The 61,743-nt window shown below is 45.1% G+C and overlaps 1 protein-coding gene and 1 long non-coding RNA gene across 5 annotated transcripts; one reads left to right on the top strand and one right to left on the bottom strand.

The window, feature by feature from the left end:
* Positions 1–6,407: 6,407 nt before the first annotated feature.
* Positions 6,408–20,611, bottom strand: GTF3C6 (general transcription factor IIIC subunit 6). Of its 3 annotated transcripts, XM_019499935.2 has the most exons (7): positions 20,431–20,522; positions 18,799–18,887; positions 17,287–17,367; positions 12,063–12,126; positions 11,851–11,895; positions 11,625–11,738; positions 6,408–7,027 (listed from the first exon to the last, which is right to left on the bottom strand). In XM_019499935.2, exons 2-7 carry the CDS (start codon positions 18,799–18,801, stop codon positions 6,729–6,731), a joined length of 606 nt encoding a protein of 201 aa, XP_019355480.1. In that variant the 5' UTR covers positions 18,802–18,887; positions 20,431–20,522; the 3' UTR covers positions 6,408–6,728. The 3 variants fall into 3 exon arrangements, with proteins under 3 accessions (XP_019355480.1, XP_006261672.3, XP_059588934.1); XM_006261610.4 differs by lacking the exon at positions 18,799–18,887 and having other exon boundaries at positions 20,431–20,595; XM_059732951.1 differs by lacking the exon at positions 18,799–18,887 and having other exon boundaries at positions 6,940–8,117; positions 20,431–20,611.
* Positions 20,536–35,304, top strand: LOC109286269 (uncharacterized). Of its 2 annotated transcripts, none has more exons than XR_002094258.2 (3): positions 20,536–20,596; positions 31,314–31,425; positions 33,972–35,304. It is a non-coding gene; the product is annotated as an uncharacterized LOC109286269 (long non-coding RNA). The 2 variants fall into 2 exon arrangements; XR_002094259.2 differs by lacking the exon at positions 20,536–20,596 and adding an exon at positions 26,868–30,459.
* The last annotated feature ends 26,439 nt before the right edge of the window (positions 35,305–61,743 follow it).

Raw genomic sequence — 61,743 nt, 5'->3', positions numbered from 1 at the left:
ATTGGAATAAGGAACCAACTTCAACCTCATCCAACAGAAGCCCTTTTGCACATACATATCTTCAAGGGCATGTTTATGCCCCATCAGGTTGTGCCTAGATCCTGGTATTTGTGGGGGCACGGTGTTATTTTGGTTTTTTGCTAAAGATTAGCCAGAATACTTAAAGCCCAGTATAATTCTCTTCTTTCTCCAGCTGCATAGTGCATACAGAAATGCCTGTATGGAATCTGTGAGCAATTCACACACCCCTCTTACTGCTGTTAGGACCATGTCAAGCTAATACATATTGCTGCAATATATGGCTATTTTAAAAAATAGCAAAAATGTATTAACATTACTTCATTGTACATTTTACTTATGCTTTGATGAGGCATTTCTCCTTTTTAACATTGTATTGCCATGTTTATTACTACTATTTCAATACATAAACTGTCTAACCCTTTAATTTTGGTTTAATGTATTTTTCTATCAAATTAAGGAGCATCTAACATTTATTTCCTACCTTTGTTATTTCCAAATGTTTAACTTTTGTTACATACCACATTTAAAAAAAAACTAGGTGAAGCTAATTATGTTTCATTTAACATTGTAGAATACTGCTACTTTCAAAATCATTACATGTACAAATAGCTGTTTAACAATACTTAATTTTAACAGTACCCGATCCAGATTGATTTCTGAACTCCATGTTGATATTGATCTGGGACAGAAGTTCCATAAACCGGTTTGGCCTAAATCGGTTAAGTCTGATGCTACATCCAACCAGGTTTATCTTAAACCAGTTTTGGTCATTTTGAAAGTGGTTTATGTGCACTGAACTTCTGTTCTGTTACAGGTTTAAACCAGTTTCTGATCACTTAAACCAGTTTACGTGTAACTTCTGTCCCTAGCGATTTTGTTTACTTGTCCTTCAATTCCCTTGAGCATAAGTAGTTCCCTACCCACACAGGTTGATTGTATTTCTTAAAGGATTGCTTCCTTAGGCTTTGATCCTACAAGTACTTGTACACAGATTTTCAAACTCAAAAGAATTATCATAATAGCCTGACCTTCTTTATATCACAGACCAGAGAATGTCCCCTAATTAGTTTTGTATCAAGCCCATAATTTCCATTTGCACTACAGCATTTCTTGTTGACATATAACCTGGATTGCAGAACTCTACATGGTGCAGTATCTGTTGCATCTTAAGTAAATTGTCCCAGTAATTAATTACCTTCACTATTAAAAATTGCACTTTAATTCCTAATTTAGATGTGGCTAACTTTGGCTCCTGATCACTAGTCAAGTAATAAAACATATATGGAGAGTCCCAAAGGTATCTGTTTCCAGAAATCTCTTTCCTGTGCATGTTTTTGTAAAGCACAATTCAAGCCAGCACTTAAAAGGCTGTAAGGCTCTGTCACTACACTAAAACTAACTTAAAGGCTGTGTCCAGATGAGCATGGCCATGCAGTATGGTCAGTTATTCTCCACACTGCAAGGGAGAATTTGAGCCTTTGAATCGGACCATAACCCTGCTGACTTACTGAGGGTCAAAGCTCAATTATACCAGCTATGGCACAGGTGTTCCTAAGGACTTTCATCTGAATATATCAGATGAAATTTAGATTTGGCATAGTGCTTTGCAAGTAAGTTTACATTTTCTTAGGGCTGCATTCACAGTTAGTGGAATAAAACTTCTCCCTTGTAATTCAACAGCGGACCTATGTCCAGAGACTGAAGTAAACTCAGAGAAGTCAAACAAAAATCACCGAAAGGCCTAATTATTACTCTGAAGAATGGACAGTGTGGCCGAGATGAGGGAAACAATGCCCGTTTTGTTTCTGTCATCTCTAACAGATTCTGGATAGTATTTAAAGTGCTGGGGATGAATACTTACAACAGTTTGTAATTAAATGGATTACATAATAATAGGAATATATTTATTCCTATATCTATAGCATATTGTCTATATTTTTACATACATCTTTGCCTACAAATGATAGGATCTGTAGCATGATCATCATAGTAAGAAATACTTAGAAAATTATATAGAGCCTGGGACTATATGAAAGCTTTGACTCTTCCTTTTTGCGTCATCAAAATACTTGCTAACAGACCATGAAAATGTGTTTCTACTCAATTTGTTAAAAGTTTTAGGGAAAACAAAAGATGAAGAGGTTGCTGTGCTAGTACATATTCTACTACTGAAATACTTTATATTAATACAAGCAGAAAGTTTAAGATATTTCAACCATGAGCTACGTCTCTCAGGAACAAGATGAACTCTAATTTGCTTTGTGCTTTCCCTTGTAGCCAAAACTTTACTGTTAACTGTTTTCTATCTGAATTTGTCCTTGATTATTTCATATACATCACTAGGTAAAATAACATGAAATGAACTAGATTGTGCTTTGTGGTCCTCACCCTGCAAGGACAGGATTGCGTGGCAAATACCAGACTTAACTGCTATAGCTACCACCGGTGGAAAATTATCACATGCTGTGGTAGTTGTAGACAATCCATTAGGCAGAGATGCAATCTTTGAAAAAATTATCAAGGCTCGCATTTGCGAGAGCCCGGCAGGAAAAATTATGCTGAGGGGAAACCAGCACGGGTTCACAGCAGGTAGATCATGCCTGACTAATCTAGTCTCTTTTTATGACCAGGTTACAAAACGCCTGGACGCAGGAGTAGGGGTTGACGTCATATACTTAGACTTCAGGAAGGCCTTCGATACGGTATCCCACCCCATACTGGTGAACAAGTTAAGAGGCTGTGACTTGGATGACTACACAGTCCGGTGAGTAGTGAATTGGCTAGAGGGTCGCACCCAGAGAGTCATAGTGGATGGGTCGGTATCGACCTGGAAGGGTGTGGGCAGTGGGGTCCCGCAGGGCTCAGTCCTAGGACCGATACTCTTCAATGTCTTCATCAGTGACTTGGACGAGGGAGTGAAGTGTACTCTGTCCAAGTTTGCGGATGACACAAAACTGTGGGGAGAAGTAGACATGCCGGAGGGCAGGGAACAACTACAAGCAGACCTGGACAGGCTGGACAAATGGGCAGAAAACAATAGAATGCAATTCATCAAGGAGAAATGCAAAGTGCTGCACCTAGGGAGGAAAAATGTCCAGCATACGTACTGCCTAGGAAATGACCCGCTTGGTGGAACGGAAGCAGAAAGGGATCTTGGAGTCCTAGTGGACTCCAAGATGAACATGAGTCGGCAGTGTGACGAAGCCATCAAAAAAGCTAATGGCACTTTATCGTGCATCAGCAGATGCATGACGAACAGATCCAAGGAGGTGATACTTCCCCTCTATCGGGCGCTGGTCAGACCGCAGTTGGAATACTGCGTGCAGCTTTGGGCGCCACACTTCAAGAGAGATGTGGATAACTTGGAGAGGGTCCAGAGAAGGGCCACTCGTATGGCTAAGGGCTTGCAGGCCAGGCCCTATGAGGAGAGACTGGGGCACCTGGACCTCTTCAGCCTCCGCAAGAGAAGGTTGAGAGGCAACCTTGTGGCTGCCTATAAGTTAATCACGGGGGCACAGAAGGGAACTGGTGAGGCTTTACTCACCAAGGCGCCCCTGGGGGTTACAAGAAATAATGGCCATAAGCTAGCAGAGAGCAGATTTAGACTAGACATTAGGAGAAACTTCTTCACAGTTCGAGTGGCCAAGGTCTGGAATGGGCTCCCAAGGGAGGTGGTGCTCTTCCCTTCCCTGGGGGTCTTCAAGAGGACGTTAGATAGGAATCTAGCTGGGGTCATCTAGACCCAGCACTCTTTCCTGCCTATGCAGGGGGATGGATTCGATGATCTATTGAGGTCCCTTCCGACCCTAACATCTATGAATCTATGAATCCACCTGAAAAACTGATTTAGGTCTGAAAATGTTCATTTTATGATAAAAGTTCCAAGACTACTTCAGCAAAAATAAATAAATAAATAAATATATTTTAAAATTTTTCTTACAGCATGTTGTGTGCGTCTGTTTCATAGTTTTCCCTCTAGCAAGAAAGCAAGGGGTGGGGAAAAGACTGTAATGGTTTGTCAAAGAGGGAAGTAACAAAAAACCCCCGCAAACCATTTTAAAATTCTTTAAAATATTCATAGTTTCATAGTTGGTAGGGTCAGAAGGGACCTGAGCAGATCATCAAGTCTGACCCCCTGCCATGGCAGGAAAGAATACTGGGGTCAAACGACCCCGACAAGGTGTTCGCCTAGCCTCCTCTTAAAGATCCCCAGGGTAGGAGCCAGCACCACTTCTCTTGGAAGTTGGTTCCAGATCCTAGCTGCCCTGACAGTGAAGTAGCGGCTCCTGATATCTACCCTCCTAAATCTACCCTCTACCAGCTTGTGACTGTTATTTCTTGTCACTCCTGGTAGTGCTTGGGGCAACTGGGACTCCTCCAATGCCTGCTGGTCCCCCCTGACTAATTTGTAAACAGCCACTAGATCCCCCATCAGCCTTCTCTTGTGGAGGCTGAACAGGTTCAGGTCCCTTAGCCTCTCTTCGTAGGGCCTGCCCTGCTAACCCCTGATCATGTGGGTGGCCCTCCTCTGGACCCTCTCCATGTTGTTCGCATCCCTCCTGAAGTGAGGCGCCCAGAACTGGATGCAGTACTTCAACTGAAGCTTGACCAGTGTCGCATAGAGGGGGAGGATCACCTCCTTGGACCTGCTTGAGATGCATCTGTAGATGCACGACAAGGTACAGTTGGCCTTCCTGACCGCATCCCCACACTGTCAGCCCATGTTCATTTTGGCATCAACGATGACTCCAAGATCCTTTTCTGCCTCTGCACTAACAAGAAGGGAGTTCCCCAGCCTGTAGGTCTGCTGCTGGTTCTTCCTCCCCAGGTGCAGTACCTTGCACTTGTCAGTGTTGAACCCCATCCTGTTCTCCTCCGCCCACCCCTGTAATCTGTCTAGGTCCAATTACAGCCTATTCCTCCCTTCTAGCGTGCCCACTTCTCCCCACATCTTAGTGTCGTCCGCAAATTGGAACAGGGTGCTTTTTACCCCCTTGTCCAAGTCACTGATGAAGATGTTGAACAGTTCTGGCCCAAGCCCTGCAGAACCCTGCTGCCCACATCCCTCCAGGTCAAATAAGACCTGTCCACCTCCACTCTCCGAGTGCAGCCCTCCAGCCAACTAGTGACCCATTTGACTGTGTAGGTGTCAACGCCACAGTCCCCTAGTTTTTTTTAATGAGAATGGGGTGAGAGACAGCGTCAAAGGCCTTCCTAAAGTCCAGAAAGACTACATCCACTGCTACACCTAAGGATTTTGTGACCTGATCATAGAAGGCCACCAGGTTGGTCTGACAGGACCTGCCTCTAATGAACCCATGTTGGTTGTCCCTAAACATAATCTCCCTTGCTGGCCCCTCATGGACATGCGCCAGGATAATTCTCTCAAAAAGCTTACCCAGGATTGAGGTAAAACTGACTGGCCTCTAGTTTCCTGGGTCCTCCTTCCTCCCTTTCTTGAAAATGGGAACCACATTGGCCCTTTTCCAGTCCTCTGGCACCATGCCAGAGCACCACAAGTGCTCGTAAAGTCATGCCAGGGGTCTCACCTTCAAATGAGTTTAAAGATTTTTTTAAAACATGATCAAGCTGGATATTTTGAAATTGACCAACACCCCCTCAGTATTATATACAAATTCAACTCACAATGAATGACAAGTATAAGATGAACAAAATGGAATTAAAGTGAATGAAACATGGTAGAAAAAAATCCAGACACTTACACTATTGTCTTCTGTTGTAAAAGCAGAAATACTTCCCTTTAAAACAGGGGTGGGCAAAGTCCGGTAGACTCCATTTTCCAGCATCCTCTGCCCATGTCGCTGCAACCAGTTTTCATGGAGACCCCAGTACTGGCACCACCGTGACAGCATGGGGCTAGGGTATCCATGGAGACAGGCCCCAACAGCACTGGCTGGGCACACAGCTGGGCAGGGAGCTGCTCATTGGCCAGGGCTAGGATCTTGCAGCAGTAACAATGTGGTTTGGAGCCAGGGCAGAGCCACAATCTGCTACCTGCACATCTAAGCCTGCTACTGGGGTGTCCATGGAAACAGGCCGCAGTGACACAAGCAGGGACTGCTGGGAAATGGAGTCCAACCACCGGCCAGATCCGCCATTTTGCCCACTCCTGCTCTAAGATCACTTGCAGCTTCATTCAGCAATAAAAGCCTATCTAGATAGTAGTGACCAATTACCTGCCTTCTGAGAAACAAAGGTAGTGAGGAAGGGAAGAAAGAAGCTAGGGGTAAAAAAATCCAAAATTAAAATCATGTGTTGGGTGACAACAAACCTTATCAAACATTGGATTCTTACACTTGTATTACATTTCTTGAAAGGAACATCCATACAAACAAGTACAATCATGAAATCTCATGCTGAAACCATTCAAGATATCAAGACTTTATTTTACAAAACATTTTACAAACACAAGTGATTTTTATGAATGTCTGCGTAGTGAAAGTTTTCTGTAGTACAACTTTATCAGTTAATCATTTGTTCCTTTTCTTCAACTCCGAGGTAGGGAAATGCCAGTTAGAAATGCATGCATGTAACACACAGACAGTACTGACATCACAGTATTTAAAACATACAGTTTCATCCAAATGTGTGTGCATCTTTGCTCTATTAATTTAGACTGGTTGGACTTAAGTACCTTTAAAATTTGGTCCATTAGTAATAAATTTCTGGATGCTGGAGACTTGGTATCAACTGGAGGCAACATCCAAGGTAATATCCTGAGTAATATCAGAGGTCAAGTTCTCTGCTTTAGAAGCAGTTCTATCAGGAAGAGGGACAGAGTTATCCATGCTTTGCTCTTTTTCTAGTTCGTAACTGAGGTCAGAGTTCCCTCTGTCACTGACCTCTTCCTCTGACTCTTCTGTCAGTTTTTCCTGGGTTGGAGCTGCCTCCTCAGAATCTTCCTTTTCACGCAGAAAGCTACAAATCATATTGGGTCTGCTGTATGAGAACTCTTTGTCCTTGATCTGTAACCACTCCACACCACCTGATCCAAAGAAAGAGATTAAACAGTGGTAGAGCAGGAGAGGAACCTTAGTTTCATTAGTTACTTGTTTTATTCCAAGACAACATACAAGAGGTAATAGTCTTTATCAAGGCTGAGACAAACCACCATTGTAGAAGAGATGGTGCATTCCATAAGCTTCAGCTACAAAAACCCTGAAGGGCAAAGGGTGGAAACTGACACTTACTTTAAAAACTGGAGAGCATAAAGTATTTCTACACAGAAATTACTCAATGCCTTCCAGTTGGCCTTACTTCTTTCTGTTGCGTAGGACAGACCTTTTCCCATTATTACCCTTTTGAAATGAGCAGATCAGGAAAATTCTTAACTAAAATTAACAGCTCTTTAAACTTCACTGTGCCTAAACATTACAGCACAGAATTCAGAACTGACAGTTTTGTTCCTCCACTATAATATTCTTTTCAAAGAACTAAGGGAAGAAAGGTCTTTAAAGTTCCTTTCAGGTGACTGATAATCACCCATTTTCATTGCTTTATGAATAAGAGCTTCATACCAGAAGGTCTTCCATGTTATACTTCTGGCTGAACAATGGCCAGACAGTAATTGCTATTAAATGATTCAAGATCAGGCTCTCTCTGACATACAAACTAGTTGTGCAGACTCCAGAGTTCTTTCAACTGAAGGAGGAACCAAAGGCCGGAGATATAATCTACCAGCTGCTGTGTAAAATACAGCTATTAAACCACCTGTCAAACTCATTGTTTAAAAAAATTAAATAACACGTTTAATAGGTTTTTATAGCATCCACTACTGTCAAAAAACTGCTCCAGAATGGTTTCTATATGATTCAAGACACTGAGAGGATGTTTTAGCCAAGCAGTAAGGAGACTACCATATTAAGGGTATCAGTTAACTTGACAGAAAAGTGGTACCAGAAATAGTAGAAAAGCAGGTGTGGAATCAGAAAAAATATATGCCTTAAACTTTGATTATTTTAGTTATAAGATGACATAACCGCTTTGTGTAGAATTGCTGGCTCGGTACAGTAGAACAGATAAGGGCAAGTGTTTGTTCTTTGTAACTCTTCTGCAAATGCTTCGCTCACCGCGGCCTTGAAGGTAAAAAAAAAAAAGTATGTACAAAGTAGATTTCCAGGTGCAAGAAGGAGGTTTGTGAACTAACCCTATCTCCCCCATAATTCCCATCCTGATAACAGCAAAGAAATAATGAAGTAATATTATAGCCGCTTTTCATGCTAATTTCACTATATGATCAGGTGAGTTGTAAGCGACTGTTAAAAAGTATATAAGCCTCCTGATTTTGCTCTTGGGGGGGGACCCCTTCCAAGTGCTTGGGAAATCCATGTCACTTTGGAACTCCCCCTACAGCTGTAGTTTCTTTTGAATAAAAGCTTCTGCTGACCTGACCCAAAAGTACTCTGTGTGTGTTTCCACGACACAGGGCTGTAATTCACAGTCTACATACAGGTTGCATGCAGTCCACAGGCTTTTACCCAGCTGCCAATGCCCCCACCCTCATCCCCATCCTATCCTGTTGTGATAGCTGGGTTCTTCAGGCTCCCCCACCCTCCTCTAGCTTCTACCTCCTACCCCTGCACCTGTGGGCAGGGTGGCATAGTGGGCAGGGGCTAGGATGACCAAGCTGTGCATGAGAAAAGCAGAAATTAGGCTGTAGGTGGTGGCATGCCTGACTAGGAGCTGGGGAGGAGGGGCAAGTTGCCTTTGGTGCCAGGAAAAAAGGAGGGAGCTAGGCTGACCATGCCTTGCATGTGGCAGTGGGTGGGGTGAGGAAGACACACATGCACTAGGCTGCTTGTGTGAAATGGGAGTGCCTGAATTGAAAGTTGTCTTCACAGCAACCAGCCTTTGGGACTATGGCCCATACTTTGTGGCCCTGGCTGCACAGACATTGGACAGCCCTAGTCTAAGAAATTAATACAAATGCAAAGTATAGCAGATCTGCAGATTACGCAAATAAAAACTAAGACTGGTATTTTCTCCCCCCCCCCCCATGTAAACAATGTGCTCTTCAGAAAACAGATATTTTAAATATTTTATTAATCAGAATATGGCTCAAATGATGACTGTACACATACAGCGTATACATCATGTTCGAGAATGTAATTAGTTTTTAGGAGGTAACTTTCTTTCCTAAGTGTTCAGTTGGGTTATTTCCTACTGCGGAGTCTTTTAATTAAATAACCCACTCTCCAACCTATTACCCTAACTTATAGAGTAATTTCTTAACAAATCATAATTATCATCATTATCTGCAAGAGGAAAAGTTGCATCTTATGATTAACAGAATCATTTCATTTGTACTCAGGCCCTTACACCTGTTTCGTGTGCAGCTCACATGACATTTTAATATAATACTCTTTTCAACTGAATATTATAACTTAAGAGTAAAATAGCTATTTTTTTACATCCCTATATTATTACTTGATGCTTAGGTAAAGTTGTATGATTAGGGCAAAAAGTGTGTCTTCAAAACAGATATAAAAATGAAAAGTAATTTGGTTCAACTTGCAAGCATGTTTCTTCAAAGTAACTATAAACTAACTTTTAGTTCAGTTAACATGTTAATACATTCTTGTCGTTTTAGGAAAGTGTCACGGCGGGGTCCTGCAGGAGCACCGTGATCTCCTCGAGGTCCCTCGCTCCATGTCAAGGCCGGCCCAAGGCACCCTCTTATTCTCGCCCGCCACGTCTTTGATGTTCAGTAGGTTCGGGAGGCTGCCTACGACTCCCTGGGCACGGCTACTCGGGATCTCTGTCCCCGTGTGTTCCTGGACCCCCTGGGGGTCTCCCAGTGTAATGGGTGCTCCCCAGGCACCCTACCCTTATGGGCTGCGCGTGGCTCCTACCACCCCTAATACCACGCCCCAAGCCTCGCTGATGTGAAAGACGTTGTTAGGTCAAACTACACGCCCGCTTCCCGGGCCCTTCTTCTATAATCTAGCCCACTCTTGGGCCTTCTCTACACTAGGCTAGTCCCCTCTGGGACGTCCTCTCTGGCCACTGGTCTTTTGGGCCCACCGCACTACCACCCTTTCTGATACGGGCTCACCGCGCTGCTATCCCCTTTTGCTGGGGACAACCGCAGCACCTTGCCCTTCTCCTGGGGTGCTATGCCACTAACCCCTTCCGTTGGGGTCCACTGCAGCACCCTGCCCCTGTTCTGGGTTTTCCGCGGTGCTAGCCTGTTACTGGGCTCGCTACTCCTGTCCTGGGTTCCTCAATCGGGCCCCTCTTGGGCCTCTCAAACATTGCCCCTCTTGGGCTCCTCAATAATCGCCCCGCTCTAGGGCTCCTCAGTATGGCCCCACTCGGGCTCCTCAGTAATCACTCCTCCCTGGGGCTGGGGTTTATGCACCCCACAAGTGACGCCCTTGCTGGCGTCTGCTGCGCCCGTCCTGAGCTTCCTAATATGGTGCTCCCCCTCTTCGGGGCTTGCCGTGCCCACGCTAGGACTTCTCAATAGTCCAATGTGGCGCTCCCCCTCCTTGGGGCTCGCCGTGCCCATCTTGGGCTTCTCAATAGTCCAATATGGTGCTCCCACTCTTTGGGGCTCGCCACGCCCACCTTGGGCTTCTTAATAGTGCCGCCCCCTCTTTGGGGCTCACTGTGTCCACACTGGGCTCCCTGATAAAATCGCCCCTCTCTCTGGGGCTGGGGTCTACGTACCCCGCACACAACCCGGGGTCTGTGTCCCCCATCCGCAACCCACTGGTTGCGCCCGCAACCCACTGGTTGCGCTCCTCACTGCCAGTCACGCCTGCACTGGCGCGTAAGCTGCACCTTCACTGGCACTGGGGTCCCCATACCACTGGGGTACCTATGAGGATAATGCGCCCTCTTGGCGCTAGACTGCGCCCTCCCTGGCGCTAGGGCACCCCACCCCTATGGGGGTCCCTATGAGGCTCAGCCGCTCCTCTCTGAGCTTAACTGACCTCACGACTCTGCCCTGTAACTCTCAGGGCCTAACGCGCCCTCACTGGCACCAGGGCCTCACACTCCCTTGTAAGTCCCCGATGAGGCCTCCACCAACCCCTACAGCCTCACCCAAGCCTCCGGTATAATACACACACTAACCAAACAAAACGCAAGCCTCCTGGCTGTAACTTAACTCAAGGCCGCCTGGCTGCAACAACATAGCTCCTGCACCACAGAGCCACCATCCTTCAGTCTGCTCGAGCAGTCCTCGCATCTTAGCCCCGAGCTCCTGCCTCTCTGGCTGCTGGCAGGGAACCCCTAGCCTGGCCTCAGCCCTGGGCTTTATAAAGGCCAGGCCCTGCCCCCTTCTGGCCAGCTGATTCTTATCAGTTGCCCTGGCAACCTGCAGCTGCGCTCCTTATCTCCCCTGGGGCTCCTCATGTACTGTCAGAGCTTCTCCTCTGGCAGCTTTCCCCTCTCTAGGAGCAGGAGCACCGAGGTGTCCTGCGACAGAAAGAAAGCTTGCAACTCTTTAGCTTCTGGAATCTTACTGGTACAAAACATATTAACCTACTTTTCATTCTGAGGCAGCTGTAAAAACTAGGGTTATTCTTACCCCAATCCCATAATGGCACCCCATTCATAAGATCAGTAATACTAACCTACGGTCTCTTCTTCTTCCTTCTTTTCTGTTAAGAGCGTTCGTGTCATGTTTAGCTTCTTCATTGTGTGGCACTTGTATTTCAACTGTACTTTTTGGTTGCCTTCTGCATCCACTAGAAAGAGAAATATATTTTAGTGAACACTCCCCTCAACTGATACGATACAAATATTTTCTGCCTCGCCTGTCCCTCAGACAAGCCAGGACATTCAAGACATATCACCTACCATGCTCTGCATTTTCTTCAAAGACCACACACGTTCCAAGGGCATCTAACAAGAAGAACAAAGGACATTTTGTTAAGAAATGAGAGAAATTATTTTCTAAGACCTGATTTTTCAGAGCTGAGGGCTCTCCACTTACACTGAAGTCCATGGAAGATAAGAGAACACTGCATATCACTTGAAAAAAAGATTTTGTACATATCATCTTCTCCTACCTTCATACTGTCCAGCAAAAACATATCTGTCCACTTGTAAAATGGGTCTATCTGTGTCTATTCCCTACAAAAGTAAAGACAAAAAAGAGAAAGAAAATTATGCTATGCCTATGATAGTTAAGGCAGATCTCTTTTCAGAGGACTAGAAATAGACAACTGCTAAAATACATTTGCTGTAGCTCACATACCACCTTAAGTATAGGTTCCCCCAAAATGGTTTATACAGTACAAGGCAAGAAAGCAAAGTGAAATACAAGCTAGCGAGTCTATTCTGTTATATCCAAATTAGAATAGGAACAAAGACCAAAGAAAAAATTTTATTTGCTGATTTACAACCTGCAAAGCTTTCTAAAGCCATCATTCTTACATCTCAGGCAAATAAATTAGGTAAGCAAATTAGAAAGCTAGCCAGGAAAAAGAGAGTTTGTACAAGTAGGTTAAGTGACTGAACAAGAAGCAGGCATATAACCAGATCATTGGTGGTGGTAGGACGCTGTTTTTTATAGCAGATTCCTAAAGAATTGCAGGACAGGGTCAACTGAAAATGTAGACAAATTCCAAAAATGAGTTACATCTGCCTCTGCATTCCCCTGCAAGTTGTTATGGTTTTCCAATTATTTTCTCCTGTGTTTAAAGTGTTCTCTCTCCTGTTTCTGAGAGATCCACACAAGCAACAAGGGAAGTAACTATACAAAAGAATCAGTGAAACACTTGCTATGAGCCAGAAACAAAGTATTATCAAACGGAAAAAAAACAAACAAACTTCTGAGTCATAACCCCAAGGTGGTATTTTAATACAGAATCATGCATTTCAGTTGACGGTGTCCCAGGAAGTTTACTACATCCCTTTAAAAAGACTTTGACCTAGCAAAAGCTACAATATATAAAGAGGGAAGGGGACAGTTACTGAAATCCAAAGAAGCATGGACTAAACTGTGTTCAGTCTGTTTGTTTACAAGAAGTAGTTGCTAAAAGCTGTTATTGCCTCCAGAAAGTACTATTTTAATCCACAGCTTTGCTTTAGTAAATTTATGTGCATGGAATATAATTCATTCCCTAGGGGTCAGCTTCTTTATCTAGGATCAGGGCTCCATGCTAGGGGATGTCTGTGACAGCAAGGAAGTGGAAGGAATCCTTATCAGGGTTGCAGATCAGCACAAAATTGGTTTCTGTAGAAGAGTAGGGGGCGTGGGAGGAGGAAAATCTATGTTCCCTCCCTTCCCCTTAGTATCTGGAAGTCAAGAGGCACCAACATTAAAGGGGAAGAACACAAGGGCGGTTGAAACGGGGCAACTGCAGAGCCTTCTCGGAGGCAGCAAACAGAAGAAGTCCCTAAACAGGTCTGGGAACGTGGAAAGAACTAAACGCTTACCTGCAGAGTGCTCTCAAGCAGAGGGGAGAAGTATCCCAGCAGGGAAAGCCTGTGTTGCAGAAAGCCCCAGGAGAATACAGAGACAGTTCAACCCCCTTAAGGTTCCCAATGGGAAACAGAACCCCAGGAAAGGGAAAGCCCTATTTTGAAAACACTAAGACACGACTGGAACAACCCAGGCTGTTTATAACCTCAAGGGAGAAGTCACTTGATGTTAACTCCCCTCAATACAGGACAGACCAGCTACAGCTAGGGACCAGAAACCAGCGCTGATACGCTGGGAGTGCAGGGCAGAGAACCCAAAAGGACACAATCAGTAATGAGAGGAAAACCCCCGCGCTGGAGACTAGGGGTGAGGAATACCCCTATTCATATTTTTGCATTTTTGTTTCTAATGGACTGCAGAGGCTTCCTGGGAGCAACAGCAGGAACCTGTACTTAAGCCCAGAGGACTGTGGCAGGGGTACTAGGGTTGGAGGAGCCCTCTGTAAGGCCATGAGGCTCTGTTACAGGCCATAACTGATTATTTTGGATTACTGGACAAAGCCCTGACAGCGAAGCTGGTTTCCCTTCTCAGGGAAAGAGTTCTACAGTTATTACCATAAAGTCGTGGCAGAAGAGTGCCCCGAGGAGGTAGTGTACCCCTTTAGGGGTGCGCAGTGGTGGTTGAGCTATGTATAAAGGGACTCATCCACAGTTTCACTGTCACTAACACAAGTTCAAGGTTAAACAAGCTTGTGGTGCTTGTCATTCATGTTGGAAAGGTTAATTTGATTTTGTATATTGGAGTGGAAAGGAGTCTGCTGTGTCAAAGACCTTCCAACCACACAGGGCATGCTCTCATCATTTTTCCTATTATCCTTCAGTAGGATTAAAACTAAACTATACTTCAGACAAATACCTGATTCAAGACATATTTAATGCAATACAGTTTTAATCACATTTGGCCACTTTAGCTCAGGGGTGGGCAAAATCTAGCTCATCAATGGATTTTGTCCAGCCCACAGCATGTCCCTCAGCCTCATCTGCCCGACTCAGGGGGCAGCTGAAGCCATGGCATATGTGCACTGGACAGAGCAGGCAGACAGGGTTTCCAGGGAAACTGGTCCAGGACCTGTGAGGACAGGGTGTGTGGCCAAGCAGATGGGATGAGGCCACAGGCAGGCAGAGAGTGGTGTTTGTAAGTGGGATGGACAGGCGGGGCTGGGGCCTGGTTTGAATCACTGGGTGGGGAGAGCGCAGGGACAGGGCCCAGGGCAGAGCCATGATCCACACTCCATATGCCCCTGCAATGGGCACCGGGTCTGTGGGCAGAGGTGTGCAGGGAGCGGATCACAGCTCTGCCCTGAGCCCTAGTCCTGCGTGTTCCCAGCCCCAGCCCAATGTGTCTGTACCCGGATGCCAGTCCTCACCTGCTGACAGTCCCACCCCATCTGCCCAGCTGTGTACATCCTAGGACAGTCTCCATGGAGACCCTGGGATCTCTGGGTGGTGACAGTGTTAGGCTGGGGCCCAAGGCAGAGCTGTGATCCACTCTATTGCAGGGTCATCCCATTCACCCAGCCACATGAAGGGCAGAGACACTTTAGGAGTTTTAGCGAGCTGTTGCCGGGGGGGGGGGGGGGGGGGGGGGGGGGGAGGGAGGAGAAGGGGTGCTGGCCTAGTCCACAACAGCTCACCAAAACTCCCTAAGCGGCCCTCCAGCCCAAATAATTGCCCATCCCTGCTTTAGCTTCACTGACAGGCCTTCTCGCATGCATGAAGTTAAGCATGTGCCAAATGTTACCAAGGCAAAAAGCCTTTTTTGTTAATTTTATAAAATCTACAATGTGTATCCTGACTATGTAATGAATGTTAATATTATTCTGACTCTCCCTTCAAGAAAGTAAACATTTAACTTGTATTGACACTTAAGCTTGCAGTTCCACTTTTGCAGAAAAAATAAATAGGCATCAGTAGTACCAAAGCTGCATACAGAAGTGCAGATCACTGCACTGTTTTGATAGAGAATGCAAAAACTTTAAAAGTGTAGTAGCATGTGGTAGCTATATGTGATTTTCAATACAGGTTTTCCTTGCTTCATGCAGGTTCTGTACGTGCAAATTCGCTTTTATGTGATGACCCTTTTTATACCAAAAATTAATTATATGCAAGATAAATTCACTCTTATGAAGTGTGGTGGAAGCTCGCAGTCAGCTGCTTTGTGCAGTGCATTGTGGGAGTGATGCACACCAAACCATAGTCCACTGTGGATCTGTGCTCCTCACACGTTGCCTGCAACACGTGTTTCTGTAGTCGCCATCCCAATTATGGCTTCTAAGTGTCCTGCTAGCTTATCTCCAACCAAGCTCCCTGATCCATCACCACCCTCTCTTCACACCAACTACACATTCACCACCACCCTGTGCTTGTGTGTACTGTCTGCTGTTGGCAAGTACAAAAACTGTCTCGTAAAAGTGGTACAAATGGGTGTGGGGGTCAGTACAGTCGAGGTCTTGGAACATGTCCCTATTTGTTACATTGTAAAGTGGGTTTCCTTTACGTGAATTTGAGTTATGCACCATTTTCCAGGAACAGATGCACAGCATAAAGCAAGGGAAACCTGTATTTGAAAACCTTATAGTTATTTGGTCGGTTGGTTAGGATTTTTACCCCTTTTCTCTCCAGAAACAGTTACTAGAATTTGAGACAGCTATTCAAAATAAGTGTGGTGTCACAGAATTGTTTATTCTATTTTTTTAAATTGATCCCCATGACCCAAAGAGAATTTCAAATGATTCTGATTTTGCGGAGAATCTAAGAGGGAACTGTGTGAGAGAAGCACATCCTGTAAATGCAGGGTTTTTTTCTAACAAGGAGTACAATAAAAAATGAAGGCATACAACTTAAAGCCATTGTACGATATCAGTGAAAATATGCACCACTGCAACTAGCAAAATGGGTTTTGCTTAACACTGTTTCACTTAGCGCTTGGTTTTTCCAGAATCAATTAAGAGCACTAAGCAGGGGTTGCCTGTAACTTGTTTCAAAGCATGGGATGCAAATTTATTCACCAGAACGAGAATTTATAAACATACTTATAACGCATTTTTTTTATTGACAGCCGCAACTAAAATTTTAGGAACCGATTTTATTGCATCAACAAGAAGTCAAAAAACATCCTCCCATATTTCTCTAGCTTCATATCTAACCAAGTAGTCACGTTTCACATAACATTTTGCATGTGGAAGATTGTCTTTTACAGAGCTATGGGGCATTCCCAATAGTTTTCAGGGACAAGAGAACCTGTCTCACATTTGGGAATCAATTAAATGACCCAGGTGAAGAACAGTGAAAAACTGAGGTCTAGGTAACTCTGCCTTTTATAGTAACTTCGTAATGAAGTGGCAGAACATGTGGGTTATAAGTATCCAGGGCTGAAAGAGAGCAGAAAATATGATATAATTAAAGTAGAAATGGGTAGTATTGTTTGCAAGCTGTGTTCAAGCTATTTCAGAAAGTACACTTGTTCAAACTGATTTTTTTAACTCATTAAGGGTAACATTTTCAAAAGCCCTTACATGACTTTGGAGCCTAAATGTAAGATTCCTAATCCAGAATTATTTAAAAAATTCTCTTCTAAATTTTGCACACCTGTAACTTTCAAGGTATAGGCACAACTCCGACAGACGCTACCTGCTGAATGCATAGACCATGTAGGGAGATTATCATCCCAGAAACCATGCCTATTTCTATACCATGGATCTGATCCAAAACCCATCAACTCCAACAAGCTTTGGAACATGTCCAAAATTCTTTCTTGTTCTTATGAATCTCACTTGCCCCTTTGCTATTTGTTGTAGTTGCACTTACCAAAATCTTACACTTGTTTTCACATTTTTCTAGGAAGTCTGAATCAATAATTCCAGATAATTCCACCATGACCAGCTGCTCCTATGAAATAAGTTTATAAAATACATTTGTAAAGTGCTTAGAACCACAAACTAAAAATAACCACTAACTAATAAAAAACTGCGTATTAAAGCAGATGCTCCTCAGAACTGGTAAATACAAAATTTGACCTATATATATTGTTTGCTAAGTGACACAGGAGCTACTGCCATACCAGAATTAAATCATGACACAAATAGTTAGGTCCCTACTGAAATCATGGGGGAAAGACTGCTGCATGACTCCTTTAATCTAGCTCATTTTGCTGCACTTCCCCCACCCAATTGGCTGGGGCGGGGGGAAGCGGTAGCCCCACCTGTTGCTGCTGATTGGCCAGGAGGCAAAACCTGTGATTTTAAATATGCCAGTTTAAAATATACTACATACATATATACTTTTTTGTCTCCTCCTGCTGATTGGCCGAGGGGCCCTAGCAGCCTGGCGTATTTAAAACCATGGTTTTTGCCTCGCAGCCAATCAGTAGCAAGCAGCAGGGCCACCAGGGTCCCTCTGCCAATCAGGGGTGGGATGCAGCAAAATGAGCTAGATTAAAGGAGTCGCTGTGTAGCACACTTCCTCTGCAGTTTCAGGAGGTGCCTACAAACAGCATGATACTTTGTCCCTATTGCCTGCATACACAACACACCTGAATGTGACACCTGTTTCTACTTCATCTCAAATTTCTTTTTACCCAAAGGATAAGCACCAAAAGTCCTTAATAATTTTATGCTACTTTATACAACTCCACATTTATGCTTATTTGTTCTTAAATAAATGTGATAGTTTAATACTGCCTTCAGCAATGTATTACAGTAATAATTTATATTGGTTAATTAGAAAGTAGATTAAAATAGTTCCTTTTATCTGTTGACTACGTCTTGCCTTAAAATTTGATTTGCTCATGTCATTCCTTATTGGGAAGGGGGTGAGAAAAAGAACACAATTCTAATGGATCCTTGTAAATCTTTCTTTCTGAAAGTAACAAGAAAGTCTCCACTATTTATCTAATAATTACCAATGAACACACACAATTTTTAAAAGCATGGTAAAAATTGTGACTTCAAAGCAGATAGTTTAAACATTTTTTTTTAATTTACTGAAAAATAATGAGAAAGTATTACTTTCTAACTCTTTTCTTGTTTCAATTGCCCAGTTTACAATTATTTGCCATCACAATCCTTTGCTGTTATGCAAATAAATATCTGAAATAAAAATGAACTTTATTATAACTATGATTATTTTCAAAATATGGCTGTACTTAAAAGGCCATGTATGTTAACGAACAAATCACAGATCAGGAACCCAGAAATCTAGGTACTATTTCTGACTCTGCCAGTCACCTGTTCTGGTGTTGGGGAAAACTTTGCCTTTTTCTGCACTTCTCATACAGACAAACAATTTATACCAAGTTTAAATGAATGTACAGGGCTTTACCATGCATCACTGCTCCTTGATAACTGTTTCTTTCATGCATCCTCTTCTGTCCTGTGCTAAGTAGAAACTAAACAGGAGCAAGCTTCCTCCTGAAGGAAACAGAGCCAAGTTTAGCTTCTTCCATTTACTCTGAGACAGGAGTAGGCATTCAAACCAATTACTGCAGAGCAGTGGATGTATGGTAAGTTCCCTTCACCCTTCAAACCTTGATCTGTGGTGTTCCTAGCATAATGAAGACCTCTATTTACTATCTTATGACAACCCCCCCCCAATAAATAAAATTTCTAGAAACCTGTGTGAAAATGTATCAGTAGCAATCCACTTTCTGGTAGACTGGTGTTCCCACCACAAGTCGCAATCATTATAGTATATTATATATCAAAGGCTTGACCTACAAGATCAAGTTTTACAATTTCAAAATGCATTACTTATACAGTGCCCGAAACTGGATAACAATCAGCTTGGAGCTGGACAGATCATGACCAGTACCTTTCTGACTCAAGAGTGACTGGAGACAGATTTGGTCACATTCAGTAAAGCCCCAATTCCTTTTTCCAGAGCCAGGGACCTGGTTAATGGGGTGAGGGAGGGCATATGCAATTGACAGCGTGTCATCAGAAAGCAAAACTAGATGGGAAAAGGCTTCCTAGCAGGGGGCGGCAACCTACAGCCTGCAGGGCAGATCTGACCTGCCCCAGCCAGGCGTGGCATGGGGCATCGGGAAGAATATAGTTATGCCTGATTTTACCACCCCCCCCCCCCCCCCCGCCCGCCCGCCAAATGTAGTGAGGCATCTGCAGCAAAGATAAGCAAAGGCAGGTTGGGGGAGGGGGCTGCCAACCCCTGTCCTAAGGACAGCCTGTAGAGATATAGTGACATCTCCACTGGGATGCCCACAGGCAGACGTTACCACAGACATACAGTCAAAAGCCAATTCTTTACTGAAGAGCCATGTCCAAAGGTGAATGAAGTTTGTGAGTAGGAGCAGGGAACAATTGTGTGGCTGCATCTACTTAAACAAAATAAAAAATAGCTTCGAGTTGTGCAGCAAGGCAGTGTCCTGCCCAGCACTTTCATGTGCGCCCAGTGAGGGCTGGGGTGACTGGAAGAGATTTTTCATTTAGCCAAATCCTAGTACCTTAGTCAGGAGCCACATGTGTGAGCATGTGCATGCCTGTGCACAGTGTTACTGCACACAATGCATATGTGAAGTTTTACTGCACATGTGCACCAATGTGTGAAGCATTACCATGTGCATGTGTTTGTGTGTAGGCATAGGAATACTTCACATCTGAACAGTTACTGTGCGTGTAGACGTGCATAAACTATTACTGCATGCGCAAAGTCTTACAGTGCTGGTGCAGTCACGATCAGACAAGTTACTGCGTGTGCACAGGCCTGCGTGAACTGTTACCGTGCACACGCACGCGTAAAACGTGACTGTACGCAAGCACGTCTAAACAGTTACTGCCCACGAACAGCGTTACTGCGCATGTGCCGACCCAAGTAGTACGCGCAAACAACCCGCCCCGCCCCTTTGTGACCGTTACTGGCCGCGACAGAACGGCGCGACGGGCCCCGCGGCCAGGGCGGGAGCCCCCAAGTGCTGTGGGAAGGACAGCGCCGACTCACCTCCACCTCCTCTCTCTCATTCTCTGCGTCTAGCGCAGCTCCCTCCGCGGCCGCCATGTCCCAGTCTGGGCGCGCCCCACGTGACTCCGGCGCCGCCATCTTACAACCGGGCGGGGCAGAACTGCAGGGGAGCAACGGCTCGTGGTTTCTTTCCAGCCCGGCACTGGTAGGGCCGCGCATGCGCAGAGCTCCAGCGCCCTCTGCCCCCGTCCTGCCCCGGGCGCGCGCTCTTCGTCTTACGAGGGTCTGTCGCGGGGCACCAGCCGCTCCCCGGGTTGCGTCAGCGGTGGTGGCATCCTCTCAAGGGTGCCGGGGTTTGCCACGCGATGCCAGAGACGCAAACACCATTCACATAAAGAAACCCAGAGGCATCTGTTTCCCATGGGAGCCCTGGCCTGGCTCCCGCGAAAACTGCCCCCAGTAGGTTTCCACGGCTTAGGAATGAGTGAGGGACGATGCCAGCTTTTAAAAGAGCTCCTGCTCTAAGGACGAGGCTGAAGTTGGTGCCTCATTCCCAGCTGCCTTAGCTTTAAAAAGGAACTGGGAATAAGGCACCGATTTCAGCCTCTTACTCTTAAGGGCTACATCACGCTTGGAGGCTGGTGACCAAATCTGCTGATGGCTTAAGATCAAAATGGCACCCAGGCTGACCTTCCTAGCCTGTAACCTAAAGCAGTGGTAAAAAATTAAATTAATAAATGAATACACATACTATCCTGTCAAACACCTGGCAAAAAAAGCTGACAGATGCTTTTGGGCCCTAATTGCACGGCCTTGCCCTTGGCAATTCAGTTGAACGGCATTCCTGTAAATCCAGGCCTCATGGTTCTCTCTGCTCCTTTCTCTTGGCCTTCCTTACTGATGGGACCCTCCTAACATTGTGCTAGTGAGCGTCTACAGCACACGTCTGCTTTTTGTGCCAGTGTCTTGTGAAGATATTGAACAGCTGCATCTGAGGACTGATCTTTGAGGAACTTAACTGCTAACCTCCCTCCTGCCTACCTGCTGCTCCCTCTTGTTTGCTGCCTTCTGCCTGTCAGTCCTTACCCTCTTGGCAATTCTATTAATTAACTAATAATTTCTCCTGTGGCCCTGTAACAAATGCTTTACTGAAAATTTACTGTTTTCCTTGTCTAGAAAATCAGTTATCTTCTTAAAGAAAGATACCAGGTTAATCTGACCCAATCCACATGGTAAACCCATGTTACAGTTTTACCCCATTTTATTTTACCTCCATATTTTTAGTCGTCCTTTTCTTGACATTTTTATTTCTGTAACTGTCTGGATTATTCCCCCTTCCCTTTCTCCGAGCATATCTTCATCATCGTTATCCTCCTGGAACACTGAGACAAACTATTCATTTAGATTTAATTAATAAAGCACATGTTCAGTCTTATATATTTAACATTATTCTTGTAAAAAATATATTGCTTATGTACACAGTGGGTCAATGTTCACCAAACTCTTCCTGGAATACTTACAGACTTTTTACTATAGTGCATGAGCTCTGCTGTCAGATTTAAAATGTATGCCATCCACTGTTTCAGCTGTCTAGCTGCCCAGAAGTAGTTCACAAGAAATCTAATAAAAAGAGGGAGGGGGAAAAGCATGGTGAGTCATTACTGCACAGAACAGTGCTTCTCAACCTCATTAGACTCAAAGCATTGCTTGGAAAATGCCAGCTCTTCGTTTCTTGGCTACAGAAAAATAATATAGCAATTCTGTTGCAAAGAACTCAGAAAGACCACAACAGATCAGAATGTTTTTGACACTATGGATTCTTATTTGAAAGCTCTGGATTTATCTTGTAAATCGTTTGCTGGTGTTTGCATGCCTAATATTGCATGACACCCCACAGCACCCTTAAAAGGGCTTCACATCACCCTAGTTGAAAATCATTGACATAGAAGATATTGCAGGATTAAATAACAAATATTTTTCCTAGCAACATTTTCATCTGTTCTTTTCAATATAGATGTAAAGCTTTTCATAAGGGTCTCTACAGAGAAAAATGAATACCTCAAATGCCCAGAACAAAACTATCAGTTCTTAGCATCTCCTGCCACTCATTTCTTTACTGCTTTCCTCTTCTTTCTTGCTGTTTAGGGAATTCATGTATATAAGGTCCCACACTATGGGAGACTAATAGTGCTGTGAAGAGACATATTCATATGTAAGCTACTGTGGGAATGGAGCTCACCTGATGTCTGCAGAAATAGAGTTTAATGTTCATAGGCTGAAAATGTAGGCTATGGCTGCTTGAGCCAGGAGATGTACAAGCTAGAGCCTGTTATCATAGTTTCATAGTTGTTAGGGGCAGGAAGGGACCTTACAGATCATAGGGTCCAGCCCCCTTGCACTTGGGCAGGAAACACTGCTGGGTTCAAATGATCCCTGCAAGACGGGCATCAGGATGTTTTTTGAAGATCGCCAGGGTGGATGACTGTACCGCCTCTGGGGGGAGCCTATTCCAAACCCTCAGCATCCAGCTTGTAAAGAAGTTTTTCCTTACGTCTAGCCTGAAGTGATCTTCAATTAGCTTGTGCCCATTATTTCTTGTCTTCCCCTGGGGGGCCTTGGTGAATAGATGCTCCCCCAAACCCTGATGTAGGCCCCTGATATACTTATAGGCTGCAACCAAATCCCCTCTCCAGGCTAAAAATCCCAAGTCCCTCAGCCTCTCCTCATATGTCTTGGTCTCCAGGCCTCTAATCATGTGTGTGGTCCTCCTCCGGAGTCTCTCGAGCTTCTCCACATCCTTCTTGAAGTGCAGCGCCCAAAACTGGACGCAACACTCCACTTATGATCTCATCAAGGCCGAATAAAGTGGGAGGATGACATCCTTTGCCTTGCTTGAGAAGCCTCAGTGGATGCATGCCAGTGTTTGGTTAGCTCTGACAGCTATGGCATCGCATTGGTGGCTCATGTTCATTTTATTGTCAATCATGACACCCAGGTCTTGTTCAGTCGTGGTGCTGGCAAGCAGAGCACTGCTGAGCCTGTGTGTTATGGGTTATTTCTCCCCAGATGGAGCACTTTACATGTCTCTGTATTAAATGACATCAAGTTGAGGTCTGCCCACTTCACAAGCCTGTCCAGGTTGGCCTGTATTGCTAGCCTGTCTTCGAGCATGACAGCGCTCCTCCATAGCTTGGTGTTTTCAGTGAACTTTGCCAGATTGCTTGTAATACCCTGGAGCCAGTTACCTAGCCACTGGACTGCGAAGTTGTTGAGGCCACATTTTCCCAATTTGACCATGAGGACATTGTGGGAGACCAGCTCAAAGGCCTTTTTGAAGTCCAGGTATATGACATCAACCTCATTCCCTCGATCCAGGTGATGAATAACCTGATCACAGAAGGAAATGAGGTTGGTCTGACACGATCTGCCCATGACGAAACCATGTTAGCTATCCTTCAGAATACTGCCTTCAGTTAGCCTGTGTGTGATGGTTTCTTTGATGATTTTTTCCAGGATTTTACCTGGGATTGAGGTCAAATTGATTGGCCTATAGTTTTCTGGGTCCTCCCTTCTCCCTTTCTTAAAGATAGGTACCACATTGGCTTTTTTCCAGTCTTCTGGGACCTCTCCCAAGCGTGACAAATCTTCAAATAACTTCACCACTGGTAGCGATGACATCAGCCAGTTCTTTTAGCACTCTTGGGTGTAGTTCGTCCAGTCCAGTCCAGTCCAGTCCAGTCCAGTCCAGCTGACTTATAGTTATTTATCCTTTCTAGGTGCTCCCCCACAAGATCTACATCAATTGTGGGGTCAATTGTGGAGGGTGGTCACCCCCACCATGGTCATCCTGTATCCTGTCAAGCAGGCTAATATCCTTGAACTGGTGGAATACCAATGTGAAGTATTCATTCAGGAGTTCGGTTTTGCCCTGGGTGTCGGTTAACAGCTATCTCGTTTAATTTATCAGGGGCCCTTTGCTTTCCTTGTTCCTTTTGTGACTCGCTACGTATTTAAAAAAGGACTTTTTGTTGTCATTGATTCCAGTTGCCAATTTATGTTCAGTTTGTGCTTTCACTGTCCTGATCTGCTCCCTACAGGTGTGGGTGGCTGCTAAGTACTCCTCTTTGGTACTTCCTGACTTTCATCTCTTGTAGGCTTCTTGCTTTGATGTCAGGAGGTCCATGACTTCCCTTTAGAGAATTCTTGGTTGAGCTGTTCCTCAAGTAGCTTAACCAGTGTTTACCTAGTTATCATCATTAATGAATGATGAAGAGAAGCAGTTCTAAATGCAACAGCAGAGACTCCCTAAGCCTGAAGAAGGGTGCTTGTGCCCGAAAACTTGCAAAGAACTTTTTTCCAACTACTCAGTTGGTCTAATAAAAAATATCTACCCAAAGAAGCTTTCCTGCCTATGTCCTTAGAACAACACAGCTACAACCAAAAACCCTGAAAGATTTCTGAGGTACTTTAACTTTTAGTCCAGGAGCAAGGTAAATTGCAAAGACACAAATTCTAATTGTATGGAAGGAAGACAGGGACAGAATGCAGTGATATATTCCAGATGGTGTTTTCCTTTTGGGTTGAGCAGATAGAGCATGCTTCATCCACCCAGTACAGGTGCTTGATAAAACTGCAGAATTAAAATCTACAAGATTTTTGGAATTAAATAAAATAGATTTTTATTTTTTTATCTCATGTTCTGCCACTAGAAGGAGGTAGATGAATAAAATATTCCTTAATTTAAAGCTCTTGATCAAACATTTTGAGTCAGATTCTAAATTAGTTTTTAATTTTCATGGGAGTACATAAATGTAGATAATATCAGTTTGGTGATCTCATGCCTTATGTTCTGAGTTCATGCTAGTAAAACCGCCCTTTTAATGATCCTTAACTACTGCACTTGTAATCACTGAGTAATTCTCCTTAGTAATTATGTTTTTGGACTGAATATTGCAGCTCTTAGGCAGAGTTCATGCCATCTCAAATAAAACTGTGCCAGAGTAAGGACTGCAGAATAAAACTGCTCATTGTCAAAGCATTTTATGAACATTAAATAACTGGCACAAATCACAGCATTCTTGTAACATAGGGCTATAATTACTATAATTTTTTAATGGATGGAGAAACAGAGGCAGAGGTGAAGTGACTGACTCGAGCATAAGGCCTCATGAAATCAAAGACTAGATAGAACTCAGTAGCTTCTGTCTCAGTAGCTCAGTAGATGGATGATCTCAAACTACACCTTTGCTTAGATTTAGGGCACACATTTTTAAAGATGTTTACATGTTACTCTGTTAAGGTGTTGCATCACCTAACCCCTAGTCACCCTCCTGCTCAGTGGACTCCTCCAACTGAAGTCAGACATCCAGGTTCTTCATAAAACACATAGTGAGAGATAGGTGCTTAAGAAAATGATCTTCAGAAACCAGTGGAACAGGGAACCATCTAAGCCAGAGGTCAGCAACATTTTGGAGTGGGGGAGGAGGGGCAGTTTAATGGACTTAACTCTGAGTGTGAATCACTTCAACTTGGCCTGCAAAGGAGCAGTCCTCACTTCATCCTCCCCTCTCTTTCCACACTCCCCTCTTCCTGGTGGTGCTGCTGCTGTGTCTTCTCCCTGCTTCCCAGCCACTGCATAGGCAAAGCCTCCTGCAGAAGCCTCTTGCTCCTCAAATGCTGCAGAAGCACCTCAGATGCATGACCTGGATAAAATAGCTCCGTAGGCCAGATCCAGTCCGCTGATTGCTGACCCTGATCTAAGAAACCAGGCATAAAACAATGGAAAAGGGTGGCATATAGGCAAGTAACTTACCAGAGAGAGTTATCTATTTCTGCTTGAGTTTCTGAGTTAGATACCTAGGCCTCCTCCTATGGGCTTGGGAAGTCCTACTCCAGTAGCCTTGGGGTTAGGAAACTCACCAGGAATGTCAGAGAAAAATGAGTTGAATCCATATTTCTCATAGCTCTCATATTACAAACTCACCAGGGGGGACCAGCAGGAATTGGGGGAGGCTCTGTTCCCCCAGGCATCGCCCAAGGTTACTAGGAATAATGGCCACAAATTGTTAGAGAGAAGGTTCAGGCTGGACATCAAGAGACATTGCTTTACAGTTAGGGCTGCCAGGCTCTGGAATGGGCTCCCAAGTAAGGTGGTACTCTCTCCTACCTTGGGGGTCTTCAAGAGGAGGCTGGACATATATTTGGCTGGGGTGATATGACCCCGGCACCTGGTCCTGCCTGGGGTAGTGGGTTGGACCTGATGATCTGTTTAGGTTCCTTCTGACCCTAAGGACTATGATACTATGATATCCTGAAATCATGGCTAAAAGATTGCATACATATTCTGGGACTCTTGCTTGACAGCCCTTAGGGGGCTCAGAGGAATGTATAGCTATGGACAGAGACAGCATTTACTCAGACTTATGCATGCTGAATGCCACCCAGATAAATGTTTGGTCTCAGGGCAAATTCTTAAGTTTGCCTATACTGCTTGATATCTATATACAGAAGAATCTATATATATACATATGATATCTATATACTCTTTGCAGCTACTGAATTTAGGATCCTAGCCATTTTTATAGTTATTTTTCTGTACATTTTAAGCAAAAGTAATATATACTTATCATGTACTTAATGTAAAAAAAAACCCAGCAAGTTTTATACAAAGCTATTTGTAGGCCAGTCTAGACTCCCTAGAATGTCCAGGTTCATGAAAAAACTTTCAGCTGTTCCCTGTTCTATGTGAGGCACTGTGCACGTGCCCCATCATAATTCTGTGATGCTCACCAACCCCAAATGTAGTGGGGTGCGCCTCTGAGGCAAACTCCTAGGGTGTTCTCACAGCCTTGGGCGATGCGTAGGGGGTGCACACGGGTGCATGTGCGCCCCTGAGCATGGTGGTGCACCCCCTGCAGAAAGGGGTGCCTGTGGGGGGTCGCCACTTGCCATCCTGCCACTGACACCGCCGGCAGTGTTTGTGGGCAGTCCACAATCGCCCCTGGCTGCCGCCGCCACTGCTCACCACCTCCCCCCACCTCCCTGCTGCTGACAGTGCCAGCAGTGTTTGTGGGAGCTCCCTGCTTACCACTGCAGCTCTCCCACCACTGCCACCGCAATCCTGCTGCAACCAGCGCAGCTGTGCCCCCCCCCCCCAGCTGCCGGGGGCACGCGCCATTCATGGTCACAGTCCCAGCCCCTTCCTGCCATCTGCTGCTTGATCACTGAGAAAGATTGAGATGCTCCAAAGGTCACCTCCCTGCCCTATGGTACCTCAGCTTTACCTCCCTCACCCAGGTTTTGCCAGCTCTTAGCGTGGGGGGTGTTGCCAGCTAGGAGAATCACACCCTTGTTCGCTCTTGCACTCAGAAAAAATAGATTCTCCCTTCCAGAATAGAGGCCTGTTCTGAGATCCCAGTTAATTCTGACAATAAGTGAATAAAAAACCCCACAAAAGGATCTATTATAAAATCAAGAACAAGCATAAGAAATCAGTAACCATATGTTGATATGCAGACAGCGATATAAGAACAAACAAACAAAATACCTGAAAAATAACCTGTTCTTATCCTGCATCTTAAATCCAAGAATGCAGTCCCTACCCAGTTTAACAGGTTAGAAGGCGACTCCTGTCGCTGACCCCTCTGCCAGGACCTTCTGCAGTTTCTCTCTCAGCCTGCTTTACTCAGCCTGCTAGCTGAGGGACTGCAGCCTTCCCTGTACCCAAGAGAAAAAATTTTGCTCTCAATGCAAGGCTAAAGTATAGTTTCTTTTCTGGCCAATCACATACCTCACCTATTGGATTCTCAGGAGGCCCATACTATGTGTGGGCCTGCGGAAAGCCCTGCAGCTTCTGTGCACAGGTCTGTGGCTCAAGGATTGGACTCTTAAGTCACCTCAAGACCCATCAATGAACTCTGGTAGACATCATCCTTGAATTGAGGAACTGCCAATAACTAAGAAGGCTAAGCATACTGGGTTGCATTAGTAGAAGCATTCCCAGCAGATCAAGGGAAGTAATTATTCCCCTTTATTCAGCACTCGTGAGGCCACATCTGGTGTCCTGTGTCCAGTTTTGAGCCCCCCACTACAGAAGGGATGTAGACAAGTTGGAAAGAGTCCAGCGGAGGACAATAAAAATGGGTAGGAGGCTAGGACTTATGAGGAGAGGCTGGGGGGACAGGGCTTATTTAGTCTGCCCAAGAGAAGACTGAGGCGGGATTTGATAGCAGCCTTTAACTACCTGAAGGGTGGGTCCAAAGAGAATGGAGCCAGACTGTTCTCAGTGGTGGCAGATGGCAGAACAAGAAGCAATGTTCTCAAGTTGCAACAAGGGAAGTTTAGGTTGGATATTAGGAAAAACCTTCTCACTAGGATGGTGGTGAAGTACTGGAGTGGATTACCTAGAGAGGTGGTGGAATCTCCATCCTTGGAGGTTTTTAAGGCCTGGCTCAACAAAGCCCTGGCTAGGATGATCTAGTTGGGGAGGGTCCTGCTTTGAGCAGGGGGTTGGACTAGATGACCTCCTGATGTCCCTTCCAACTCTAATTTTCTATGAGTCTATGATTTTGTGATTCTAAATGTATAACTTCCTGCCCTTTCCAAAGGTGCATGTGTTTAACAAAGCAGAAATCTTTCTTGATCTAATTATGACCAGGAGAATATTTACATCCTTGAAAATATAAAAACTGCTAATCCAATATCCTAAAGATCCTGTGTGTCTTAATTTCTTCCACAACACCCCAACCTCCCCACACTATATTTGGGGTCATGATATATGACATGATAGGGAACTTAAGCACTATGAGGTAGGTGACAGATGAGCAGCAGTTTTACAGATGTCAGTGGCACTCAAATGGTAGATTTAGGCACTTATCTGTATGTATGGTTTGGGCCTACATGTATAACTATGCAGTGTAGTGTGGATATTGCATAGTGACTTCAGTGGAGTTACTGACGATGTAGAGTTAAGCATGTGCATACATCTTTTCAGGGTTGTTCCCTGTATATTGGAACTGTTGTCTCTATCAGGCAGTTTGGGAATGTTTAGGTATATTTGAGTAGAAACTTGTTCTGTTCAAGTTCCAGAACTCTTAGATATGTTTAAAGGTTGCTGCTCTTGACCAATACTACAAAAACTAATATGGGACTCACTGAACTAATGAATTAATCTTATTTCACTTCTTATTCAGTCTCATTCTTTCACATATTAATGTTCTCTTTGATAGTATCCCCAGGCCTGTAACTCCCTTCCAATCTTAAAGTACAAGGCAGCCATCCTCCCTCTATTCTAATTCCTTCTCAATACTTCTTTTGTGAAGCCTCCAACACCAATTCATCTCAGTAAAAGGTTATTGTTATTCTTAAAACACTGGATAAAATAGAGTCTTTGTCTAGGTCTCTGATTTTATTTTGTGTTTAAACTGTCAGCTCCTCTCCTATAGGACTGTTTTTCTTGTAAAGTGCAAAGCAATGGAATTGGGGTTTTAATAAATAATTATGACAACACTGGAAAATAGGAAGTATGTTTTTACACAGTATACAAAAATTTGGAAGTGACTACCACAAAGAAAATGAACTGTAGCCCTGGGGTTATATGAAAGTAGGAGGTAAAATAATGCATTCTTCAGGGAATAAATTGACTGCATATGGGAACTAGAAACAAGTATGTGCTAAAAAGTTAGCTCAGAGCCATATGAAATAATGTCAGTGTTGTAAGGTGCAACAGATCATGGAAGAATACTTATAAGGAACTAACATTTATTTCCTAACCTCTGCCATCTGACAAGGTGTCCAGGTTACAAAAGGTAAACCAACCCCATGACAGGAGTCAGTATTTGTTGGCTCCTAACATTACAGAGATATAATTGTCTTTCCATAAAGCTGTTACTCATTTTTTGCAGCCTAGATCTTGGCTTAGATTGACCACTGTTCTGTTCTCTGCAGAATCCTAATTGCCTTCCTGGCTTGGCTTGTGAAATGCAGATACTGTTTAAGATTTTATAAATGACCGTAGGTGCTTGTGGTGTCACAGGAGGCATGGAAATAGAATATTTTTCCCACAAGGAGGTGAGAACAGCATGATAACTGTTGAGTGACCTCAACTCAAATGGGAACTGAGAGTGCTCAGTATCTTTCAAGGACAGTCCCTTTTCAGTCTCAGTTTTGGCAGGGGGGAGGGAATATAAAACAAATGGATGTAAAAGCAACTCAGAATGCTTTCCATGATAATCCTAACATTTTTTTTTGCATAATGTAGGTCTTTCACAATGCAGTTTCATGATCATTTACTTATTTTTATTTAAAATAACCTGAGAACTTTGAAACATTTCCATTTCACATTTTGTCTCCCATGTGTGAATTCTGTGACACCACTGCTAAAAACACATGAAAAAAACGAGATTGCCATGAAGAAAATAAAATGGATAGAACTTGTTAGTCAACCTGTATCATAAACCATCAGAAACATCAGTCTGCTTTAACGCAATAGGCTTTTATTGAGACTTATTTTGGCAGCATTTTGGAATTCCTGATCAGTGCTTTTGTAAGTGTTCCTGTTGACATAGGAATGGCATTTCTTATTCAGGGCAAATAACAAGAGTCATATCACTTAGTTCTGGGAATGAAAGCTGTACACATAGATTGTTCTTAATGCAGTGGTGCTCAAAAGTGCAAACATTTGATTTTTTTAAAGTGCTGATATTCATTTTTTAAAGGTCACTGGAGTATTTTGCTTGGGCTGTTTTTATGTAGTAATAGATAAATAAAAGAGAGACCCTTTCTCCTGCCCAGACAGCATTCTGTCTTTTTCTTACTATTTGCTTGTTGAATATATTATTTGCTGTTCTCTAGTATTTGCTTTAGTGAAAATAAAATGAGTATGAAATAAAAATAACAAGTTTGCAATCTCATTTTTTATGTAGGAATTTTAAAGGAAACTCAAATGCCTCTTGTGCAGAGGCAGAAGAATGTAACAGTGGCCACAATATGAAGACTGGAAATCCCAGCAAAGAAATGAAAAATGAAAACTGTCAGGTTTGAACTTAATTGACTTCTGCCCATTATCACCTCAATCCACTTTACCTAGGAAAGGCTCCTATTTGACACTTAGGAAGTTTTACATAGGAGGACTTCAGGATGAAGACATTTATGGATGACCCCTAAGTTTTTAAGGATATTGGGAAGATTTAATAGATTTCATAGATATTTGGTCTGGAAGGGACCTCGGAAGATCATCAAGTCCAGACCCTTGCCCCAGGGGCAGTAAGTCAGCTGGGGTCATAGGATAGTTCTGAGGAATTTATGATGCTTTGGTCAGCTGTAAACTCAGTACCCAGAGTTACTGGTCTGATTTGTTTTTCAAGGACTGAAAACCTGTTTTCTTTTAGAAATGTTAACCAGAAAAAGAGACTGAGACAATTGTCATAGATTCATAGATTCATAGATGTTAGGGTCGGAAGGGACCTCAATAGATCATCGAGTCCGACCCCCTGCATAAGCAGGAAAGAGTGCTGGGTCTAGATGACCCCAGCTAGATACTCATCTAACCTCCTCTTGAAGACCCCCAGGGTAGGGGAGAGCACCACCTCCCTTGGGAACCCGTTCCATACCTTGGCCACTCTAACTGTGAAGAAGTTCTTCCTAATGTCTAGTCTAAATCTGCTCTCTGCTAGCTTGTGGCCATTGTTTCTTGTAACCCCCGGGGGCGCCTTGGTGAATAAATACTCACCAATTCCCTTCTGTGCCCCCATGTTGAACTTATAGGCAGCCACAAGGTCGCCTCTCAACCTTCTCTTGCGGAGGCTGAAAAGGTCCAGTTTCTCTAGTCTCTCCTCGTAGGACTTGGTCTGCAGGCCCTTGACCATACGAGTTGCCCTTCTCTGGACCCTCTCCAGGTTATCCGCATCCTTCTTGAAGTGTGGCGCCCAGAATTGCATGCAGTACTCCAACTGCGGTCTGACCAGCGCCCGATAGAGGGGAAGTATCACCTCCTTGGACCTATTCGTCATGCATCTGCTGATGCACGATAAAGTGCCATTGGCTTTTCTGATGGCTTCGTCACACTGCCGACTCATGTTCATCTTGGAGTCCACTAGGACTCCAAGATCCCTTTCCACCTCTGTGCCACCCAGCAGGTCATTCCCTAGGCAGTAGGTGTGCTGGTCATTTTTCCTCCCTAGGTGCAGCACTCTGCATTTCTCCTTGTTGAACTGCATCCTGTTGTTTTCTGCCCACGTGTCCAACCTATCCAGGTCTGCCTGCAGCCGTTCCCTACCCTCCGGCCTGTCCACTTCTCCCCATAGCTTTGTGTCATCCGCAAACTTGGACAGAGTACATTTGACTCCCTCGTCCAAGTCACTGATGAAGACATTAAAGAGTATTGGTCCAAGGACCGAGCCCTGCGGGACCCCACTGCCCACACCCTTCCAGGTCAAAACCGACCCATCCACCACGACTCTCTGGGTGCGACCCTCTAGCCAATTCGCCACCCACCGGACTGTGTAGTCATCCACATCACAGCCTCTTAACTTGTTCACCAGTATGGGGTGGGATACCGTATCAAATGCCTTCCTGAAGTCTAAGTATATGACATCCACCCCTCCTCCTGTGTCCAGGCGTTTCGTAACCTGGTCATAGAAAGAGACTAGATTGGTCAGGCACGATCTGCCCGCCACAAACCCGTGCTGGTTTCCCCTCAGCATAATTTGCCCTGCTGGGCTCTCACAAATGTGAGCCTTGATAATTTTTTCAAAGACTTTGCCAAGGATGGAGGTGAGACTGACTGGCCTATAGTTGCCCGGGTCCTCCTTCCTCCCCTACTTGAAAATGGGGACCACGTTAGCCCTTTTCCAGTCCTCCGGGACTTGGCCCGTGCACCACGAGCGTTCGAATATTCCCGCCAGTGGCTCTGCAATGATGTCGGCCAGTGCCTTCAGCACCCTCGGATGGAGCTCATCCAGGCCTGCCGACTTAAAGGCATCCAGTTCTTCCAAGTGACTCTGCACCACCTCAGGATCTATGTATGGAAGTCTGGCGCCTTGCTGCTGCCTCTCTACAACCCCAGTGAGAGACTTGTCGTGTCCCTCACTTAGGAACACTGAGGCAAAGAACTCGTTGAGGAGTTCAGCCTTGTCCCCCCTGTCTGTCACCAATTGTTTCTGCTGTCACCAATTGTTTCTGTCATTGTTGATCTCCCATAGCTCTTGTTGCTCTGATTCACCACTTAATTTCAGTAGTACCATAGTTACAAGGTATGCAACCAATTGAGCCTAGTGCATGTATAAAAATACACGCATTAATTCTTACTCATAATAACTTAGTTTAGGTCTTTTAAATGGTTGCATGTATTACTGTTTAAGGAAATAGGAGCTTCAGTATCAGCATACGCCTGTAGGAAATCACATGTTCAGAATAAGGAGTGCACATTGCAGAAGTTGTTCTATACATTATCACGTGAGGTATCTTTCTCAGAAAAGCTCCAGGCTTTTTCTCAGACAAATTTGAGGTATGTTATTTTAAAAACCCACAATACCAGAACCTAGTGACTCTGGCTTCTTTATTTTCATTATTTGTCTTTCCAGAGATCCTGCAGGCATGCTGTTTACATTTAGGATCATCTTTCACATCCAACTGAAACAGAAACGTCCTTGTACACTCCAGGAAAGTGACTAATTCAGGAGTTTATCTGCTGCAGTCCTCAGAACCTGATTGGTTTTTTAATTACCTAACTTCCAAGGCATTTGCTTTTTGGTGCGTGTTTCTTTAGTGTCTTGAACAGCATGGCCTATTTTGTAACATTTTGTTCTTTTGACTTCCCTCTGATGAGCTGATTATTGTACATCATTATCTGATTTCTCTAGCTGTCATCCAGCTCAGTAACTAACTTTTCTTTTTGCTTGAGAGAGCACTTTGGGAGGCATCTGATTTAGAAATAATTCGGGTCAACATAGGAAAAATCCAGTTATTGTCACATTCAGACACAGAGGGAAAACTTGTGTAGGATACCTTTTAACATGCTTCAATCTCTGTTGAAGCACACTACTCGGAGAAAAAAGGCCGAACAGATTTTGTTTTGACCTTTTGGCATTTCTGTGTAGGGATTAAAAAAACTATTCTTTGTCCTTATTTTGCAGCTGTAGAAGGATATCCAAACCTTTAACATTGCTTATGAAAAGGATCAACAGTTCAAGCTTCAAGGCATTAGGTTGAAACATGTTTTCAGTTTCTAGTCAGACTTCATCCCAACCTCTGACATTTTCTGCATTCTTTAACTAGTTTTAACTCTCCTTGTTGCAGTTTCTGTCATTCTGAGCAGGTTGCTTTTTGCAAAAAATGCTAAATTAAATATGGGAATTGTAATAATTACTGTTTGTTTTAATTCAAAGCCAAAGGACTCTATTTCTCCAGACATCAGGTGAGCTCCATTCCCACAATACCTTCATATGAAAATGTCTCTTCACAGTACTATCAGTCTCCCATAGTAGTGTGGGACCTTCTGTACGTGAGTTCCCCATACAGCAGGAAAGAAGAGGAACATAATAAGGAAATGAGTGACAGGAGATGCTAAGAACTGTTAGTTTTACTCTGGGTATTTGAGGTATTATGTTTTTCTCTTTAGAGACCCTCATGGAAATCTTTACATCAGTACTGAATAGAACAAAATAAAATGTTGTTGGGAAAAAATATTTGTCATTTAATCCTGCAATATTTTCTATGTCTGATTCTCAACTAGGGTGATATGGAGTCCTTTTAAAGGTGCTGTGGGGTGCCATGAGTTATGCAAACATCAGCACATGATTTCCAAGATAAATCCAGAGGTTTCAAATAAGAGCCCAGTGTCAATTCTGACCTGGTGTAGTCTGAGTTAGTTGCAACAGAAGAATTGTTTTATTATTTTTCTGTAGTCAAGAAATGAATGAAAACTAAGAGCTGGCATTTTTCAAGCTAAGACCTTAAGTAAGCCTGACCTTGAGCAACCCACAGACAAAAATACTTGCAGAATTAGCTTAAAACAAGGGTGGCCAACCTGCAGTATGTCAAGTGGCATGGGCAGCTTCTTCATGTGGCAGACCTGGGAGGGGATAGGCAGTAAAATGGCAAATAAGGCAAGGAGAAGAAAACAGAATAGCATGTTGGACAGGAAGCACAGCACAGTGTAGAAAGCAGAAAGCAAAGCAACAAATCAGACGGTGAACATAAGGCAGGAAGCAGAACAGCCAATTGGGCAGGGAAAGGGGATTGAAGTGGCACTCAGGAAGGGTTGTGGGGCTAATTTGTAGCATGCCTGCCAAAAAGGTTAATCCCCACTGGTTTAAAAAAAGAAAACACTTGTTTGCATCTGTGTATGTGTGGTTTTTTTATTTGGTTGAGTTATTCATGGAACAACAAGCCTCTATTTTTTGAGCCACCTGAAGAGGCTAGGACTTGATGTACAAAAGAGGAGGAAATACCTAGTGAAATTCATAAATTAGTCTGTCTTGTCAGATGTCTCAATTACTATTGTCTGCTTTTTGCCTAATTCTACACCTTTTTACATACATCCCGGAAGACAATTATCAGGTAATATGTTAATGAAAACTAGTGTAAGTGCTTGAATAGAAAGAATACACTTTAATTTTCTTGTGTATTTGAAGATGTAACAATCTTGCAGAATGTTTGGAAAAAAATGCACAGCTGTGAAGTGTAAGGACAATCCCAGTACTTCAACATAGGTTGGTTTCAAGGAGACACATCTTTTTTTTGGCTATAACATGTTTTTCATCAATTCAGCTAAGTTTACTGTATTTTTCCTTTTTCTGTTTGTATTAAATATTATTATCCTTTTGGTGCAAGTAGATAGCAAACATTCAGAGCCCTGCAGGTGGTTCCAGCGAAGAGGAGAATTGAGTCATATATCTTGTATGCAATCATTTTTATGTAAACCTGTAAGGATGGGAGTGTAAGCAGGCTTGTGGAGTTAGCCAAGTACCTGAGTCAGCAGGGGATCCAAATCTGAAGGTGATGCTATGCAAAGAGGTCAGAGTCATGCATCTAATCAATACACTGTCCATGTTTGTAGTACAGGTCAGGTCAAAGGTGAGGTGCCAGGGAGTCCAGGTGCACAATAGAATACACAGATGTAAGGTACTGGCATCTGGGGCCAGAGCAGGGTGCAAAGCAGCCTGCTGTGCTGCTACCAGATGTGAGGCACTGAGCAGCCAGAGTCTAAAATAAAACATTTATAATTCTCTGTGTATAGATTCTAATTACTGGGGGGAGGGCGGTTCACTTAAATTTTAAGTCTTCTTGGATTCTGGTAAATGCAGTAAGCTCAGGACCTTTATTTAGGCTCTGGCTGCTTAATGTCTCACATCTAGCAGAAGCCCACCCCTTTCCCCCCTGTTTCCTGGCCTCCCACCCCCTTTTCCCCCCTGCCTGTGTCTGCCCCTCCCCAAGCTTTGCCTGCCTCCTCAACTCCCCATTTTCCCTTCTTACCTTCTGTTGCAGCTTTGCTTCTCCAGAGGAGTCAGCAGTGGTAGCAGCAGCTCCCACCCAGCCGCAGCCAGCTTGCTCAGGGAGAAGCAGCAGCAGCTCCTGGCTAGACAGGGTCAGGGCTGGAGGAATGGGAGCTGGCATTGGCAATGCGTAGGGGGTGCAGCTGGGTGCACGTGCACCCCCTGAGATTGACCATAGACCCTCAGAGATTGGCTGCTGTTGCCACTGCCAATGGCATCTGTGGGCGGTTACCACTCACCATGCCCCACCCTCGCTGCTGACCAATCGATGCTAGCCAATTGCTGGTCAGCACTCGCCATCCCCCACCTGCCATGCTGCCGACACCACTGCAACCACCTGCAGGCGGTCCCTGCTCACCACCGCCATGCCTCCACCACCGCTGCTGCCTGCAGGCAGTCGCCATGCCCCCCCAGCCTCAGGAGGCATGAGACATTCATGGGAGCTGGAGCCAGAGGCAGGTCAAGGCAAGCTGCGTTATCTTCCAAGTGTTCTCCCTGAGCCATGCATATGGGTCTTCCCCATACCAACTGTAAACCTCCTCCCCCACCAAACGAGCCATCTCAGCCCGGAGCAGGCAGCAGTGCAGCAGTACTTGAATCCAAAATGAGGCTTCCTCCTCTTCCAAGTTGATTGAGGGAAAAAACCTTGTCTTGGATTTGAATAAATATAGTATACAGGTTTCCCTTGCTTTATGCTGTAAATGTGTAACTTGAATTCGCATAAAGGGAACCCACTTTATAATGTAACAAATAGGGATACGTTCCAAGACCTCGACTGTACTGACCCCCAGACCCAATTCTACCACTTTTACAAGACAATTTTGGTACTTACCAACAGCAGACAGTACACACAAGCACAGGGTGTTGGTGAATGTTCAGTTGGTGTGAAGAGAGGGTGGTGAAGGGTCTTCAGTGTTCATGAAGTTCTCTTGCACTTCATTGATGGACCAGGGAGAGGGGTAGGAGATAAGCTAGCAGGGCACTTAGAAGCCATAATGGGGATGGCAACTACAGAAACGTGTCGCAAACAACAAGCGAGGAGCACAGATCCACACAGGAGACTATATTTTGGTGCGCGTCGCTCCCACAATGCACCGCACAAAGCAGCTGACTGCAGACTTCCCTCACACCAATCACATAAGAGTGAATTTACCTCACATATAACGAATTTTTGGTATAAAAAGGGTCATCGCAAAAAAGCAAATTTGCATATGCAGAACCAGCATAAAGCAAGGGAAACCTGTATACTCAGTGCAGCTGGTTCTGCACTCAGTCAGTTTGGTGTTCACAGCTGGTGTTGCTCTGGGCCAGGTGTCCCTGCTTAGAGGGAGATTGTCTTCTACCAAGAACATAGAAAGTCCTATTTTCCATTGTAATTGATGACAGTTGACAGTTTGGGGCTCTAAGATTCTTTTAGCCAACAATTCACCCAACTGTTCTCTCTAGGCTTTTTCATCAGGATCACGTTATCACTTTTTCTGTGCTTGTCAAGCTTTCTGCTCTCCTCTGTCTGAGTCCTGTCTCTGGCACGCACCTGCACAAAACAATGTTCAGCAAAGCCTCTCTGCCCAGATTGTTCTAATTCTGAGCTGACTTGCATATGCCTTTGTTTTGGTAGGTGACATGTGCTTGTGTTTTGATTTCAAGCCCCCTATTGTTTCTAACATTTAACCTGAATGAAGGTCAACTGTTCTCAATGGTTTCAGCAAAGCCCCTGTCCATTAGCCTTTCATACCTGGCTGGCACCTTGCACCAGGCCAAAACCATCACTTGCAATTGTGATAGACCTTGTTTGGTGTAAAAAAACCCCAACCCAGTCTATTTATTTGATTTATATGCCACCCTTCCCAACAGAGAGTCAGGGCAGTTTACAATAGTACAGAAAAACTTCTAAAATGCTTCTAAATGCAGGAAAAATGCTGATAAAACAGGAGAAAACACAATACAGAAACCTACTGCACAATATCCTACCCTAGCTTTATTTGCCAGATGGCTGCCCAAATAGGAAGGTCTTACAACACTGCCGAAGGATGTCCAAGCTTGGGCTCTGGCAAGTCTGAAGAGGGACAGAGTTCCAAAGCTGAGGGCTGACTACTCAGAACAAACTCCTGCACATTTTCACCAAGCAGATTTTGTCTGTTGATGGTACTTGCAGGAGATTGCTCTTGGCTGACCTTAAGGATAATGAAGGAATGTAAAGGAGAAGGCAGTCCCTTAACTATGAAGGTCCCAGACTATTCAGGGCCTTTGTAGATTAAAATCAGCACCCTGAATTGTATCTGGAAAGCTATTGGGAACAAATGCAGCTCCTGGTAATCCATTACGGCCTTTTTTTTTTTGTCCATCTTTTTTGTTTGCAGTAGCAATACTTATTTAAACTGCTATCCTTCATTTTTGTGTTACTGGTAATTTCAGTGCTGACCAACTTGGTTTCTTTCTGTGATAAGGTGACAGGCTCTGTGGGTGAGGGAAGAGCAGTGGATGTGATACACTTCGACTTTAGCAACACTTTTGACATGACTCTCTTCACATTCTTATTAACAAGCTAAGGAAATACAGATTAGATGAAAGTACTGTAAGGTGGATAAATAACTAGTTGGATCATCATACTCAGTGAGTAGTTATAAATGACTCCATGTTTAGATGGGAGGAGGTATCAAGTGGGTTTCCTCAGGGGTCTGTTTTGGGTCCAGTGTTATTTAATATCTGCATTAATGACGTTGCGAATGGGATTGACCCTTAGCAAAATTGCTAAGACACTGAGTTTGGTGGAGTTGCAAACAATCTGGAGAGTAGGGCTAGAATGGCTTGGATAGACTGGGAAAATGGTCCAAAATCAATCAAATGAGATTTAACAAAGACAAGTGTGAAGTCCTGCACTTAGTATAATTGCATGCCCAAATACAGGCTGGGGAATGACTGGCTGGGCTGCAGTACTGCAGAAAAGGACCTGAGGGTTATAGTAGACCATAAGCTGAATATGGGCCAAAAGTGTGCTCTTGTTGCAAAAAAAAGTCAGCAGGAAACTGGGTAGTATTAGTGACATGTTTGGTCATGAGCAGCCAGGTCAGGGGCCACTTGGGAAGCAATGTGCTGACCTGGGTCAGGAGGAGTGAGCAGAATCCAGGTTCAGGCTGGGTCAGGAATCCAGGAAATCAGTCTGAGAATTGGGTCTGGGAACAGGCTGAGTCAGGAAGCTGGAGGATCAGGCAGAATGTGGAGTTAGGCGGCAATCCAGGTTGAATAGCCAGGAGATCAAGCAGAGAACAGATGCAGAACAGAAGCCAGAGGGAACACCAAGGCAGTCTGGGATCAGGTTATGGCCTGTTGCCCAGATGGAGATTCCACAAGGAGCCTGTTCCAGTGCTTGATCATCCTCATGGAAATGTCTTCCTAATCTGCTCTGCTGTGGTTTGAAGCCTTTGCTCCCAGTCCTGTCCCCTATGGCCATAGAGAAAAGTCCATCTTCATTCTTTCTATAATCAGTCTTCAGGTATTTGAGGACAACAGTCCAACCTTCCAGCCTGGAGAAGCTTCCATGCTTTGCTTTAAACAGGAAACACCCTGCTAACTCCTGGGGTGACCCTCCTAGGCTCTGTGACTGGATCAGACTAAGGTTCTGGGTGCCTCGTTCCCTCCCATAGACTCCAATTGAAATCCCCTGTCTTCATAGTTTTATAGTTGGTTTTATAGTTGGTAGGGTCAGAAGGGACCTGAGTAGATCATTAAGTCTGACCCGCTGCCATGGGCAGGAAAGAATGCTGTGGTCAAATGACCCCGGCTAGGTGATTATCTAGCCTCCTTTTGAAGACCCCCAGGGTAGGGGCCAGCACCACTTCCCTTGGAAGTTGGTTCCAGCTCCTAGCCGCCCAGACTGTGGAGTAGTGCCTCCTGATATCTAGCCTGAATCTACTCTTAATCAACTTGTGGCCATTATTCCTAGTTACTCCTGGTAGTGCTCAGGGGGAAAAGGACTCTCCCGCTCCCCACAGCTCCCTTGGTAAGTTTATAGACAGCCACCAGATTCCCTCTCAGCTTTCTCTTGTGGAGGCTGAACAGGTTCAGGTCCTGTAGCCTCTCTTCGTAGGGCCTGCCCTGCTGCCCCCTGATCATGCGAGTGGCCCTCCTTTGGACCCTCTCAATGCTGTCCACATCTCTCCTGAAGTGCAGTGCTCAGAACTGGATGCAGTACTCCAACTGCAGCCTGACCTATGTCACATAGAGGGGGAGGATTACCTCCTTGGACCTGCTCGTGCTGCATCTGTGGATGCCTTACTGACTGCATCCTCACATTAGCGGGCCATGTTCATCTTGGAATCAATGACTCCAAGATCCTTTTCTGCCTCTGTGCTGATGAGAAGGGAATTTCCCAGCCTATAGGTATGCTGCTGGTTCTTCCTCCCCAGGTGCAGTACCTTGCACTTGTCAGTATTGAATCTCATCCTATTCTCATCCACCCACCCCTGTAACCTGTCTAAATCTAGTTGCAGCCTGTCTCTCTCCTCCAGCATGCCCACTTCTCCCCATATCTTAGTGTCATCCGCGAATTTGAACAAGGTGCTTTACACCCCCTTGTCCAAGTCACTGATCAAGATGTTGAACAGTGCGGGCCTGAGGACTGAGCCCTGGGGAACCCCACTGCCCACATCCCTCCAGGTTGAAAATGACCTGCCCACCACCACTTTCTGGGTGTGGCCCTCTAGCCAATTTGCAATCCATCTGACTGTGTAGCCATCAATGCCACAGTTGCCTAATTTTTTAATGAGAATGGGGTGAGAGACAGCGTCAAAGGCCTTCCTAAAGTCCAGGAAGACTACGTCCACCGCGGCACCTGCATCTAAGGATTTTGTGAACTGGTCATAAAAGGCAACCAGGTTGGTCTGACAAGATCTGCCCCTAATGAACCCATGTTGGTTGCCCCTAAGCATAATCTCCCCTGCTGGTCTCTCACAGATGTGCTCCTGGATAATTGTCTCAAAGAGCTTCCCCAGGACCAAGGTAAGACTAACAGGCCTATAGTTTCCTGGGTCATCCGTCCTCCCTTTTTTGAAAATGGGGACCACATTGGCCCTTTTCCAGTCCTCTGGCACCTGGCCAGAGCACCATGAGTGCTCGTAAAGCCGTGCCAGGGGTCCCGCAATGACCCCTGCCAATTCCCTCAGCACCCTGGGGTGAAGATCATCTGGATCTGCTGATTTAAACACGTCCAGCCCCACCAGAAGTACCCTAACTAGATCCTCTCTGACCCTAGGCCTGGAGGTGCCTCTCCTGAGTTTGTCCGGAATCCCGATGGGGGGGGATGTCTTGGTCCCTTGAGGCAAAAAATTTGTTAAAGAGGTCAGCTTTATTGTCTGGTGCAACCACAAGATTGCCAAGCGTGTCCTGCAGGGGCCCCACATTACTGGGTGCCTTCTTTTTACACCCTATGTATTTAAAAAAGGACTTCTTGTTATCTTTGATTCTGCTCACTAGTCCTAGTTCTGTCTGGGTGTAATCTTCCATGCCTAGTTCCCGAGCACTGTGCGTCTAAGCTCTTCTTGAACTTTGCCGTGGTTTGTTGGGCTGCACGGCCAGGCTATTGGAAGTGACTTTGGGTCAGTTCCCTCAGGGGTCTCGCCTGCCACATCTTTGATAGTAAATAGGTTTCGATCGGAAGGACAATGTCTGGTCTCGCCTCCCGAGCTAATTCCCCTTGGTCACCCTCACGATATGTCTTCTTGGGGCTCCACCTCCCCTATACCCTGCCTAACGCCAACCGCACTGTTGTCTGTCAGAGTCGGTGTTCTGACCCTCCCTGGTGCTCAGTCTCTTAGGGGCTGCAGTAGTTGGTCACTGGTAATATTTATTTCGAGTATCTCCCACGGCCCCCTTTTCCTCCTGTTTTACATGGCGTCTGACTCTGCCCGGGCTTCGGTCCCCCTTGCCGCGTCATTTCCTCCCCGGGTCTAGTACCTGTTTGTCCTCCGTTCCTGTCAGAGTGCCGTCCCTGTTACTTCTGCCAATGTCCCAATTGCTGCTGCCGTCCTCTGTCCACTCCGGTTCTGCCAGCGGCCCCTGGGATATTTGTCAGCCTGACGTCTCCATCGTGCTCCCCTTCCACAGGAGCCACCACGTTCTTACATTTGGAGCCTCTAAGCGTCCAGGCTCCTCTGAGCCAGCTGAAGATGCTGCTGCTGCTGCTGCTGCCACCTCTGCCTCTGCCTCCACTTCCACTTCCACTTCCGCTTCTGCCCCTCCTTCCCCCGGCTTCTTTCCTGCTGGGTCTTTTATCCTAGTGCCAGGTGTCCACCCAGCCAATTGTCCCTGGCACGCTTTTATAAAGCGCACCCAGGCAGACGCGGGAGCCAGTTCCGGCTCCTCCCGGCTCCACCGCAGGTTTTTACTTTGATCTTTACCCATGGCGGCTCTGGCCGTCGTGGTTTTGCTCCCGCCATGCTCCTCTGCTGACTCAGGTAAGTTTTCTCCACACACTGCCTTAGCCTTCCTAACAGCCCCCCTACAGTCTCGAGCAAATCCTCCTTGGTGATGGCTCCTCCCTTCCACCGGGTGTACGCCTCCTTTTTAGCTTTGAGATGTTCCTGAATGCCTTTGGTGAGCCATGGGGGCTTTTGAGTACTCTTGCCTGCTTTGATTCGTGTTGAGACTGTCACCCTTTGGGCTTGGAGGATCATCTACTTAAGGAACGACCTCTCGTCTTGCACTCCCAACTCCCATACCCTCCAGGACCTCAGTGCCTCCCTGACTAATCTCCTTAACTCATTGAAATTGGCCCTCCTGAAGTCAAGGGCTACTGCCTTGCTGCAGGCCTTTGACACCCTGCACTGGATGGTGAATTGCAGTAGGCGATGATCACTATCGCCCAGGTGGTCGAGAACCCACTGTCCCCTCACCAGGTCGTCGCCTGTGGCCAGGACCAGGTCCAGTAAGGCATTTCCCCTGGTGGCACTTTGCATCTCCTGGGTTAGGTGGAGGTCCTGTATCTTGGCTAGGAACCTACATGAACAGTCAGACCTGGCTAACTGCTCCTCCCAGCAGATGTCCGGGTAGTTTAGGTCACCCATGATGACCACATCCCTTGACTTAACTGCTTCTGTGAGCTGACCTGAGAATTCCTGGTCCAGCTCTTCCCCCTGGTTGGTAGACCCCCACCGTTAAGTCCCTCTCCCCATGATCCCCATGTATTCTAACCCAGAGCACTTCAGTCTGCCCCTCCTTTGATCCCGTGCTGTTTGTTGAGGACGTGTATTGCTCTTTGATGTAGAGTGCCACACCTCCACCTTTCCTCCCCGTTCTATCCCACCTGTACAGTCTGTAGCCCTTGATGTTTACTACCCAATCATGGGTTGAATCCCACCAGGTTTCAGTGAGCCCCACTATGTCCAGGTTTGTGTTAGCCAGCAGGAGGGAAAGTTCCTCCTGCTTGTTCCCCATACTATGAGCATTAGTGTAGAGGCATTTAATGCCTACTATGAGTGCATGCACCACCCCCTTGATCCTAGGACTATCCAGACCCCTGTCACCTATCACGGTACTTCTTGTGTTCATCACCTGTCTTGGCTGGAAAGTGTCATTGTGTCCCCCTGTGGCCCCATCCCCTGATGAAGCTAGTTTAAAGTATGCTGTACGAGATCAGCCAATCTGGAAGAGAAGACACACTTGCCTTTAGGGGAGAGGTGAAGCCCATCCCACCTAAGCATACCCCCTGCGCGAAAATGCAGGTCGTTGTCAAGGAACCCATGGCCTGCCTGGTAGCACCAACTCTGAAGCTGCCAGTTGACTTCTCCAATGCAGGCCTCTTGGCGCTATCCGTGTCTACTTATAGGGAAAATAGAGAAGAATACCACCTGCGCCCCCATTTCCTTGAGCTTGGCCCCCAGGGCCTTGTAGTCCTTCATGATGCAATCTGGACTGCTCCCAGCCGCATCATTTGTTTCCACATGGATTAGGACTGTGGGATACTGGTCCGAGGGTCGAATGAGGTCCGCGATCGTGTCTATAACATCCTGAATCCAAGCCCCAGGCAGGCAGCAGACCTCACGTGCCATGGGGTCGAGTCAGCAGATGGGACCCTTTGTTCCCCTTGCCTAACCCTTCCTCTCTTCTCCATTCAGTTCCCAGCAAACATTCCCTATGCTTCACAATGGACTCCTCCCAGAGTTCCCCAACTGCCTAATATGTATGCTAATAGAATCCCTATTGATACAGACTCAGCTATTGTTAAGTGCCAAGGCACTTAATCCCTGGGTCTACCACTGGAGCTCATCATAAACAAACCTATCGTCTACTGCTGCGGAAGCCAATCTTTCTGACAGTCATGCTGCAAATTTACCCCACACCCTCCCCAAATATCATTCAGTTGTTCCCCTTCCCCTGCTTGATCTGCTGCTCAGCTTTCTGCTCCTGCCTTGTGCTCCCTGCCCAATCTACAGCTTTGCTTTCCACTTCCTGCTTTATCTGCCGCTGTGCTACCTGTCCCTTCCCTGATCAGCTGTGTGCCTCAGAAATTTCCCATGCTACTTGTGGCACATATGCCACAGGTTGGCCACCCCTGATTTATTGGGTAGATTTCCCCGGGTCACTAAAATACATATTTTATATTGAATGTCATGTTTCATCCAAATATATAAGTAATATATAATGAATAATAGTAAGTAATAATAAATTAACACAACTTATTATTGTTTGCCAACAGAGACAAAATATGACAGTAGTCTAAAAAGGATGGTAACTGACCCAACTTGGAGCAGTACCTGTGTGTGAGGAACCAGTGTCCCACAACACTTTCCACATGTCCATCATCGTAGGCCACCTCCCTGGCAAAAATAAAAGCCAGCGCCTATGCATACTATTACAAGTGTGAAACCACAAATAATTTCTTTCTTTTTTTTCACTGAGAAGAGAGGATATGATTCAAGGCATACAGGGAATAGAACATTTGAATAAGAAGATGCTATTTTTGTGGCTACTCTGCAAAATCAAACTACAGCTTTGAAGTGTGGGAACCAGTGTCCCACAAAATGACCAGCTGTAGATTTGGGCACACTGTGACACAACCTTGTTTTTTAAATCTCTGACTACTAGATCCCATGCATACCACTTGTATTATATCTTTGGACCTAAATTTCAAAATAAACCTGAGATTGTTTTACTTCAGTGAAACTGCTGGCCTTGTTAGGCATCTTTTGAAGCAGTCCCATGTATTTGCAAAAAATGTACGACGTCCTATTTCTCTCAGGATTCAAATAAGGGATTGTTCTCTGGCTCACAGCTCCAACTTTCCTTTAGCCAGCGCCTAACCCAAAGGTTCCTTCCCCACCCACCCTCCCGCAGAGGCATATTTTTGGTGCTTTTCTGCATGAATGCCGTGTGCCCCCAGAGGCTGGGGGGGCACAACGACTGCCCGCAGGCAGCGGGAGCATGGAGGCGGTGAGCGGAGAGCTCCTGCAGGCAGCCATGGTGCTGTTGGTGGCTGGGGCGGAGTGGTGAGTGCCCATGAGCGGTCAACAACCACCCGCGGTTGCTGCCAGCAGTTTCGGCAGTGGCCAGTGGCGATCGGGGACTGCCCACAGATGCTGCCAGCAGTGTCAATGGCGGGGGGTGGTGAGCAGCCATTGCCCACAGGCGCCACTGGTTGCATCAGCAGCGCTTTTTGCAGGGGGTGCACTGCCAAGCTCAGGGGGTGCATGTGCACTTGCATGCACCCCCTCTACATGTTGCCAATGCTTTTGTGTCTGCCCGTGTGTGGGTGCGCTCTTTCAAACACCCTTCCCCATCATTCCAAAGCAATAACAAACAAAGCCCTCCATGCACACAGCTGTAATTCATGTCCAGACTCACTGCCTGGGCAAAAATCTGTGCCTATGTTTGGGTTTTCATTTTTAGGGTGAATGGAAGATGGCTGTTGTTTCAGTTCACTTTAACTCATCCTATAACAATGCTGTGGGATTTTTTAATAATCTGAAAGTTTAACAAAATAATATAACGACTCAGATATATTCTTTGGCATTTACCTTTATTCAGAACATTTGAGCCAAATACAAATCTTTTGAAGACAGAGCATAATGCTTCGAGATAATGTTACTAATATGGTAACTGTTTCTTCACTGTTCATGGATATACACTGGATTTGTATAGATGAAGTGACTCCCCTGTGACCTTCAGTCTCTGACAGGGATCAGGTTTAACTTCTGTACATTCACCAGGCCCAGTACTTGGAACAGACACATTGCAGTGTGAAGGCTCTTTGACACTTGCTTAAAGGAGCTTCCTTTTACCAGCTAGTTGTTCACATAAAGATACATTGTTCCTTCTGAGACAAAGAAAAAGGAGCGTCATGGGGGGGGGTCACATGGTGCAGGTTCAAAAGAGAAGGATGGGGGATCTGTACTAAGGGGTGAGAGCAGACCAAGTGTACAAAAAAGGAAGGGGATAAAAAAGAAATGTGCTCCTGATAAATGCTAATGATGAAACTGAAGTTGAAGCAAAAGGCTTCCAAGATTTGAAGGCCAGAGTAAATTGTCACCAACAGGAAAAGTACTCCACCTCAAGGCCAGGCAGCTCAGGAGCAAGAAGCATGTACTACACTACCCTATAAGCTGGTGGTGTAGTGCATGCAGCAGTGGAACTTGGGAGGGAGAGGGGGGAATGGGGGGGAAGGCCTTTGTTGCTGATTCAGAGGGGAATGACAGCACCCAAGGACACCACGCCACCACAGCAGCCTGTGCTTGCAGAGCTTGCACTAAGGCAGCAGCAGCCCCTGTGTGAGGGGGTAAGTGCTTCCGTCCCACTCTGCCCAGGGTGCCAACATTTTAAGTTATGTCTCTGGGTGTACAAAGAAGGGGAGGAGATGTGTATGCTGATCATCAGTGCTGCTAGGCTACACAAGTCCCTGTGCTCTAATATTTGAGGTGCGTCCACAGAGGATGTGAATATGGACAAGTCCTCAGAGAACTAACTTACAGTTAAGTGTCTTCTCTAAAACAGTCAAGGCAAGTCGATCAAATTAAAAAATTAGCATGTAAAAAATCACAGCTGAAGTGTTGTATAAGTTATGATGAACAGCTGTTCACTTGTAATTATTTTTACCACTTCTGCTTCTTGTAATTAGTACTACTAAACTTCCACTCAGTCTACCAAGTCCTGTTGCTTCCACTGTTATAAATATTTATAGCCCTTGCAACCATTGTCTTCCTCTTGCATTAGTTGATAGGGGTGTGCTCTGAGTGACACAGGACAGAAATAGCATTTTTTAAAATACCTTTTCCTGGCTTGTATAGTTTTAAAAGAGTGCTATCTGAAATGTGGGAAATATCAAATGCATTAGGATTTTTATTTAAATCAGCAACCTTGTCACAGCCTCTGTATTTTATAGTTCAGAATTCACTGAACTCTAGCCAAATAGTTAAAAATTAAAATTAGCAATAACAGGAGGTCACACATCCAAAGTAAAAGAACTACAATTTGTACAATATCTGAAAGCCTGCTTCCATCACTCTGTTGGCATACAGGGGAAAATGTACGTTGTTGCTCTCTTCAGTTATGTCTCTAATCTCATTGCACAGGTAGAACTGAGGACAGAATTTATTCAGCAACTGGAATTTGGAATTCTGTTAATGACACACCAGCCAGACTAGAATCCAGCTAATTGCTTTTTTTGTTTTGTTGGTGCCACACTAGCATGGGTACCGAGAACATGGGGACCCAAGGGAAGGACCCTGGCCCCATACAGGAAGAGGACTGTCACCCAAAATACGTAAAATTTCCACATGTCCATCATTGTAGGCTCCCCCAGCAAAAATAAAAGCCAGTGCCTACGCATACTACTAACAAGTATAAAACCACAAGTGATTTTCTTTCTTTTTTTCACTGAGAAGAGAGGATATGGTTCAAGGCATACAGGGAATTGAACATTTGATAATATGCTATTTTTGTGACTATTCTGCAAAATCAAACTACAGCTTTGAAGTGGGTCTGGTACAAATATGCAAGAGGCAAGGATTTCTTAGGGGGGTATGTTTTATTGGACCAACAAAGTAGTTTGGATAAATTTAAACAAGCTTTCAAATACAAGACCTGAGGAAGAAAGTCTTGTATAGAACATGTATGGCTACTTTTTTTTTCTAATAACTTAGGATTGGCAATATGATAGTAAAGGCTAGACACTCTTTGCAGCATTGACATTTGTCAAACCCATAGATTTCTGTTTGGTTATGCTAACTGAAGTTTGGGGATATGCAGCCTGGAATATGCCCCTAGCAGTTTGACAGGAATCTGCAGGAACTGTGTTTAGGGTGGATAGGCTTCCCAGCATTCATAGATGGAAGGGCTTCTCCATAGGACTAGGAATTTGCTTCCCTGAAAAAATGCAATACTTGGAACATACAGTACTTGGTTATAAAACTTGCTTCTTCTACTGTTCTCTTGTGAGGGGATAGTTTAAAAGAAACTGCACTATCCACTTCAGCATCTCCTAGGCTCTTTACCTTTCTTGGAAGCCATTATTTGTAACTTTATAGGACCTTGTGTGGCTTCTATTTTGAATGGATAATGCACAAACCTCTAGGAAATCAAAGCCTACAAATTGGGCCAGTATATAATGATTGCAGTAAATGTCTCACTTTTCAAGGTAGTCTTTTTAGAGAACTTACCCAGTGAGGTGCTCCTGCTGTATCCCCATTTTAAGAATTTAGAGATTTTTTGCCCAGTCAAGTCTTCTACAAGGAGATGCAGTATTATTCCACCTTGGTCTCAGTCTATGAGGCTATATCCCCATACTTGTGACTGCATGTGACTGATAAACATGTTTATTGAATGTGGAATGGGGATGAGTGGTGAAAAGTCCCAGGCTTCTGCATCTGGGAACATATACATCTAAAAAATAAATGAATCCTGGTTGGGGCAGGATTTTGATGTGATTTTACCACCTCAGACACGGGGAGAGGTCCAAAGGTGGATCTGGGACTCTAGAGCAGAATTTTACCACTGCAGCTCTTCTGTTTATGACTGTTCTAGTATTGGTGTACTAGGAACTAGATTTACTTGTGGGGTATATGACAGATGGCTTTTCAGTCTATCCAGTTTTATGCAGCACAGTTCATCTTGTGACTACAGACAGTGCTTGTGACTACAGACACAATGAAAACTGGATGAGTTTCCAGTTATGTCTCAGTAAAGTTAGATCCATAGTCATGTCACTGTCACCTGACTCATTACTTAGGAGATGACATAAAGTACAACATTTTGCTAAATACACAAGTCAACTCATATAACAAACTAGTGCTGACAATCTTGTTCCAAGAGGTGGATCAATCAGTAGGTGCATATGCTGTGGACTCCTTTTCATTACAATATGAGATTCAGCTTGTCTTTCCAGGACTCTTACTGAGAATTAAGATGTAAAATATGTCGGTAATGAACTATGGAGCCTTCATAGTCCATTTCAAAATGTACGAACTTTCAGCCTGGGCTGAGCTCAGCTTAGATCAGTAGAAACCTGAAGTAACTACTAAAGGCTTTCACAATGTTTGTGTATGTGGGGGAGGAGAAAAAGGACAAACGTCAGCCATAAAGCTGCGCTCTTGGTTAGTCTCAACAGAGAAGTTACTGACTGAACAGGAATGCTGACTGAGCTGTGCTCTTGCAGATGAAAATGGATTCTTTCTTAGTTTCGTCTGTAGGATAGCGTCAGACATGCTGCAATGTCATTCATGACTCATCGCATGCCTGTGATATTAACAGTGATGATAAAAATGCATCTGCTTTCAAAAGGAAAAGCCCTCACCTGCTACTTTTTAAATCTTATGGTAAATGCGATGAACAATCTTTTGGGCTTGTGAAAAGGAACGAAGTACAGAAGCAGCATGACAAGATGAGAACCAAATACTAGTACTGAGGAATGAAACAAAGCCACTTAAAATTGATTCATGAAAAATAAGGGAGGCATTTTACCTTATTTCTGACAAAAAAATATCTATTTTTCTATGCCAGACTGAGGGAGGTAAAATAATATATTGACTCACTTTATAATGAATCAAGAACAAAATACCTGAAGTATGCTTTCTGGAAAAATAAAAGTATTGCATGTCCTAAGTGACACAGGATGCCAGTATTCTGCATTAATATGAAAGAGGCCTCTAAATGGAACATACTACTGAAATAGATTTTAAATCAGTTAGTTCAACATGCAGTATATATCAATCATGAATGCTGACTGAATTAGCTCTGTTATTATTATGGTTTATATCCCATCTGAAATCTTATGGGAAAGACTATTAAAATTAAGTAAGTGTTTAAGTTAACCTTTGACTTCCCCCATATTACATAAACTAGGAAAGATGCTTATATAGATACCTGCTAAAATAATTTTTAAAGACATTGTTTATATATTCAAGGGGCCTCATATTTAAGATATACTGTAATTTTGTGAACAAAAGTGAGGCATAAATGAGACAATGACTTTTAATGACCCTGCAAATGGAAAAAAATTTGGGCAACTAACTCCTGTTGTTCCATTGGCATTTATTGCAGGCTAACAGTATGCTCATAACAGTGAAGAGTGGGCTGAAATCTAAAAGTATTTAACTTACATCATTTATCACCTTCAGCAGAGGTTTGTCTGAGCCCAGAGGATTATTATGCATAACAGATTAAATAGCCTTATTAAGATTATGAAATATTGGTGCCAGCCTAACAAAAATGGAATAGACTGGAACTTGTGATCTAGCAGTTTGAACCTGGAAATGCAGCTGACAGAAAATTGAATGGAATAAAGTTTCCGGAAGTGCATATTGTGTTCTATGGACAATAGAGGTCTTTCCAATGAACATTTTGAACCTGTTCTCAAAGTCACTTTGGGCCATTTTAATTATTGACAAGCAGACATAGTAAACTGCATTTGTAGCCACTAGGGTGACTAATGGCCATGCCTCAATGAGCAGCTAATTGGAGACTGGATAAAAGTGATTGATGCTTTCAGCTTGAGAGTTTATAGTCAGAGAGAGAGTTATTTGATCAGATTGTCCATTGCATCATTGTTTCCTGTTGTTCTGTTTCCACTTTTAAAATAGCAAGATTTCTGAAGTTTTCCTGGGGTGCTGTTTCTCACCTGAGTAGGTCTCTGACCATTTGTTTTATGATCACAATTTCTTTTTTAATTGTTAGCTGTGGCAAATAGGCTATCCCACTGTTCTACAATATTTAACTTAGGCCAAAATAAACATTCAGATTTCAGGTGTTATTTGGGAATAGTGGAGCAGCAGTACTAGTGCACTGTACTCAGATTCTACTGTTGGTCCTTCTCCATCCTTTTAGACAAGGAGATTTATCATAAGCTGCTATGGGAAAGTGCTATAAAAGTAGCTTCATCAGCTCCTTAAGAGAAGGTACTTTGCAGTTTTCTTTTAGCTGATTCAATGGAGGGCAATAGAGAATCGAATTTGTTGTTGCCAATGGAAGAAAGGATCCTCCATGCAGGATAAGCAGTTAAGTGTTTTTTCTCTTTCTCATCTCCCTTCCACCCCCAAATCCCAGTTACATTTCCAGTCCTAGAAGTAGGCTGAAACCAAAGTATGGATACTATCTGAATAAATATTGTTTGCAGTATTAAAGGGACACCTGCAGACTTTCTAATCATTGTTTTAAATGTTTTAAATGCAAATGTATCTGTTCCTCATTTCCAAAGCTGTGTCTGTACATAATGCATGTAAGGTTACTATTTTTTTATTATTTGAAGAGCAGGTGTTTGAAGGAACTGCCACTTGACATTGTAGAAAAAACAGCTTTCTGTTAGAGTGAAAAAGTTTAGCAAAGTGTAGGAGCACAGAAATATATAAAGACCCAGCAGATGTTCCAGCAGAAGTTCATATTTTCTTTGTTAAAAAATGTCCAGCCTCCTTCCCCACATCAGAAAGCAGAAATAGCATGAATCTTATTTTTCAAAATATTTAAGAGCAGAAAACCAGCATCAGCCAAAGAGAATCTTTCAGGCTGCAAGAGACTTGTTAGCATGCTGTCTCTTATACAGTAATTAGGTGGTATGGAGAACATCTGCTAAGGCTGTTGAAAACGTTGTCTAAGTCCAGAGCTGTTAAGTTTTCAGCTGTTAAAATGCATAGGTCCCACAATTAAAGTGAGGTGGATTGACTCTAGTGAGCACTGGTCTGCAGGAATAAGCACAGGTCAGAACTCAGTTATGATCCTGGCTCCTTCACTTGCAGAAATCACTTACCTACCTATATAATAGGGATAGTACTACTAATCCATCTGACAGGGGAGATGGTATTTGGGCAGTGCTTTTCAATATCGTGCTGTACAAGTGTTCAGGATCAGTAATTCTCAACGAGGGCACCACCAAATCCTTTGAAAGGTGACTTAAGGTGTGAGGATATAAGCACAGGCTCACCACTTGCTCCTGCCTGGCCAATCCTGGACCTGCAGTGCTCGACACCTCTGAAAGGGAAGTACTGTAATATGTGCATTAGTTTTTGGAAATTGGGTGCCACCATGAATGATGTGGCTGTGGGGGCATGGTAGCACTGGGAGCCTGGCGGAGTGGCAGCAGCAGCCTGGCGGCAGTAAGCTGGGAGCTCCCACAGATGCCGCCGACAGTGTCAGCAGTGGCCAGCGGGGATCACGGACCTCCTGCGGATGCCGCCAGCAGTGTTGGTGGTGCCTTTTTGTAGGGGGTGCACCGCCATGCTCAGTGGGTGCATGTGCACCCCCTATGCGTCTCCCCTGGGTGCCACTCAAATTCACAAGAGCTATGGAGGGATGCCTCAAGTACAAAAATGTTGAGATCTGCTGCTATAGAGTTTTACATTTTGTAATATTTTTTCTACATTGAGTGCCCCTCAGGTGGTTCACTCACCTGACTACACACAGTTGAACTAAAAAGAGGAAAGGTGACATGAGACTCCTTGAAGAAGCCATAGCAAATCTTCGGTGAATGTTTCATACCTGGGCTCAGTCCAGGGTAAGAACTGTTATCTTTTCTTAAGCCTCGAAAAGGATTGTAAACTTTGAAGATGCTGGCTTCAGGAAGAGGGGATCAACCCAGGGAGAACTGGTGAGATGTGACAGGCATGGAAGAAGCAGCTGACAAGGGTCAAGCTGTGGACAGAACAGTCAGCTTTCCCTAACCAGAGATGGGGAGTTCATGCAACTGAGAAGAACTGACAAATGTTCGCAATGGGAGACCAAGGGTTAGGACAGGGGAGATGTATACATGTAACTGTTATTTGGTCTTTGGAATGTTTTATGTGTGGTTAAATTAATATTGGATGGGTTTGAAGATACCTTTTTGTCACAGATGTCTTTCGGTTGAGCAACAAACCAGATCTGTACCTTGAAGCCGCTTCTTCCCCGCTCCACTTGCCTCCCCCACCATGATTAGGCCCAGCCTTTCACCTGAGGGGAACTAAAAGTTAGGTAAATTACAGCTGTCCTTGTAACCAATGGGCTTGGTTTTAGCTAAATCTAGTTTTAGTTTTCTACATTAAACTGTCTCAGCCAGGGACAATTTAAAAAATAATTTGAACTGCCAGGTCCTTGCACAGCATTGAAGCAAAGCGGCTTGAGGGAAAGAACGCAGGTAGAACATTAGGAGGTAAGTGCCCTATGCAACCTTTCTAACTCTGACACATGACACAAAAAATGATCTTAAAATGCACCCACTCCACTGCAGTAAATAACCCTACACTTTTTCAGACTCGGTCTTAAGAATCTGACCCAAAGATGGACTACAGCTAAACTCCTTTAACTCTTTTCCTTACAGAATCCCACAAAATAACCAAGGAAAGGAACCAAAATATTAAAATTAAAAAAGAAAAAAAATGTATCTCCTTCACCAAAGAGGATTTTTGTCCAATACTCACACTATCACTATACTCACATGGGGTGAAGTGTGAATAAGCTCCCTCCTGGTGCAATCACCTACCCTGGAAATCTTCAAAAGGAGACTGGACAGTCACCTTGCTGGGGTCACCTGACCCCCACTATGCCCCTGCATAGTGCAGGCGGCTGGACCCAATGATCTTCCAAGGTCCCTTCTGGCCTTACAGTCTATGAATCTGTCTTCATACTAAAACTCCATGTAAATTCATAGCAAGACAATACTTTTAGTTAAATGGAAATTTTTCAGAGTTTTAAACAGAGACAGGCCTCAACTAAGAGGCCAGATTTGAAATAACTTTCTGGATTCAAACTTCTTGGGAGATGTGGGTTCAAAATTAAAAAAAAAAAAATCCTATTTTTTGAGGTATGTGGGGAAGGAAAACAGGTGAATGTATTGACAGTATTATGTACAGGGGTCTGCTCAGGTTTGGCCTCTCCCATAAGCATGAGTTAAGTACATGAAACTAATCTGTGCTTTGAAATAATTAAATGTGTTCTTTTAGATATTTTAAATTAACCTTAGACTTTTTAGTGCTAGTAATTTTCACTGTAATGTCTTTTACTGTTCTATTTTTTTAATCGCCCACCCTTCTGAAGTATTTCCAGCTCAGCATCATTTCCTGCCAACTCACTTTGTGGGCTGTTTCCTGGCTCTATGGTGACCTGCCACATGGACTGCCCCAGACCAGAGGGCCCAAAGCTTCCCAACTCTCTGCAGTAGAACAAGGAGGTCTAGAAGTTTGTTTCACACATGATTTAGTGCTTCTAAATTTCTGATCCTCCCCTTTCCCTCCACTTTGGCAGAGGAGATTAGAGAGGGCTATAAGAGCTGGTACGGTAGCTTGTCAAATTTAGCTTTAGTTGCACCTGCTTGAGTTGTGAATTATAGTATTATTTTAATTTTTCTTTTATATTCAGCCTTATTTAACCACTGCTTAAGTTTCTGATAGCCTTATTATTATTTGAACTTTTCTTTTTCATTTTGTATCTGCACTGTCAGCTTTGAGCTTGCTTTGAGCTTGCTTTCACAGGGAGCTTATGATCCAGTGTTATCAACGTATGCATGTGAAATGTAAGGCCTTGTTACCAGCTCAGATTAACTGAACTTGGTACTAACCGACTAAATCAGAGGGATGACATGATTGGGTATATTAAAAAGGTGATAAGAGATCTGATTAGATCCCTTTAACCACACACATTCTGTGTTCACTCTGGGTTGATTATGCTTTAGCGATGCTTTAGCACCATGGGTATGTAACAAGCTGCAGGGTGTTGGCAATCCTAATCAATAACCATTGTGGTCCTTCCTTACCAGAGCTAACCCTATGCAGCACTCTTAGTGCACATCCACACATGAAAGAATGTGCATTTGTAGCGGCACAAATTTGAGCTGGGGCTTTTTGCCTCAGTATACGTGCCCAGTCATGCACTTTGGCGTAGGGCAAATTGTGCCACTTGGGGCAAAATAACCCTGCCCAGCTCCTCCCAGACCTGCAGCCAGGGGGAGCTAGAGCCCAGGAGTATTGCCCTGGCCAGCAGCTCAGGGCTACTTGCTCTCAGGAGCTTCTGGGGGAGGAGCCTCTGGGAGGAAATTGGCTATGCCCCTTCCTGTCCCAGGCTGTTGCTGGTTCCTGTAATCTTGGTCTCAGGAGCTTCTGGGGAGAAGATGGCCAGGCCCTTTTCTGCCTCTAGCCACTGCTAGCTGCTGGCTTGGTCTCAGAGCTTTTCAGAGTAAGTTGGCTGCACCCCTTCCTGCCTTGGGATGCTGTTGCTGCCCCCCCTCTCATGGGGTGGGGGTCCTCTACTGCACGTGGCTGCCCCCCCTCGGGGAGGGGCCCACTACATTGCACTTCACCCCAGCTTCTGGACCCGTTCCAGCCTGCTGCCCAGCCCACTGCCAAGCCAGTCAGGGGACAGCCTGGGGAAGGAGCCTGCGCTGCTTGTGGACCCCTACCCCACCATCACTGCCAGAGCCTAAAGGTGCCTTGCCTACCCCAGCTGCCTTGGCAGGCCAACCCCCACCTTCACCTTTACCAGAAGCACACCCTGAGTGGCTGAACTGGACAGCTCCTACCATCACTGCTGCTGTTTTTCTACTGCTGCCATTTTTCTGCTGCTGCCCCCTCAGGAGAGAAGGAGATTCCCTGCTGTACCACTTTGCACCACAACTCCACTGGACTACTCCCTAGTTGACTGACTGTTCCTCCCTTCCCCCACAGCTACCTCACTGCATCTGATCCTGCTTTGTTTTCCGGCCTACTGCTCTGCTGCTGAGCACCTGGCTGGAGGCCTGAGGGGCTCCTGGACAGATCTTCAACGAACAAAGCCCCTCCATTGCTCCAGCCATCTTTTTTATATCTGCCTCAGCAGCCTTCCCTCTGTGTTCTTGCCCTTGTGTGGTAAGTCCTGTGGTCCACTCCCCCTGTCCTGGTTTCATAGGTGTTAGGATTGGAAGGGACCTATTAGATTATCGAGTCCGACCCCCTGCCCTGGGCAGGAATGAGTGCTGGGGTCAGATGACCCCAGCAAGGTGTCTATCCAATCTCCTTTTAAATACCTCCAAGGAAGGGGACAGGCACCACCTCCCTTGGAAGCAGATTCTATATTTTGGCAACTCTCATTGTAAAGAATTTTTTCCTGATGTCCAATCTGAATTTGCTCTCTTCCAGTCTGTGGCCATTATTTCTAGTTACCCTGACGGGTGCCCTAGTAAACATTGTATCCCCTATTTCTTGCTGGCCCCCTCAAAGAGTTTGTAGGTGGCCACAAGATCACCTCTCAGCCTTCTCTTGTGGAGGCTGAAGAGGTTCAGGTCTCCTTATCGGTCCACATAGGGTTTTTTCTGTAGGCTTTTAACTAGACGAATGGCTCTCCTCTGAACCCTCTCCAGGCCATCCACATCCCTCCTGAAGTGCGGTGTCCAAAATTGGATGCTGTACTCCAGTTGCGGCCTGCCAGCTGTGGCCTGACCAATGCCGCATAGAGGGGAAGTATTACCTCCCTAGACCTGTTTGTGATGCACCTACTTATGCAAGAAAGGATGCAGTTAGCTTTACTTACCACCTCATCACACTGGTGACTTGTGTTCATTTTGGAGTCAACTACTACTCCAAGATCCCTTTCTGCAGTTGCGCTACTTAGAGTGGTCCCTCCCAGGCTATAGGAGTGTTGATGATTCTTCTGCCCCAGGTGCAACACGACACTTATCCTTGTTAAACTGCATCCTATTCTGTTTGGCTCATTTCCCCAGCCTGTCCAAATCATAGATTTCATAGATTTCATAGACATTAGGGCTGTAAGGGACCTCGGAAGATCATTGAGTCCAGCCCCCTGCCCAAAGGGCAGGAAGTCAGCTGGGGTCATAGGATCCCAGCAAGATAAGCATCCAGTTTGCTCTTGAAGGTGTTCAATGTAGGCGCTTGAACCACCTCCGGTGGCAGGCTGTTCCAGACCTTGGGGGCTCAGACAGTAAAGAAATTCTTCCTTATGTCCAGCCTGAAATGGTCTTGTAGTAGTTTATGACCATTCGACTTAGTCATCATTCCTTGGGGCGCTCTGGTGAACAAACGTTCCCCCAGATACTGGTGGTCACCTGTGATAAACTTATAGGTGGCCATCAGATCACCCCTGAGCCTGCGCTTTACCAGGCTAAAGAGCCCCAGGGCTCTCAGCCTGTCATCGTAGGGTCTGCTTCCCTGACCTCTGATCATGCGCGTGGCTCTTCTCTGGACTCTCTCAAGCTTCTCCACATCCTTTTTGAATTGTGGAGCCCAGAACTGGACGCAATACTCCAGCTGCGGCCTCACCAAGGCCTCACCAAGGGGAGAATGACGTCCCAGGATTTGCTTGAATCAGTCTGAATTAGCTCGCTGCCATCTATTTTGTGTACCCCGATAGTTTGGTGTCATCAGCAAACTTGGACAGGGTGCTTTCTACTCCTTCATCTAAGCACTAATGAAGATATTGAATAGTACCAGTCCCAGGGCAGAGACTTGGGGGACTCTGCTGCCTACATCTCTCCAGGTAGAAACCGACCCATCCACCACCACTCTCTGGGTGCATCCCATAAGCCAATTTTCTACCCACTGGACTGTGTAATAATTTACATTGCAACTGTTTAGTTTATTTATGAGAATTGGGTATGACATTGTGTCAAAGGCCTTTTTAAAATCTAAGTTAATAACATAGATTCATAGATGCTAGGGTCAGAAGGGACCTCAATAGATCGAGTCCGACCCCCTGCATAGGCAGGAAAGAGTGCTGGGTTCAGATGACCCCAGCTAGATGCTTATCTAACGTCCTCTTGAAGACCCCCAGGGTAGGGGAGAGCACCACCTCCCTTGGGAGCCCGTTCCAGACTTTGGCCACTCTGTGAAGAAGTTTTTCCTAATGTCTAGTCTAAATCTGCTCTCTGCTAGCTTGTGGCCATTATTTCTTGTAACCCCTAGGGGCGCCTTGGTGAATAAAACCTCACCAATTCCCTTCTGTGCCCCCGTGATGAACTTATAGGCAGCCACAAGGTCGCCTCTCAACCTTCTCTTGCGGAGGCTGAAGAGGTCCAGGTGCCCCAGTCTCTCCTCATAGGGCTTGGCCTGCAAGCCCTTAACCATACGAGTGGCCCTTCTCTGGACCCTCTCCAGATTATCCACATCCCTCTTGAAGTGTGGCACCCAAAACTGCACACAGTATTCCAACTGCGGTCTGACCAGCGCCCGATAGAGGGGAAGTATCACCTCCTTGGATCTGTTCGTCATGCATCTGCTGATGCACGATAAAGTGCCATTAGCTTTTCTGATGGCTTCGTCACACTGCCGACTCATGTTCATCTTGGAGTCCACTAGGACTCCAAGATCCCTTTCTGCTTCCGTTCCACCAAGCGGGTCATTTCCTAGGCAGTAGGTATGCTGGACATTTTTCCTCCCTAGGTGCAGCACTTTGCATTTCTCCTTGTTGAATTGCATTCTGTTGTTTTCTGCCCATTTGTCCAGCCTGTCCAGGTCTGCTTGTAGTTGTTCCCTGCCCTCCAGCGTGTCCACTTCTCCCCACAGTTCTGTGTCATCTGCAAACTTGGACAGAGTATGCTTCACTCCCTCGTCCAAGTCGCTGATGAAGATATTGAAGAGTATCGGTCCAAGGACCGAGCCCTGTGGGACCCCACTGCCCACACCCTTCCAGGTCGATACCGACCCATCCACTACGACTTTCTGGGTGCGACCCTCTAGCCAATTCGCCACCCACCGGACTGTGTAGTCATCCAAGTCACAGCCTCTTAACTTGTTCACCAGTATGGTGTGGGATACCCTATCGAAGGCCTTCCAGAAGTCTAAGTATACGACGTCCACCCCTACTTCTGCATCCAGGCGTTTTGTAACCTGGTCATAAAAAGAGACTAGAGTAGTCAGGCATGATTTACCTGCTACGAACCCGTGCTGGTTTCCCCTCAGCAAATTTGTCCTGCTGGGCTCTCGCAAATGTGAGCCTTGATAATTTTTTCGAAGACTTTACCTAGGATGGAGGTGAGACTGACTGGCCTATAGTTGCCTTCCTCCTCTTCTTGAATATGGGGACCACATTGGCCCTTTTCCAGTCCTCCGGGACCTGGCTCGTGCACCATGAGTGTTCAAATATTACTGCCAGTGGCTGTGCAATGACGTCAGCCAGTGCTTGCAGTACCCTCGGATGGAGCTCATCCGGGCCTGCCGACTTAAAGGCATCCAGTTCCTCCAAGTGACTCTGCACCATCTCAGGGTCTACGCATGGCAGTCTGGTGCCTTGCTGCTGCCTCTCTACAATCCCAGTGAGAGCCTTGTCATGCCCCTCTCTTAGGAACACTGAGGCAAAGAACTCGTTGAGGAGTTCAGCCTTGTCCTCCCTGTCCATCACCAATTGCTTCTGCCCATTTAGTAGGGGTCCTATTCCACGCTGGGCCTTCCTTTTACTCCCTATATATCTAAAAAACAATTTTTTGTTATCCTTTACTTGGGATGCCATCCTCAGCTCCATGGTAGCTTTGGCCTGTCTAACTGCCTCCCTACAAGTGCGAGCAGAGAAGGTATACTCCTCTTTGGTAATCTCTCCCCGTTTCCACTTTTTATATGCTCCCCTTTTAGTCCCCAGGCTGCCCTGGATTTCTCTGGTCAGTCAAGGAAGCCTCCTGGCCCCTTTCCCTTTTTCCTCACATTGGGATCATCTCCCTCTGTGCCCGAAGGATCATTTCCTTAAGGTACAGCCACCCTTCCCTGGGCTCCCATCTCTTCAAAACTCCTACTCTGCAGTGCATCCTTGACTAATTGCCTGAGTTCATTGAAATCAGCTTTTCTTAAGTCTAGCACTTTCACCCTACTAGTTACCTTACCCACTCGACATCTTATGATGAATTCTATTATTTGGTGATCACTGTCCCCCAGGTGACTACCAATCTGTAGGTCCCCTACCATGTCATCCCCCATTGCCAATACCAGGTCCAGTAAGGCATTCCCCCTAGTGGGACCGTGTACTTCCTGCGTCAGGTGGAGGTTCTGTACGCAGGATAGGAACGTGCGTGAACGGTGGAACTTTGCTGTCTGCGTCTCCCAGCAGATGTCTGGGTAGTTTAGGTCACCCATGACTACCGCCTCCTTAGTTTTTATGGTCTCTGAGAGCTGCCTCAGGAGTCCCAAATCTAGTTCTTCCCCTTGCTGCGGTGGTCTGTAGCAGACCCCTACCACCAAATCCCTTTCTCCTTGCCCCCCATGTAACCTAACCCACAATCCTTCTACTTTCTCCTCCGATTCCGTCTTGATGAGGGTCGAAGTATATTGCTCATTGACATAGAGCGCAACCCCTCCCCCTTTCTTCCCCACCCTGTCCTTTCTGTACAGCCTATAACCTTCAATATGTACTGCCCAGTCGTGGGAAGCATCCCACCAGGTTTCAGATAGCCCTACTAAGTCATAGGTGTTTTCTGCAAGCAGGAGCGCTAGTTCATCCT

This window comes from Alligator mississippiensis, chromosome 1 (assembly GCF_030867095.1).
Source record: "Alligator mississippiensis isolate rAllMis1 chromosome 1, rAllMis1, whole genome shotgun sequence".
Taxonomy (NCBI): Eukaryota; Metazoa; Chordata; order Crocodylia; family Alligatoridae; genus Alligator; species Alligator mississippiensis.
This window is presented reverse-complemented; position numbering and strand designations above follow the sequence as displayed.

Excerpts from the sequence above, each read along its gene's own strand:
- GTF3C6 (XM_006261610.4), bottom strand. The coding sequence starts at position 20,529 with ATGGCGGCGCCGGAGTCACGTGGGGCGCGCCCAGACTGGGACATGGCG. Across the intron at positions 11,896-12,062 it reads TTTTGCTGGACAGTATGAAG|ATGCCCTTGGAACGTGTGTG; the intron begins GTAGGAGAAGAT and ends TCTTCTTGTTAG. Across the intron at positions 11,739-11,850 it reads TGAAGAAAATGCAGAGCATG|TGGATGCAGAAGGCAACCAA; the intron begins GTAGGTGATATG and ends TTCTCTTTCTAG.